The sequence below is a fragment of the Salvia splendens genome, chromosome 18, assembly GCF_004379255.2.
Source record: "Salvia splendens isolate huo1 chromosome 18, SspV2, whole genome shotgun sequence".
NCBI classification, from domain to species: domain Eukaryota; kingdom Viridiplantae; phylum Streptophyta; class Magnoliopsida; order Lamiales; family Lamiaceae; genus Salvia; species Salvia splendens.
Window position 1 is genome coordinate 10,946,497 of NC_056049.1, and position 72,089 is coordinate 11,018,585.

The 72,089-nt window shown below is 39.3% G+C and overlaps 3 protein-coding genes, 1 long non-coding RNA gene and 1 pseudogene across 5 annotated transcripts; 3 read left to right on the forward strand and 2 right to left on the reverse strand.

Annotated features, from left to right (window-relative positions):
- The window catches only part of LOC121776729, a 1,845-nt pseudogene extending 366 nt beyond the window's left edge, over positions 1-1,479 (forward strand).
- Positions 1,480-46,233: 44,754 nt separating this feature from the next.
- Positions 46,234-46,976, forward strand: LOC121777803. Its single transcript, XM_042175158.1, has one exon. It carries the CDS (start codon positions 46,234-46,236, stop codon positions 46,783-46,785), a length of 552 nt encoding a protein of 183 aa, XP_042031092.1. The 3' UTR covers positions 46,786-46,976.
- A 1,758-nt stretch (positions 46,977-48,734) lies between these two features.
- Positions 48,735-51,522, forward strand: LOC121777592. The gene is made up of 4 exons (XM_042174893.1): positions 48,735-49,686; positions 50,037-50,093; positions 50,198-50,550; positions 50,651-51,522. The coding sequence occupies exons 2-4, from the start codon at positions 50,039-50,041 to the stop codon at positions 51,275-51,277; spliced, it is 1,035 nt and encodes a 344-aa protein (XP_042030827.1). The 5' UTR covers positions 48,735-49,686; positions 50,037-50,038; the 3' UTR covers positions 51,278-51,522.
- A 1,601-nt stretch (positions 51,523-53,123) lies between these two features.
- Positions 53,124-55,001, reverse strand: LOC121777591. 2 transcript variants are annotated; one of them, XM_042174892.1, is made up of 4 exons: positions 54,705-55,001; positions 54,382-54,607; positions 53,827-54,272; positions 53,124-53,684 (listed from the first exon to the last, which is right to left on the reverse strand). In XM_042174892.1, exons 1-4 carry the CDS (start codon positions 54,990-54,992, stop codon positions 53,661-53,663), a joined length of 984 nt encoding a protein of 327 aa, XP_042030826.1. In that variant the 5' UTR covers positions 54,993-55,001; the 3' UTR covers positions 53,124-53,660. The 2 variants fall into 2 exon arrangements, with proteins under 2 accessions (XP_042030826.1, XP_042030825.1); XM_042174891.1 differs by having other exon boundaries at positions 53,124-54,272.
- Positions 55,002-55,309: 308 nt separating this feature from the next.
- Positions 55,310-56,248, reverse strand: LOC121777593. Its single transcript, XR_006045538.1, has 2 exons — positions 55,892-56,248; positions 55,310-55,794 (listed from the first exon to the last, which is right to left on the reverse strand). It is a non-coding gene; the product is annotated as an uncharacterized LOC121777593 (long non-coding RNA).
- Between the last annotated feature and the right edge of the window lie 15,841 nt (positions 56,249-72,089).

A 72,089-nucleotide genomic window follows, 5' to 3' on the forward strand; every position in this document is an offset into this window, starting at 1 on the left:
ATTAAAGGGCAATGTGGTGAAAAAACCTCGTTGGACATGTACTTAGGATGTGGTGTAATGTCAATTGTGCTACGTCTTGGTGGTAACAGTTGTGGGGTTAAACTTGTCAGAATATGGGTTGCTGATCTCAACCTATATGCTTGAGAAAGCCTGAAGCTAAACCATCCCGAGACACATGTAAGAAATGAAAACGCATTTAATTTTTATAACCTGCTTGTGGAGTGGGAGAAGCTTTGAGTTTCATATTTATCCTCATTATATAAAGACACATCCAGTGAGCATGTCAAAGAAGAAGTGGAAGATGATGGTGAGGAAGAGGAAGATGAAGATGACTCTGAAATGTTTGAAGTTGAAGAGATTCTGGAAGTTTGTTATGGCAACCCCAATAACAAAATATCTTCTGAACTAAATTTCAAGATACAGTGGAAGGGTTATGGCTCTGAGTATGATACGTGGGAGCCCTTGGGTATTCTAAGTTCTTGCCCTGAAAAGCTGGAATTTGTGTTTGCCACTATCTTGAACTGTTGATGTAGTATGTCGTGGCCCACCTTGTCAAGGAATAAGTGGCTTTAATAGGTTTAGGAACAAGGATGCACCATTTGAAGATCCACATAATATACAACTTGTTGTGTACATGGATATTGTGTACCATCTCAAGCCGAAGTTTGCAGGTGGTTTTCTAGGTAGATATGCAATGGGTTGCCTTGTGGGCACGTGTTATCAAGCTAGAATAGGAATGATGGCAGCTGGTGCATATGGTCTGCCTCAATTTCGCAAGCTTGTTTTGTGGGGTGCTCTTCCTACATAGAAGTTACCCTCATACTCGTTACCAACCCATAATCTCGTTGTTAGCGGAGTTACTCCACTTGGATTTGAGGCCAATATGGTTGCATATGAAGAAGGGCATAATTTGGATCTGAAGAAGTCATTAGTTCTTGGCGATGCTATCTCTGACCTCCTTCATGTTGGAAATGATGAAGGGCTTGATAAAATACCTTATGACTCGAAGCCTCAAACTGAATTCAAATGCTTCATAAGGCCAAGAAGAGATGAAATGCCTAGTTACTTGAATGTCAAATCTGAGGTGATTAAACATCTGTCGTGTGATCATCGCCCCCTTCTTCTAAATCTAGATGTTATGAGTGTGTTTGTCAAATACCTAAACAGAATGGAGAAAAATTTAGGAATTTGCCAGGTGTGAGAGGTCGTCCTGACAACAAAGTCGAATGGGATCCTAATGTGGAGAGGAAAAGAGTTTATTTCGGGAAACCATTGGTCCTAGATTATGCTATGTCTTTTGTTAATGGAAGCTCAAGTAAGACATTTGGGAGTACTATCAATTCTAAGCCACGGCCCCGCCTGATCTTCTTCGTTTGGTTGGCCTTTTCATGGAAGAAGCAGTGTCTGGGTGGTTCCGATGGGTTCGCAACAACATTATCCTTAACTCATGGGAGGAATTTGTATCGCAAGTTCGCTTGAGGTTCGATCCACTCTATTTTGCAGACTACTTTGGTGCCTTCTCCAGCCTCAAACAAACATCATCTGTCGCGGCATATCAAACTGATTTTGTGCATTTTCTCAACAAAGTTAATTGTGTTCCAGAGGCCGCTATACTCTTCGTATTCATTGTCGGGCTTCAACCGCATATTTATCTTCGCCGCGACCTGCATCTCTAAAGCTCATCTTCCTTATCTGCGGCATTCGCTTTAGCCCGCAAAGTCTCTTCCTTACATGTGGGCACACTTTCTGCTCTCGCACCTCCGACTCCTAGATCCGGGTCTTTTATGCCTGTCACCACCAATTCTCCAATCAATGTCGTTTCTGCTCAGACGTCTTCTACTCCTCCGGTCAATTCACGATCATCTTTTTCCTTGAGCACAAGAACAATGTCGGTCTTTTTATCCATTGTCTATTGTTGCACCGAGAAACAAGTCAAAGATGCACAAAGAATTTGCTACAATTGTGACCAGAAGTGGTCTCACTTTTGTTGCTATAAATCTCGATTTTTGTTGTTGATCGGAGAACGAAATTGACACCACTATAGCTGATGTTCAACCTTCACAGGAGGATAATGATGAACTGATGTTGAGTGCGGATGTTTTCAGCCTTCACAGTCTTTTTAGCATCAGGCATCCCCGTTCTCTTCATTTAGAGGGCTCCATCAACGACATTGTTATGCATCTGTTTATAGATGGGGGTGCACCCATAATTTTATACATCCACGTAATGTTGAATGTCTCCAATTTCCGTTAACTCCTATCACCTCATTTCAGGCTATGTTGGCAATGAACAACTGACAATCGCTCATCTCATCATGGAGGACATCACATTTCATGTCGATTTGTATGTCCTTGCAATGCACGGCTCTGATGTTGTCCTCGATGTCCAATGGCTACAATTGCTGGGCACAGTGGCTCACAACTATGCCCAATTGACAATATCCTTTTCATAGAATTGTGGCAATGTCTATCTACATGGTTACACCAATGTTTCAAAACGTATCTCTTTTCACACACTCCATTTTCTTCAGTCCAATGTTGGTGGAAATGATTGTTCAACTGTGATACAAAGATACACTAACCGGGCAATACAACCCAATGAAGAATGGAGAAATTAAACGAAATAAACTGAATTGAAATTACAAAGAAGAATTCGAAACAATAAACCGTAAAGATGTAAGCCGAGTCGAGGAGTCCTCTTTTTGCAAGACAAGATACGCCCCGGTAGTACTCTCGGTTTGGCGTGTTGTCCCCAAAAATAAAACGGCTTCGTCTTGTTCGTTGCAGCACCGTAGACAGAACAAGCTCCGACGAACTAGATGATGGCGAGGGCAGAGCTTCGACGGGAAGACAATGCAGAGAGAGTGAGAGAGCTATGCAAATGTGTTGTGTGTCTAATGGTATGCAATGCATGAAGTGACTGCCTATTTATAGGCCAAGTCCACTCGCAGTAGCATTGATGGAGTCAATAGTCATCATGTGTGCCATGATAGCTTGACTGTAACTGCCGGGGGTTACTGACTGGTGCACTGGCCAGTGGGAGCTGAAGAGACAAGACGCACCTGGACATGTTACACGACGGGATACACCATGGACAGTCGGGGTCCATCGGGGACCTTTCGTCTCCCGTTATACGTCGGGGTCCTGCGGGGACCTTTTGACTCCCGTTGTGAGTCAGGGTCCAGCGGGGACCTTTTGTCTCCCGTTGTGCGTCGGGGTCCAGCGGGACCATGACGTGGACCACGACCCGTCGAGGATAGCGTGGAGTTTGGGGTGGTCTAAAAAGAACAAGAGGGGCTCAAACCACGCTCAACGACTAGCTCCAAAGAACAGCCCAAAGACCACCCAAAGATCAACTGCCAAGATCCAAGGCACCAGGCACCAGGCACCCGGTGCACGGGGCACGGGTCACGGGACACGAGTCACGGGATAGGGTCACGGTTAACGGTGTGCTGTGCGCGGCTCGCGGCTCGCGGGCGGGCGGCGGCGGCGGCGCGCGTGTGCGCGCGTGTGGGCTCTGTCACCCATCTTATTCCACAATAATTATTACACATAATAATTCATCTGATTAAATACTTCATCAAAGAAGTTTATCATCCCCGATGTTGGATAATTAACACTTAGTTAATTAATCCCTTAGTCTCTTCACATAGCTCATTTCTAGCTTTATTGTGACCAACTTTAATATATTATTTCTCACTCACCGGGAATCGGATTTGAGAAAATGAATATACTACAGTTATCTACTCGGAACGTAGATCAACGCTATTATATTTAATTTCACAAAATCAAATGTCTGTTACCATTTATTATTAGTCAAAAATCATTTGATCAAGCATGATTCCAACAATCCCTCACATGAGTGGAAATTGCCAAATGCATATGTATGCAGACACAAGCTCAACCCTCAAGAGGTATGTAAGTATAAGGATTGGTAGTTTTTGGCTTTGAACCATCCATAGTCAACACCATCGGATACACAGGCGGACTAGTAGCGCGATGATTTGAACTATTCCTCCACGGCGTGCACCGAGACAATGATGTTAACACTTAAACACCTCAACCTAATCCGTTCTAACATGTTGTGTCCATTTCAGGCCTTGGACACCACTTTGAATTCATAAGTGTATTGTTTGAAGCAGCCCCACTTCACACTTACATAGGTGATTCCTCGTTAAGTATCTTGCCATACTTATTCTCCTTGAGAACTTCATCTCAACGAGATCCTTTAGGATCATTAAAAGTCATAGACTTAACCTCACCACTAGGCAAGTTTTTCAACACTCTATTGCTCTCTAGGGAATAGATGTAGATGAGTGTTTCACACAAACTCTCGTAGCTTAGTTTTCCCATTGAACCAAGTTCTCGGGATCTCCAGTCATCATGATTGGGTTACAACTATGACAATTCTTTAGTTTGTGGATTTCAAACCCATTCCCTATAGCAATTTATTCATTTGATCACGATTTAACCCTTTGGTCAGCGGATCCGCTAGATTATCTATTGACTTCACGTAGTCAATTGTAATCACCCATGTTGTGATCAAATGTCTCACGGTATTATGTCGTCGACGAGTGTGTCGAGACTTACCATTGTACAAGCCACTGTTTGCCCTTCCAATAGCGGCTTGGCTATCACAGTGAATTAACACAGAAGGCACGGGCTTTGACCAACATGAAATATCTTCAAAGAAGTTTTTAAGCCATTCGACATCTTCCACAACTTTATCTAAAGCTATGAATTCAGATCCATGGTGGATCGGGCTATACATGTCCGTTTCGTAGATTTCCACGAGACAGCACCGCCCCCAATAGTAAAGACATATCCACTTGTTCAACGTGAGTCTTTGTTATCGGATATTCAGTTCACATCACAGTACCCTTCATCTACCGGGGGGTATCTCGAGAATTATAGCCCATGATTTTGAATACAGTTTTCCAATGCTCCTTGCTTGGATTTCTCGTGTAACTACTCAACTTGTTCACAACGCAAGCAATGGCAAGTCTAGTGCAATTAGTCAAATGCATAATTCACTCAATGCCCCGTGCATAATCTTCTTATGCAGCGGGCTTGCCTTTGTTCTTGCTCAAGTGAACATTTAGCTCTATAGGCATCTTAGCCGGGATGCTATCATAGGCGTTGAATCTCTTTAGTACTTTCTCAATATAATGAGATTGTGTCAAGATGATTCCTTTGAATTATAATTTTTCATTCCGAAAATCACATCGGCTAGACCCACATCCTTCATGTCAAAGTTTCTCTTTAACATGGTTTTCGTATAGTTAATCACTTAAGTGTTACTACCATGATTAACATATCATCAACGAAGAGACACACTATAACGTATCCATTATCAGTGTTCTTAATGTAGACACATTTGTCACATTCGTTGATTTTAAATCCATTTGATAACATCACATTATCAAATTTCAAGTGTCATTTCAACGACGCTTGTTTCAATCCATAGAGGGACTTAACCAGTTTGCAAACCTTTCTCTCTTGTCCAGGTACTACAAAACTTTTAGGTTATTCTATATAGATTTCATCTTAAATCACCATTTATACTTATCAACTGTTCCAACGGCCTTAAACTTGCTTTTAAGGACTCATTTGCATCCTAAAGGTTTAGCACCTTCAGGTAGATCAACCAACACCTAAGTGTGGTAACAAAATTGAATCAATTTCGCTTTGAACAGTTTCTCTTTTAATGCAGCCCGTCTGGGCAAGCAAAGACTACTTTTATCGATGTTAGTTCTTCATCCAATATAAGAGCAGTATAGTCAAGACCAACTGTCTTTGGTGTACTGACCCTACTACCACGTCTTAGTATTGTATCGTTTGGATCGGGCCTTGTTCGCTTGTGCGATTCTGGCTCTTCATCCACTGATTCAGAACTAGTGGCTTCATCCTCAATTCTTGTCTTAGAATTGGATGCAACATTTTCCTTGTCTTTGCGAGGAAATATATTTTTCAAGAAATACTACATTTCTTGACTCGATTGTTGTTCCTACGGTCGCAGTCGGTATTTCAGACTTGTAGACAATAAATCGATATGCACAATTATTAAGTGCATACCCAATAAGGATGCAATCAACCGTTTTAGAACTGATTGTAATCTCTTTGGGCGGATGAACCATCACCTTTACCAAACACCCCCACACTTTGAGGTATTTGTAGGATGACTTCCTTCTCTTCCACAACTCATAAGGAGTAACATCCTTACTTTTGAGTGTGATTTTGTTTAGGATGTAGTTGTCTGTCAAAACAGTTTCCCCCCACATGTTCTGGGGCATCCCTGAACTAATCAATAACGCATTCGTCGTGTATTTAAGATTTTGATTCTTGCGTTCTGCAACACGATTAGATTGTGGTGAATATGGAGCAGTCGTTTGATGAGTTATACCACATGCGTTGCATAATTCGTCAAACAGGGCTACGTATTCGTCTCCTCTATCACTTCGAATCATTTTGATTTACAATCTAAGTTGATTCTCGACTTCGTTCTTATAATTTTTGAATACTTCAATTGCTTCATCTTTACTTCTTAAAAGATAAAGATAGCAATATCTTGTGCAATCATCTATAAACATGATAAAGTATTTTATACCACTTCTAGTTTGCACGAATTTTAAATCACATACATTGGTGTGAATTAATTCAAGGGGTTTCGTGTTCCGTTCAATATAATGAAACGATAATCTAGTCATTTTCGCCTCAAGACAAATCTCACATTTGTTTTGGGTATTGACTTCTTTCGTATTTAGTAAATTCAAGTTTACTAAACTTTTATAGCATTAGGATTCACATGTCCTAATCTATAGTGCTACAAATAGGAGGACGTATTGGCATTTTCATTATTAGCCAATGGCTATTCAAACACGGCGAATAGCCGATAAACTTAGTTTAAAATAGACCATCGGTTACATAACATTTCCCGATGGATTTTCCAAACTTATACACAAAGAACTTATCGGACTCAAATACAAGTTAAAAACCCATATTTACAAGTATTGATCCAGAAACTATGTTCTTGCGTATGTCCGGGACATGTAGCACTTCCTTAGAGTGATTGTCACGTCGGACGTCATCTTGAGGACCATATCTCCAAAGTCGACACATTTGGATGAGACTTGGTTTCCTATGTTGAGCTTCCTCCCCTCAACAGTCTTGTAAGTATAGAACTTACTTCTACCGGCACACACGTGGGCAGTGACGCCCGTGTCGATGTACCAACCTCCTTTATTCTCGACGTGGTTGACTTCTTCAGTTACCACGGCGGCTATGTTGCCTTTGGCATATTTGATAAATTTGGATCCACCAAGTTTCTTGGTTGGTGGCTTTATCTTTCTCCCGACATCTCACATGGAATGGGCGGGGCCAAATGTCTCCCAACATTTTGTCAAGACACAGACGGGTGTCAAACGTCTCCCGATATTTTCTAAGGGACCGACGTGTGCCAATTGTCTCCCGACATTTGCTAAGGCACGAACGGGAGCCAAAAGTCTCCCCATGTCTCCCGACGAACGGGAGACCGACGGGTGCAAAATTTGCTCCCGACATCTCCTAAGAGACGGACGTGTGCAAAATATCTCCCGACATCTCACATGGGATGTATGGGTGCAAAACGTCTACTGACATTTCCTAAGGCACGGATGGGAGCCCATGTCTCCCAACGAACAGGAGGTCGACGGGGGCAAAATTTGCTCCCGACATTTCCGACGTCACAGATGTGTGCCATACGTCTCCTGACAGATTCTAAGGCACTAACGGGAGCAAAACGTCTTCCATGTCTCCCGACGTTTTGAAGACAAGGATGGGTGAGAAATGTCTCCCAACATTTCTCATGCCACAGACGGGATTCGAATGTCACTCATGTCTCCCGACGAACGGGAGACGTCCCTTGAAACCAATGGGACACGCCCAACGACCCTATCCATGGAACAACGGGAGACGTCCTGTAGGACTTACCGACCATTCACATTCGCGAGGTCTCTCCCCCACATTGGAGTCAGTCGTGTTGATTCCAAAGGCATCAACTCTCGTGTTGGACCCGACGGTCCCAACACTCAATCCATTAGAGGATTCTATGGAGCCACTAAACGTGGAACCACTAGTTCTCGTGTTGACCCCAACACACGTGTTGATCCCGAAGGCCTCAACACTTGATCCGTTAGAGGATCTCAAGGAACCACTAAAAGTGGAACCGTCATTTTGTGTGTTGGCCCCGAAGGCCCCAACACTTGTGTTGATCCCAAAGGACTCAACACAAAATCCATTGGAGGATCTCGCGGAACCACAAAAAATGGAACCGTCTTTCTTCGTGTTGGTCCCGAATGCCCCAACACCCATGTTGACCTCGAAAGGTCCAACACTCGATCCTATCAAGGATCCCATGGAACATCTTAATGTGGAACCATCGGTGCCACCAAAGGTAGATGCACCAGTACACCCAAACGGGTTAGTAATCGCTCATGGCGTTATGGGTAATCATAGGTAATGATGTGGACTCGACGAGGGTCGTGGTCATGGCGGGGACCCGACGGGGAACAGTGGTCACGTCAGTGTTAGAGTCGGGGAAAGCGGCGACGGGGAACGCAGCAACGAGATCCATCTCCACGCTAAGGTATTAGTTTCGAAAGTTTTAGATTCAATTTAAAGTCAAATCTCCTTCTTCAACTGCAAGTGTATCTCGTCTTGCGATTGTTGGTGGAAATGATTGCTCAACTGTGATACAAAGATACACTAACCGGGCAATACAACCCAATGAAGAATGGAGAAATTAAACGGAATAAACTAAATTGAAATTACAAAGAAGAATTCGAAACAATAAACCGTAAAGATGTAAGCCGAGTCGAGGAGTCCTCTTTCCGCAAGACGAGATACGCCCCGGTAGTGCTCTCGGTTTGGCGTGTCGTCCCCAAAGATAAAACGGCTTCGTCTTGTTCGTTGCAGCACCGCAGATGGAACAAGCTATGGCGAACTAGATGATGGCGAGGGCAGAGCTTCGACGGGAAGACAATGCAGAGAGGGGGTGAGAGCTATGCAAATATGTTGTGTGTCTAATGGTGTGCAATGCATGAAGTGACTGCCTATTTATAGGCCAAGTCCACCCGCAGGAGGATTGATGGAGTCAACAGTCATCATGTGTGCCATGATGGCTTGACTGTAACCGCCGGGGGTTACTGACTGGTGCACTGGCCAGTGGGAGCTGAAGAGACACGACGCACCTGGACATGCTACACGACGGGATACACCATGGACCGTCGGGGTTCATTGGGGACCTTTCGTCTCCCATTATACGTCGGGGTCCAGCGGGAACGTTTTGTCTCCCGTTGTGAGTCGGGGTCCAGCGGGGCCATGACGTAGACCAGAACCCGTCGGGGATAGCGTGGAGTTTGGGGTGGTCTAAAAAGAACAAGCGGGGCTCGAACCACGCTCAACGACTAGCTCCAAAGAACAGCCCAAAGACCACCCAAACCCCAATTGCCAAGATCCAAGATCCAAGATCCAAGGCACCCGGGTCACGGTGCGCGGTGCGTGGCTCGCGGCTCGCGGGCGGGCGGCGGCGCGCGCGTGTGGACTCAGTCACCTGTCTTATTCCACGATAATTATTACACATAATAATTCATCTGATTAAATAGTTCATCAAAGAAGTTTATCATCCCCGATGTGGGATAATTAACACTTAGTTAATTAATCTCTTATTCTCTTCACATAGCTCATTTCTAGCTTATTGTGACCAACTTTAATATATTATTTCTCACTCACCGGGAATCGGATTTGAGAAAATGAATATACTACGATCATCTACTCGGAACTTAGATCGACACTATTACATTTAATTTTACAAAATTAAATATCTTGTACCATTTATTATTAGTCAAAAATCATTTGACCAAGCACAATTCCAACATCCAACAGCTCCATCTCTAAAGTCTATGAATTACTCTTCCTCCAAGCTGAGCCTCCACCTGCTCAGGCCGACCAAGAACACTTCCCTCTGTCAATAAGGTCGATTCTTCACCAGCATGCTATCGTGTTTGAGCCATTTCAAGGGCTACCACCAGCCGAATTTTTGATCATCGGATTTTTCTTCAACTTGCTACCAAGCCTATCATTGTGTGGTCTTGTCGATATCCCTACTTCCAAAAGACCGAGGTTGAAAAAATAGTTCAAGATATGTTATCACATAGTGTTATTCGCCCAAGAACAAGTCCATTCTCTTCTCCAATCCTCTTGGTCAAGAAAAGGATGGCACGTTTTGCTTTTGCGTCAACTGTCGAGCCTTGATTGCAGCAATCGTTCCGGACCATTTCCTAATCCCCACATCCAATGAGTTATTTGACGAGTTGGGTACTGCTCGTGTTTTCACAAAACTCAACCTCTGTTCTGGATACCACCAAATCAGAATGCATGATAGTGATACATACAAAACCGCCTTTCGGATCCACGAGGGACACTACGAACTTCTGGTCATGTCTTTCGGTCTCACAAACGCCCCTTCCACTTTGCTGCCAATCCATCATCCGCACAGATTAACATAGCCTCCAAGAGCTATGTGCGTAAACTCATGGGGTTTAAGTTTGTGATCGAATACAAACAAGGGGCTTCAAATTGTGTCGCTGATGCACTATCCCGCCGCGATGAACCATCAGAGCAGGTAATTTGTTTATGGCTTTCTGTCAGCCACCGGTCTCTATGCTTGAGGTACTCCTTCAAGAAAATAAGTCACATCATGACTTACTTCATTATCACAACCTTACTGCTCAAGACAAGCTTATGCCACAACTTTTCACCAGATCGCCATTTCGTCGTGGCTTGATTACTATGTCAAAGCGCTAAAGCTTCTCATCTAGCTCCTACGGGCCTTCTTCAACCCCTTCCTATTCCTTCACTTGTTTGGGATGACGTGACAATGGAATTTATAGCAGGCCTTTCATGGTTCGTCCGTGATTATGGTGGTCGTGGATCATCTAATCATGTATGGACACTTCATTTCCCTTCCCGGCTCTTTCGACGCCCAACGTGCAACTAATTTGTTTGTGGATATTGTGGGTAAAAACCATGCATTTCCTGCGTCGATCGTGACCCTATTTTTTTTATTAGAAAATTTTAGTCCAAGGTCTTTCGACTCACTGGCACTACACTCATACATAGAGCACTGCTGGTTATCACCCACAGACAGAAGAGCAGAGTTGATGAATCGAGGGCTCAAACAATATCTACGAGCCTATACTCACCAACACCTCAGTTGTTGGACAGTTATACATCCCTGGGCAGAATACTCTTTTGAACTGAAGCTCTCACGTTGGAATTAAAATAGCCTCCAACAATCATTCTTTACCGAAAGTGGGAGTCCAATTTACCGCCGGTTGATGCTATTCTTCAAGAGCGAGAAAGCATTCATCGCAACGGTATTCCTGAGCTTAAGTGGCTTGTTCAATATTAGGATGGTTCTCTAGATGATGCTTCTTGGGATGACGTGACAATGGACTTTATAACAGGCCTTTCATGGTTCGTCCGTGATTATGGTGGTCGTGGATCATCTACTCATGTATGGACACTTCATTTCCCTTCCCGACTCTTTCGACGCCCAACGTGCAACTAATTTGTTTGTGGATATTGTGGGTAAAAACCATGGATTTCCTGCGTCGATCGTGACCCTATTTTTTTATTAGAAAATTTTAGTCCAAGGTCTTTCGACTCAGTGGCACTACACTCATACATAGAGCACTGCTGGTTATCACCCACAAATAGAAGGGCAGAGTTGTTGAATCGAGGACTCACACAATATCTACGAGCCTATACTCACCAACACCCCAGTTGTTGGACAATTATACATCCCTGGGCTATAACGTTGGAATAAAAATAGCCTCCAACAATCATTCTTTACCGAAAGTGGGAGTCCAATTTACCGCCGGTTGATGCTATTCTTCAAGAGCGAGAAAGCATTCATCGCAACGGTATTCCTGAGCTTAAGTGGCTTGTTCAGTATTAGGATGGTTCTCTAGATGATGCTTCTTGGGATGACGTGACAATGGACTTTATAACTGGCCTTTCATGGTTCGTCCGTGATTATGGTGGTCGTGGATCATCTAATCATGTATGGACACTTCATTTCCCTTCCCGACTCTTTCGACGCCCAATGTGCAACTAATTTGTTTGTGGATATTGTGGGTAAAAACCATGGATTTCCTGCGTCGATCGTGACCCTATTTTTTTTATTAGAAAATTTTAGTCTAAGGTCTTTCGACTCAGTGGCACTACACTCATACATAGAGCACTGCTGGTTATCACCCACAAACAGAAGGGTAGAGTTGATGAATCGAGGGCTCAAACAATATCTACGAGCCTATACTTACCAACACCCCAGTTGTTGGACAGTTATACATCCCTGGGCAGAATACTCTTTTGAACTAAAGCTATCACGTTGGAATAAAAATAGCCTCCAACAATTATTCCTTACCGAAAGTGGGAGTCCAATTTACCACCGGTTGATGCTATTCTTCAAGGGCGAGAAAGCATTCATCGCCACGGTATTCCTGAGCTTAAGTGGCTTGTTCAGTATTAGGATGGTTCTCTAGATGAAGCTTCTTGGGATGACGTGACAATGGACTTTATAACAGGCCTTTCATGGTTCGTCCGTGATTATGGTGGTCGTGGATCATCTAATCATGTATGGACACTTCATTTCCCTTCCCGACTCTTTCGACGCCCAACGTGCAACTAATTTGTTTGTGGATATTGTGGGTAAAAACCATGGATTTCCTGCGTCGATCGTGACCCTATTTTTTTATTAGAAAATTTTAGTCCAAGGTCTTTCGACTCAGTGGCACTACACTCATACATAGAGCATTTCTGGTTATCACCCACAAACAGAAGGGCAGAGTTGATGAATTGAGGGCTCAAACAATATCTACGAGCCTATACTCACCAACACCCCAGTTGTTGGACAGTTATACATCCCTGGGCAGAATACTCTTTTGAACTGAAGCTATCACGTTGGAATAAAAATAGCCTCCAACAATCATTCCTTACCGAAAGTGGGAGTCCAATTTACCGCTGGTTGATGCTATTCTTCAAGCGCGAGAAAGCATTCATCACCACGGTATTCCTGAGCTTAAGTGGCTTGTTCATTATTAGGATGGTTCTCTAGATGATGCTTCTTGGGAGCCAGCAGCTAATCTACAACAAAAATTGCCCCACAGAAGAGGTGTTATCTCATCTGATCCAGGGGAAATTGTCATTAATTTGCATATTAACAAGAAGTTTTCTCTTTTGAATTCACGTCCAAACTTCTCCTTCTCACACCACTCGCAACTATAATTCCATTCGCATCACCAAGTAGCCTGTGAAGAAAATAATCAGTTAGGATTTTTTATTTTTCTCCACTTTGTTTAATATTATGCTTTTATTTTAAAGATAGGATTAGCTGCTTATTTCTTCCATTATAAATAGGGTATGAAGAGTGTAACAGAATATCAAATTATATATATACTTACGTCCATATATTTTTTTCGTAAGTTTGCCATCCGATATTCTCAACCCTTTCATTACGCACATTAAATAGTTATCTTATATTCTACATCTTAAAGATTCTCAAAATATTTCATGACGCAAAAATATGTTAACTTTTTAAGAAGCAAAAATCAGTCCTCAAACTTTAATCCTTTCTGTTCTCTCAATCTTTCAAAAAAAGAAAAGAAAAGTATAAAGACCGAATTGATGTTGCTTACTCAATTTTTTATTTAACAAAACATGCATATACTGCTTTTTTCTACTAATTACCTATCCCATTTTTACCTGAAAAGTAGTAGCTTTCTTGGATTTGATCTAAATATGAATCCCATTAAACAATGAATGTGGGATTATTTGTATTTTATCCAATCAGTAAATTTATATTTGTATTCAATGTTATACACGCTACATCTGTCGCGAAGCATATATATATATATATATATATAGATTATAAGTCTTGTAACCTTGAATTTTATTTTTTTTTGTTTTAAAATATATTCGACTATATTTAGTTGTTTTTTCTTCGGGCCTAATAATCTGGAAATTGAAATTTGCTTTCTAGTTCCATGATCTTGTTTTTTCTTCAAAATAATTGAACACCAAATTAAATTACACAATCAGCATATTTTTATAGATTTATGACATTGTTGTTTAATCAATTAATTTGCCATTTTTAAGAAGCAAAAATATGTTATTTTTTAAGAAGCAAAATTTAATTACTTTAGCATTTTTACTGCGGTGCCGGTGAGAAAAAAATGATAAAAACCACAATTATTAAGTCAAATATGGAGAGATACATTTTTTTACTAATATACATGACAGATGTTGCTTCCTATTCCGATAGAAAAAACAATGGTGTAAGATTGATTTTGTTCCTAATTACATGCAAGAGAATCCACTGAAAACAATTAATTAATTATGATTTGTATATATCATGTTCTAATCTCGTATTTTATACTCCTACCCCTTAAATTTTATCACATTTTTTTATTTCCGTTCGTCCCATAAAATTTATCATATGACACTTTTTACCATTTTTGGTAATGGACCTCATATTCCACTAACTCATTCATTGGAACTCATATTTCATTATAAAACTATTATATAAAAGTAGAATCTACTCTCCACTAAAATTTTCAACTCACTTTTCATTATACTCACTCCGTCCCCGAATAAGAGTCGCTAATTTCCATTTTGGACCATCCCTCATTAAGAGTCACTCTTCATTTTTACCATAAATGGTAGTAGGCCCCACATTCCACTAACTCACTCCACTCACATTTTATTATAAAACCAATATAAAAAAGTGGGTCCCACATTCCACTAACTTTTTCAACCAACTTTTCTCTACATTTCTTAAAACTCGTGCCCGGTCAAACAACGACTCCTATAAGGGGACGGAGGGAGTACTTTATTACTCCCTCCGTTTCGCCATAGTTGAGTCATTTTACCATTTCGGGAAGTTTCTTCATGGTTGAGTCGTTTACAAAAAAGAAAATAATTAGCAGATTTAATGGTGATTTATGCATATTTATTAACAACCCTAATTATACTTAATTAGTGTAATTAAATGAAGAAAACCAAGCGCCCTTTTGTTTGGCTCATTATCCACTTCTGCCTTCTTTCTCTACCCAACAACTCTCCCTTCTCTCTTCCCCAATTCTAAAACCCTAGATCCAGATCCGCCGCCCTCATCCCCTCTCATTTCGCCGACCCCACAATGGATCGCCGGCGCCGGCCACAAGCGGAAGACGCGAGTCGTCGAGCTAGGCGATTTCAGCCACAAGCGGAAGACGCGAGTCGTCGAGCTAGGCAATTCCGGCGATTCAGAAATGATAATCTCAAGTTCAAGTTCATCTTCACTCTCTTTAACACTTTTGTTTCATTTGATTATTTATTTTCCGACGACAACGGAATCTGATTCCAGCAGTGTATATTTAGATTTCCGATTTAACTTCAGATCAATAAAAATCTCAATTTCAGTTCGTCTTCTCGATCTTCTATCAATTTTGTTTTAATCTGTTTATTTAATTTCTATTCCGATTTAACTTAAAAACCCCAAGCTCATTTCATATGCTCTCTCTCTCTGTCAACGGAGTCTGCTTTTGATAATTGTGGTATTATTTCTTTGTTCTGTTTCAACAAAAAACAAATACTCCAAATAAAGGGTATGAATAACCAAATAAAATTGCCGAAAAATGAAAAAGTAGGGATAAAATGTTCATTTCCTTTTTGAAGAAGGAAAATGAGTTTTTATTTATATAATTAACGTTGTAGGTCTATCTCTCTTTTTTTGTTATCTACAGAATTTAAAGTTGGATTTAGATAATTAACAAATGAATATATAATTTATAAAAAGAAATTTTTTTTTCAAGTTCAAATAATATTTCAAATCAAAATTTGTCATTCAAATTTTAAAAGTCTACCTACTTCATGTACTTTATTATCTATCCACTTAATCCACTAAACATCCCTTTCTTAGACTTCGTGCCCAAAAGTTTCGCTTCAACTATAGGGAAACGGAGGGAGTATATTATTACAAAAAAATGTTTTTATTTCACAAATGATGAAGATCCCAATAAAATACTTTCTTTACAACCCTAAATTTAATTTAACTTTTTTAACTGATTGCCTTTTTAATATTAATAAAAATCAAACAAGAAAGAAAATATATACTACTAGTATAATATTTGTTTGTACCAACTTTATTTCTGTTAGTTACCAATCATTTAAGGTTATTAATCCTTTTAAAAACGTGTTGACATTAAATATAGAGTGAACTATATAAATGGTAGTATTTGATTTTTCACTTTCGCATATAAATGGTACATGATCTTTATTTTATACTCCCTCCGTCCCGGGCTACTCGCCCCTTTCCTTTTCGGCACGGAGATTAAGGAATGAGTGTATAGGAAAGTCAAAAATGACGGCTGTAGGTGACAATTTTTACTAAAAATGGAAAGAGTGCAAATAACTTGGGACGCCCAAAAAGAAAATAAGTGCGAGCAGCTAGGGACGGAGGGAGTATTGTTTTTGGTACCCAGTGACAAAAATAACCCTAAGTATCAAACATGCGATTTTTTTATTATGGACGATGTTTTTGGAAATTTCAATTGAATCGTATCAAACATGTGATTTTTTTTCTTCCTTTCTTATTTCTTTTTTTCTTTTTTAGTTTCTTCTTCTTTCTTTTTTCTTCTTTTTCTTCTTTCTTTTTAGTATTTTATCTTTCTTTCTTCTCTCTTTTTTTTCTCCTTAGTTTATGTTTCCTCTTTTTTCTTCTCTTATGTTTCTTCTTTCTTTTTAGTGTTTTATACATACATCTAATTGCATTTATAATATAAATCAAGAACAAAACACTAAATTAAATTAATTACTTAAAGTAATTAAATCAATTGAATAATTTTTATTAAATTGTATTATACCCATTTTAGGGTTGAAACACCTAACTAAAAATATTCTAACTCTGTCAAGTTATGAATACAATTCACAATTTTAAATTTTTATTAAGACTATATTGATTAGTTCTTAATTTAATATAAAATAATAATTATTATTATATAATATTATACGATACCATAATTATTTACTCCCTCCGTCCCTAAAGAATATGCACTTTGGGGTCGGCACAGGCTTTAATGTAAGTAAGAGAGAGGTAGAGAGAAAAAGTAAATAAAGTATTGTTAGTGGAGAATGAGTCCCACCTCAATAGAGAGAAAAGACTTTTCAAAATTAGAAAGTACATATTCTTGTGGAATGGACTAAAAAGGAAAGAATACATATTCTTGAGGGATGAGGAAGTATTAATAACTACTACTAGTTTTTGTTGGGACTACCGCAGCGGAAGACACAGAAAACATACAGGTCCTTACGGATCTATTTAGGTAATTATGCATTCGATTCCAATTTCATGCAAATATTATAGATCTATAGATGAAACACATCAAAATACATACAACATGCAATTTTGACGTACATATGATTGTTACCTCCTGATCCATCATAGGATTGACGTTGCTAGCTGCACCACGTCCTTGATTTATCGATCACGAATCTTTTATACTATTCCCACGTCCTTGATTATTCATCCGTGTGGGCGGATCTCGAAGAATCAAAAATAGTATAGATGAGATCTAGGAAGAACACTACACCAAACAATCTATCTCGATTCAATTCTATAGATTAAAATGAACAAGAAGAAGCTTAACCAAAACCCTAGATCTCCCTACTATGATGGCTCGAAAATCGAGGCAAAGTGATAATGTTCCTTGTGAGGGAATCCTTCCATGTGCCCAAGAAATACCCAAACTAGTGTTTGATTCCAATTTTTAGTTAAGATAAACAAAGATAAGTTAAGCTAGCCACAAAAACTAGGCTCAAAATGGATTTTGATGGAGAGAAAAGAGGTGAGAAGAAAGTGTAAAGAGGCAGGAATCCTCTTTGGGAACCTATGACCTCCCTCAAAAAGATGAAGGCAATCCTAGGCTACTTTCACCCAAAGCAAATACTCCATTGGCTCCACATTCATAACTACACAACCATAAATGCATACCTATACTTGATCTAGTCTATTAAACATAAACCAAGCAACCTAACATGTAGGAATTTGGATAAAAATCTCACAAGGGAGATGCTCTCAAAGGAGTCTTCATAATTTCATTCATCAAAGTCTGCCCACTAAAGTGTTACAAAATGGTATTTATACCTAGGGTTGGAATCCCAAGACAAAGGGTTAAAACATAAGAAATTCGGCTACAAAAGTTGAATCGCCCGGCCGGGCGTTTTGGACATGTGAAATCGCTCGGTCGGGCGAATTCTCTGGACTCGCCGCGGCTTTGTCAAACGCCCGGTCGGGCGTTTTGGGAGGGTGAGTTCGCCCGACCAGGCGAACTCTCTGGAATGTGGACGACACTCAGCGCACAAATGCCCGATCGGGCGTTTTGGAGGGGTGGATTCGCCCGACCGGACATTCCGTCTGCCTCCTCCATTGCTCTCCCGATGAAGCTGGAAACGCCCTCCCGAAGCTTTTGTCTCATAGATCTCGTGACGGGCCTTCCGGGCAGCTTAAGGGGAGTCGTGCTCGGGCCAGCCCAGGCCTTGGACCTCTCGTTCGTATCATTCTCTCCCTCTTGAGAAGGATTTGTCCTCAAATCTGGGTCGTCCCCTGCAAAATCAAGCGGGCTCAAGTCAGCCACATTGAAGGTACAACTCACGTTATACTCACCGGGAAGATCAATGATATAGGCATTGCCGTTCACACGCTCTAGGACCATAAATGGGCCATCCCCTCGCGGGGCAAGCTTGGATCTTGCTTTGTCGGGAAAACATATTTTCCGAAAGTGTACCCACGCCCAATCTCCGGGGTTGAACAACATTTTCTTCCGCCCTTTGTTCACCCTTTGAGCTACTTGTTTCCCCATCTTGCGGATTCGTTCTTGCACTCGAGTGTGCAAGTCTTGCACAAACTTAGCCTTCTCCATCCCACCTACATCAACCATATAAGACAAAGGTAAATCGGCCGTGGACAAATCCAACGGGGTGAGAGGATTGAAACCATATACAACCTCAAAAGGGGATTGTTGGGTGGTGGAATGTATGGTCCTATTATAAGCAAACTCGACTATAGGCAAACATTCTTCCCAAGAAGCTTTATTTTCAAAAACAAGGCACGGAGAAGAGTACCAAATGAACGGTTTACAACTTCCGCTTGACCATCCGTTTGGGGATGTGCGGCGGTAGAGAAAAGGAGTTTGGTACCCATCCTACCCCAAAGTGTTTTCCAAAAGAAACTCAGAAATTTGACGTCTCTATCACTTATAATAGTTTTTGGGACCCCATCGATTCTTACAACCTCCTTGAAAAATAAACTAGCAACGAATTTGGCATCACTTGTCTTCCGACATGGAATGAAGTGAGCCATTTTGAAAAACCTATCCACCACCACAAAGATGCTATCATTTTTTCGAGAAGACATTGGGAGACCTAGAACAAAGTCCATGGACAAGTCTACCCAAGGATGTGTAGGAGTAGGCAAATGGGTGTAAAGACCATAATTGTTAGATTTAGACTTGGCTTGCGTACACTCTAAGCAACTACTACAAAACTTTTCAACATGCTTCTTTATACAAGGCCAAAAGAAAATGCTCACTTAGTATGTCAAAAGTTTTAAGCAACCCAAAATGACCCATTAGGCCCCCTAGGTGAGCCTCCTTAATCAACAAATTTCTCAAAGAGCATGAAGGTATGCACACCTTATTCTCTCTAAAAAGATAGCCATCCAATTTATAGTATTTATCAAAATCACCTTTTTCACAAGCTCCGTAAATAGAAGAAAAGTCATGATCATGCTCATAAAGGTCTTTAATAAACTTAAATCCAACATAAGTGGAGGCACACATAGCAAGCACACGTTTTCTCAAACACACGGTATCACTCATAAGTAAATCACCATCATGCAAGGTCTCAAAAGGTTTCCTAGAAATAGCATCGGCCACCACATTGTCCTTTCCCTTCTTAAACCTAATGACATAGGGAAAAGTCTCTAGGAAAACACTCCATTTAGCATGTCTTTTATCAAGTTTATGTTGCCCTCCTAAGAACTTAATAGACTCATGATCTGTGTGTATCACAAACTCCTTGTGCATCAAGTAGTGTTGTCAATTCTCAAGGCAACGAACTATAGCATACAACTCCTTGTCGTACGTGGGGTAGTTCAATTGGGCTTGATTTAGTTTTTCCGAGAAATAAGCTATGGGCTTACCCTCTTGCATGAGAACTCCCCCAATCCCCACACCACTTGCATCACACTCAAGTTCAAAAGTTTTATCAAAATTAGGGAGTGCTAGTAAGGGAGCATGTGTGAGGTCATTTTTCAAAGTATTAAACGCTCTCTCTAGCTCCTCCCCCCACTTAAACTCAACATTTTTTTTGACAAAGTGGTTCAAGGGTGAAGCTTTTGTGGAAAAATCCCTAACAAACCTCCTATAGAAACTAGCAAGGCCATGAAAAGACCTAACCTCACTCACATTCCTAGGTGTCGGCCATTCCCTAATGGCTTTCACCTTTTCTTCGTCTACCCGCACTCTATCCTTTCCCACAACAAAACCAAGAAACACAACTTCCTCAACACAAAAAGTGCATTTAGGCAACTTGGCATATAAAACATGCATTCTCAATACTTCAAGCACATTCCGAAGATGACTAGCATGCTCTTCAACACTACGACTATAAATCAAGATATCATCAAAATATACCACCACAAATTTCCCAATAAAAGGACGAATCACATGATTCATCAAACGCATGAATGTAGAAGGGGCATTAGTTAAACCAAAAGGCATCACTAGCCATATACAAGCCAAATTTGGTTTTAAAAGCAGTTTTCCATTCATCTCGTTCTTTCATGCGAATTTGGTGATATCCACTAGCTAAATCAATTTTAGAGAAACATATAGAGCCACAAAGGTCCTCTAACATGTCGTCTAATCTAGGTATAGGGTGTCTATATTTGATGGTGATTTTGTTAATTGCCCTACAATCGACACACATCCTCCAACTACCGTCTTTCTTAGGTACAAGAATGACGGGTACGGCACAAGGAGATAGAGATTCACAAATTAGACCTTTGGCAAGGAGTTCCTCGACTTGCCTTTGTAGCTCTGGTGTCTCCTTGGGATTCGCCTTGTATGCGGCCCGGTTTGGGAGTGATGATCCCGACAAAAAGTCAATTTGATGCTCGATCCCCCTCATGGGAGGGAGTTCACTCGGGAGTTCCTCCGGGAATACATCTTCAAATTCCTGCAACACACTTTGGACAATCAAAGGACACGGGTCAAGGTTAGTAGCTAAGCACAAATCCTTACGGACCATGAGTAGAACGGAGAGGTGATTGTTTAGTGCCCACCCAAGGTCGGTTTTACTAGCTAACAAACATTCATTTCCCTCTCTTGTTTGTGGGTGCTCTCCTTTGGACGTTTTTATTTTTCTCTCCCCACCCCCACTCTCACTTGGCTTTTTTAGCTCACATTCTTTTACTAGCCTTTTTTCCTTATCTCTCTCTCTTTCCTTTTGTAGATGTTGGCTAGCCTCAAACACGGCACTAGGTAGCAATGGCTTCAAACGAACCTTCACCCCGTTGAGCATGTAGAAATACTCATTCGTGAAGCCATTTTTGTAGGCCCTTCTATCAAACTCCCATGGCCTCCCTAGCAAAACATGACATGCCATCATAGGAATGATATCACATAGGATTTCTTCTTCAACTTCCCCAATTTTCAATGGAACTTTGCATTGAGCCTTCACCTTCAACTCCCCGGAATCCCCTAACCATTGCAATTTGTAAGGTTTTGGGTGTTTAAGTACCTTCAATCCCAACTTGGCCACCAACCGGTCACACACCACATTTGTACAACTCCCTCCATCTTGATGACCAAGCACGTCTTGGACTTCACCTTACACTTCATATGAAAGATGTTGCACCTTTGCTCCTTATGCTCCTCAAGGTTGGGTTGTACATTGAGCATTCAGAGTACAACCATAGCCTTTAAGGGTGTATCTTCATCCTAGAAAAAGCTATGTCGGTGTCCGGGCTCACTTCTTTAGTGCCCACACCCTCCCCTTCTTCTTTATCTTCCTCACTATACACGCTACCATCTTGCCCGATAACCATTACCCGTTGGTTTGGGCACTCACGTGCATAATGGCCATACCCCTTGCACTTGAAACATTGAACCTTCTTGTCTTCCATAGGGGCTATAGCTTTAATAGGTTGAGTACCCGGTAAAGCCTTCACGGTCGGTCTCCCTTGGGTATTTGGATTAGCCGTGTTTTCCACCTTCTTGCCGGGAGCGCTCCACTTGCTAGTCCCCGTCCCTCCGGTTTGGCTAGACGCCCATTTAGCCCTGCTAGAAAGCAACTCCTTACTTTGCCTCTCAAAAGTGTCGGCAAACCCAATCACCTCATCCAAGGAAATTCCCCTCAATGCTTCCACTTGCACCTTGTGTCGCCTCTTCTCGCTCCTCCACCCCTACTTTGCTCATCAATGATAGGAGTTCATAGTAGTACTCCATTACGCTCTTCGTCCCTTGCTTCAAATCTTGAAACTCCCCTCGAAGTCGGAGGAAATAGGACCTTGGTACAAAGGTAGTCCTCATGAGCTCACACAACTCCGCCCACGATCCCAATTCTCCTCCCCTAACCATCCTTCTCCTCCTCATCGTATCATTCCACCATGTATCCGCATTGCCACGAAACTCGGCTATAGCCACCTTCACCTTATCACCTTCCGAAAAGTTATGGAGTGAGAAAATTTTGCCCATTTGGGACTCCCATTCCAAGTAGGCTTCGGGATCAATCTTGTCGTGGGACTCGAGAAATGTGTGCTTGATAGATTTGGTGGGATCATCATACCTCGGCTCCATCTCCGCCTCCTCTAGTTTCTATTCCTTCTATACCTACCATCCCACCCATGGTGCCCCATGTTTCCATTTCCTCGTCCGCCCATCATGTTCCCAAACTACCATTCCTATTCCCATTCCGTCCTCCTCCTTGTCCTCCACGCCCCCCATGATCGTACCAACCATAGGGTTCTTCCTCTCCATTACTCCCCTCGGAGGCATCATGATGTGTGTGATTGCTCCTAGGGGTGTTTGACCTTGATAGTCGCAAGGCATTCAAAGCGTTGAGCTCGTCGTGGAGAAAAGTTTGGTTTTCATGGATGGATGCTTGGTTCTCCTTGAGTTCCTTCAAATCCCCGAACATAGCATCTTGAGTGACATGCATTGTTTTTTGGCCTTCTTTTAGATCCCTCAAATCCGTCATAATTTTTTGCATAAAGCTTTTCAACTCATCCCCCGCCACACTAAGACTCGTTCTCGCACCCGGTTGCGGATCCCCCATCGTGGTGGATCTAGTACGAGGTGGCATTCACAATGGTACCTACAATAAGAAATAAAAATAAACTAGGATCTAGTCCTAGGGGTTAGTAAAATCCACACTCACACACACAAGAAGGGGAGATTTTAGTAAGAACTCACTTCCCAATGGGTAATCCTACCCCCAATTCACGCACTAATGTCACTCGGAACAAGGCTTAGAATATAGTGAGGGCTAGGTCCACTCACTCTCAATATCCAACTTCCTAAATGCAAGTTCTAAGACAAATCAATCAAGGTATACACATAGGCAATATAACCAAGCAAGTAAAGTCAATCAAGCATGTGAAAGTAAGGTTCAATGCCTAAGGAAGCTAACAAACAAACTTAGTTGAGCTAAAAATTTATGTAACTCTTGGCTGATCTTTAGAAATTTTTTTGATATGGGGCACAAAACAGGGCAGCAACTTCACACATTAATTTGACCTATCAAATGATGGAATTTATGGCTGAGATTTTTCAGGAAAATAGTTCATATCTCAAGGTTCATGCACACCAAAAATCAGCTCAAACCTACAACAATTGACCAATAAACAAGCAGAGGCTAAAACAAAAGAAATAAGGAAAAACAAGGAAAATGAAATTTCATAGAGGTTTAAAATCAAACACTTGGTAGGCACCTAGGCTCTAGATACCAAATGATAATGTTCCTTGTGAGAGAATCCTTCCATGTGCCCAAGAAATACCCAAACTAGTGTTAGATTCTAATTTTTAGTTAAGATAAACAAAGATAAGTTGAGCTAGCCACAAAAACTAGGCTCAAAATGGATTTTGATGGAGAGAAAAGAGGTGAGAAGAAAGTGTAAAGAGGGAGGAATCCTCTTTGGGAACCTATGACCTCCCTCAAAAAGATGAAGGCAATCCTAGGCTACTTTCACCCAAAGCAAATACTTCATTGGCTCCACATTAATGACTACACAACCATAAATGCATACCTATACTTGATCTAGTCTATTAAACATAAACCAAGCAACCTAACATGTAGGAATTTGGATAAAAATCTCACAAGGGAGATGCTCTCAAAGGAGTCTTCATAATTTCATTCATCAAAGTCTGCCCACTAAAGTCTTACAAAATGGTATTTATACCTAGGGTTGGAATCCCAAGACAAAGGGTTAAAACATAAGAAATTCGACTACAAAAGTTGAATCGCCCGGCCGGGGGTTTTGGACATGTGAAATCGCCTGGTCGGGCGAATTCTCTGGACTAGCCGCGACTTTGTCAAACGTCCGGTCAGGCATTTTGGGAGGGTGAGTTCGCCCGATCGGGCGAACTCTCTGGAATGTGGACGACACTCAGCGCACAAACGCCTGATCGGGCATTTTGGAGGGATGGATTCGCCCGACCAGGCGTTCCGTCTGCCTCCTCCATTGCTCTCCCGATGAAGCTTGAAACGCCCTCCCGAAGCTTTTGTCTCATAGATCTCGTGACGGGCCTCCCGGGCAGCTTAAGGGGAGTCGTGCTCGGGCCAGCCAGGGCCTTGGACCTCTCGTTCGTATCACAAAGGGAGAGAGAGAGAGACACCGATTTCTCGGCGGCTAGGGTTAGGGTTTGGAGTTGACTTGTGTGTTGTGGTGTGCCAGGGTTTCCACATCTCATCACTATTTATAAGAAGACTTGTTGGGCTAGGATGGAGATAATATTCAAATACATTCATGTTATTTAATTACTACCACCCAAGATATCATGTTTGAGTTACGTGCAAACTCTCTCATATTGATAAGTCAAAGTGGCGTTTGATTAAATAAACAATATTGATATTAATTTCATATACTAGAAAATACTAAAATTTCTGAAATAGCAATAAAGAATACATTTCGTATTAGATCATTTCAATGTTTTACCACACTGGTGTTACTAATCTCTTCTTAGGTAAGAGATAATTATCACAAACACCGCAGCCATACCAATAGGTAGCCAAAGCCTATCTAGGTTATGAATACGTTTTTCTTCTTACTAGATCTGGCCAAGTCTCCTACTGGAAAACTCATGAGGAATCATCGAATTTCCCTACTTAGACCTTCTTAGTAAGAAGCCTTAGACTTGTTTATTATATTTCAATAAATAAACCATTATATTATATTATTTATTCTCATAATTAGGTAAGCAAGTGGACGTGGCGTTTCTCGTATACATGCACAAGCTGACTGTACAAAGGCATGTACGCTCGAAGCATCTTTTAGTATACAAATCCCAACAGTTTTTAGTACTTATAATAATAATATTATTATTATAATTAAATATAATTATACTATAATTATAATTAAGTATATTTGAATTATTAATTTATAATATAAAATAATAATATTAATATTGATTAATAATAATAGTATAAAGAGTGAGGAGAATCAGAGAAGATATAAGATCACTTTTAGTACTAGTTTTGTGTATGCCCAAAATATCATCTATGGGTGTGTGATCAAATACTAACTTTTTATAGTAATAACTAAAAACTAAATATCAATTTTGTATGTTAAAAATATCAACACAAAAACATAAATTTATCAATCTTCTTGTGTTGATAAATTTATGTCTTTGTGTTGATATTTATATTTACATGTTGTATTGATATAATTATATCTTTGTGTTGATAATTTTAATACACAGAATTTAAAGTTATTAGTTATTACTATAAATTAGTTAGAGGGCACTTTGGGCACAACTCATCCTCTATGACACAAATAAGAAACTGTATTTATTTAGAGGGCATTTTAGGGTGAAAATTGTATAGGTACCAAAAAATTGATTTATAAGTACCAAAAACGATGTAAAATAAAGATTATGTATCATTTATGTAGTTCACTCTTAAATATAATGATTTGTGTATTAAAAGATATGCTACATACCTTATGTGACCTCCTTATATGAGCACAAATGTTAAGTGGGCCGAGCCGGCCCAGGCCAGACCCATTAGTGAAATGAAGCGGGCTTGGGCTGGGCTTAGTAGTTTAATCGGGCTTCAATTGGGCAGTTTTATAAACCCAGGACCGTCCCGGGCCCAGGACCACCAGAAGCTCGGCCCAGGCCCGGCCCAATACAACTCACTTATGTAATTATTAGTAATATATACTCTATATAATTGATGTTTTTATGATTATCATCATTGCTAAAATTTGAGCTTAATCAAAATTAAAATGTGAAAAATTACATCAAATAAATACAAGTATAAAAATTAACTAACTGTTGTTTTTAGATCATCGTGAGTAATTTGGAATAAAGACTTATAATAAATTTTATTTTTATAAGATTAAAGATTAGTTGTTAACTATTTTTTCTCTTTCAAGATTACCGCATCTTATTTTTAGAATTAATCATAATTTGCATAATTATAGAGATTAATAATTGTTAGCTAATACTTCATTGAATTAATCGTGTAATCATGCTATAACAAATTTGATTTGTAAAATTATAGTGATTAGTTGATACTTAATTTTTCTTCATAAAAATATTTCCATAATTCTAGTGATGCATTAGCTATTTATGCGTGTATATGATGTTTACTTAATTTATGCATAAAGATAGATATTAATTGAATAGTATAATTTAAGATCCACGGCTATTTTAAGTTTTCAATAATTACGATATCTTTCAAATTTGATTCCATAATTATAGTGATTAGTTTTTAACTAATTTTTTTTCTATAAAATATAGTGGAGCTTATATCTAGAATTAACGTCTAATCACAGAGATTAATGTTAGCTGTGTATATCTTTCCAAAATAGTGGATTTTTGAATTATTCATCCACGGCGTGCACCGAGACAATGATGTTAACACTTAAACACTTTAACCTCATCGGTTCTCACGTTTTGTGTCCATTTCAGGCCTTGGACATCACTTTGGATTCATAAGTGTATTGTTTGAAGCGGCCCCACTTTACACTTACATAAGTGATTGCTCGTTAAGTATCTTGCCATACTTAGTCTCCTTTAGAACTTCTTCTCAACGAGATCCTTTAGGGATCATTAAAAGTCATAGACTTAGCCTCACCACTAGGCAAGTTTTACAACACTCTATTGCTCTCTAGGGAATAGATATAGATGAGTGTTTCACACGAACTCTCATAACTTAGTTTTACCATTGAACCAAGTTCTTGGGATCTCCAGTCATCATGGTTGGGTTACCACTATGACAATTCTTTAGTTTATGGATTTCAGACTCATTCCCTCTAGCAATTTATTCATTTGATCACGATTTAACCCTTTGGTTAGCGGATCCGCTAGATTATCCAATGACTTTACGTAGTCAATTGTAATCACTCCTGTTGTGATCAAATGTCTCACGGTATTATGTCGTCGACGAATGTGTCGAGACTTACCATTGTACAAGCCAATGTTTGCCCTCCCAATAGTGGCTTGGCTATTACAGTGAATTAACACTGGAGGCACGGGCTTTGACCAACATGGAATATCTTCAAGGAAGTTTTTAAGCCATTCGGCTTCTTCCGCGGCTTTATCTAAAGCTATGAATTCAGATTCCATAGTGGATCGGGCTATATATGTCTGTTTCGTGGATTTCCACGAGACAGCACCACCCCCAATAGTAAAGACGTATCCACTTGTTGAAAGTGAGGCTTTGTTATTGGATATCCAATTTGCATCGCAATACCCTTCAAGTACCGGGGGGTATCTCGAAAAGTGTAGCCCATGATTTTGAGTATACTTGAGATATCTCAAAACTCTTACAAGAGCTTTCCAATGCTCTTTGCTTGGATTGCTCGTATAACGACTCAACTTGTTCACGACGCAAGCAATATCAGGTCGAATGCAATTAGTAAGATACATAATGCATCCAATGACCCGTGCATAATCTTCCTGTGCAACTGGCTCACCCATGTTCTTGCTCAAGTGAACATTGAGCTCTATAGGCGTCTTAGCCGGGATGCCATCACAGGCATTGAACCTCTTTAATACTTTCTCAACATAATGAGACTGTGTTAATGTGATTCCTTCGGATGTTCTTAGAATTTTCATTCCAAGAATTATATCGGCTAGACCCATATCCTTCATGTCGAAGTTTCTCTTCAACATGACTTTCGTGTCGTTAATCACATGGGTGTTACTACCCATGATTAACATATCATCAACGTAGAGACACATTATAACGTATCCATTATCAGTGTTCTTAATTTAGACACATTTGTCACATTCGTTGATTTTAAATCCATTTGATAACATCACGTTTTCAAATTTCAAGTGCCACTGCAACGTCGCTTGTTTCAATCCATAGAGGGATTTAACCAGATTGCATACCTTTTTCTCTTGTCCAGGTACTACAAAACCTTCAGGTTGTTCCATATAGATTTCATTTTCAAGGTCACCATTTAGGAACACAGTCTTAACATCCATTTGATGAATCTCAAGATTGTGTACAGCAGCAATCGCGAGAAGCACTCGAATTGATGTAATTCTCGTTACAGGTGAGTAGGTATCAAAGAAAACGTACCCTTCCTTTTGCTTAAAGCCTTTGACTACCAGTCTAGCTTTATACTTGTCCACTGTTCCATCGGCCTTAAACTTTCTTTTAAGGACCCATTTGCATCCTAAAGGTTTAGCACCTTCAGGTAGATGAACCAACACCCACGTGTGGTTTAGCAAAATTGAATCAATTTCACTTTGAACAGCTTCTTTCCAATGCAACCCCCGTCTGGGCCAACAAAGGCTATTTTTATCGATGTTGGTTCTTCATCCAACATAAATGCAATATAGTCAGGACCAAAAGTGTTTGGTGTTCTGACCCTGCTACCACGTCGTAGTACCGCATCGTTTAGATCATGCCTTGTTCGCTTGCTCGATTCAGGCTCTTCATCCACTGATTTAGAACTAGTGGTTTCATCCTCCATTCTCGTCTCAAAATTGGGTGCAATAGTTTTCTTTTCATTGTGAGGAAATATATTTTCAAGAAATACAGCATTTCTTGACTCGATTGTTGTTCCCACGGTCACAGTCGGTATTTCAGACTTGTGGACAACGAATCGATATGCACTACTATAAAGTGCATACCCAATAAAGATACAATCAACCGTTTTAGGACCGATTGTAACTTCTTTGGGCGGAGGAACCATTACCTTAGCCAAACACCCCCACACTTTGAGGTATTTGTAGGATGACTTCCTTCCCTTCCACAGCTCATAAAGAGTAACATCCTTACCTTTACGTGAGATTTTGTTTAGGATGTAGTTGGCTGTCAAAACAGCTTCCCCCCACATGTTCTGGGGCATCCCCGAACTGATCAGTAACGGATTCATCATCTCTTTGAGAGTTCAATTCTTGCGTTCTGCAACACCATTAGATTGTGGTGAATATGGTGCAGTCGTTTGGTGAATTATACCACTTGCGTTGCATAATTCCTCAAACGGGGCTACATATTCACCCCCTCTATCACTTCGAATCATTTTGATTTTACATCCAAGTTGATTCTCGACTTCGTTATTATAATTTTTGAACGCTTCTATTACTTCGTCTTTACTTCTTAAAAGATTGACATAACAATATCGTGTGCAATCATCTATGAATGTGATAAAAGTGTTTTTTACCACCTCTCATTTGCACCAATTTTAAGTCACATACGTCCGTGTGAATTAATTCAAGAGGTTTCGTGTTCCATTCAACCGAATGAAACGTAACTTAGTCATTTTCGCCTCAAGACAAGTTTCACATTTGTTTTGAGTTTCTACTTCATTTACCTTTAGTAAATCTAAACTTACTAATCTTTTAATGGCATTTTGATTCACATGTCCCAATCTATTGTGCCACAAGTTAGAACACTCAGTCAAATAAAAAAAAGTAGATACATTCTTATTATTAGCCAACGGCTTAGGGACATGGTGTACAACTACACTAAGCTTGAAAAGTCCGTCGGTTACAAAGCCTTTTCCGAGTGACTTTCCAAACTTGTACAAAGAAAACCTATCAGATTCAAATACAAGTTTAAACCCCTTATTCACTAGTATTGATCCTGACACTAGGTTCTTGCGGATGTTCGGGACGTGCAGCACATCCTTCAAAGTGATGGTGACGTCGGACGTCATCATGAGAATCACATCTCCAATGCCGAGGACTTGAGACGAGGCTTGATTCCCCATGTTGATTTTCCTCCCTTCAACAGCTGTGTAGGAGGCGAACTTGCTCTTATCGGCACAGACATGGGCAGTAGCACCAGTGTCGATATACTGACCGTGTTACCTTAAATTGGACGACGCCCACAACCGGTCTACTAAAACAAAGACTTAGACTTCGTTACGTTTGCTCATACATTTAAATATGTAATAAACAACCATTAAATGTAAAACATAACAACATTATGACAAAAATAATCTGTTGCATTTATTGGAAAATAACCATTAGAGTTTTACAGTATCCAATCACTCGAAAGGTGATTTCTAGTATACAAAACCATAACAATCTCCCACTTATACTCAAAACAGCTTTCGAGTATACAAAATAGTAGTGCACACGTCTAAATTTCTCCCACTTATACTGAAAGCGAGTTGAGGTCTTGAATGAGTCGAACTCTCATCCCTTCAACGTGGCACTCGAACGGTTTTACCGTCAAAGCCTTTGGAAAAGGATCTGCCAGGTTGTTCTCTGACGCAATCTTGACCACTTTTATGTCTCCTCTCTGCACTATATCTCTAATGATATGATACTTCCGCTCTATGTGTTTGCTCGCTTTGTGAGCTCTTAGTTCTTTCGAGTTTGCCACAGCACCAGAATTGTCACAATAAATGGTGATGCTCTTGGGCAAATTCGAAACCACACCTAAATCCATAAGAAAGTTCTTGAACCATACAGCCTCTTTTGCAGCCTCCGAAGCGGCCACATACTCGGCTTCCATGGTCGAGTCCGCGATGCATTTCTGCTTCACACTCTTCCAAATTACGGCTCCACCTCTTAAGGAGAACACATATCCTGAAGTAGATTTTCTCGAGTCCTGATCAGCTTGAAAGTCTGAGTCAGTATATCCCAAAGGACAGAGCTCGGCTGCATTGTAAACTAGAGTATAGTCCTTAGTCCATTTAAGGTACTTGATTATGTTCTTTACGGCAGTCCAATGTCCTTGGCCCGGATTCGACTGATATCTTGCCACCATGCCAACAGCAAAGTAAATATCTGGTCTAGTACAAAGCATAGCATACATGAGACTTCCAACTGCTGAAGCATATGGAATTGATAAGTCGTATTCTAGGCCTAGGTTACGGGTCAGTATGATGTGCATAATTGAATTATATCTGCAAAACTAGTTGCTTAAGCGTGCAGGGTAAGCGTTCTAGCCAGTAGGCAGAGATTCAGACACTTCAAGTGGAAAGGGCGTCAGGACGATTACGTACTGACCAGTATACATGCAAAAATGGCTCGAGATGGAGAAGGAGGATAGCTGGGACTGCTCAATCACAATTAAGGGCAAAGAAGTCATTTCACCGCAAGGTCTTACCCTAAAAATCAAGGGTAAGCCTCCATATAAAAGGAAGCCACTTGGAGAGAAAAAAAAAGGATCGTTCATCATCATCACTTTTAGGAGAGTTCTCTCGGAGTTTATTCTTTCAGCCCAGTCCAGAATCTCGTTCCTCACCACTGCCATGGTCACTTGAAGATCTAGATGTTCCCGGAGTTTCAAATCGTCCGTTCCAGCCAGCAAGACCGTAGCTTAGAGATTTCATCGCCCGGAGTGGCAAAACACTTTTATTCGCTTTCGTAGTTTAATTTACTTGCTTTCCTTACGTTGGATCTTATTTGTGGATCTGTGTTCGCGAATTGATAAATTGTGTTTCTGTGTTGAATCTGGAATTATTTTCTGATTTTAGTTTGTGTTGTTGAAGAAGATGATGTCCAAGTCTAATGTTGGGGACCACTTTGCTTTTTAGATGCTTTTTGCTTTTTGTCCTTTACTTTTTAGTTATAACCTGCAGATCTGTCAGCCTAGTCACCATAACTACCACTACCCTCTGAATATTATGTCTAGCCCAAAATAGAATTCAGTACTTTCCAAATATTTTCTGTTACAAAAATGTCTCCCCATTTCCACGTACACAGCTACACCTCTACACTTCTTTCCTATTCTAGTCAGTAGGAAATTACCTTTAAGTTCTTGCCTAGGTAGAGACTCAACCCGAGCGTGGTAGCTAACCAAACCATCCAGAATATCACCACAACAGTTTTAACGCACCATCTCTGTGGGATTCGACCCTTACCACCACTATACTGATCAGTAGGAGTGGGTTGAGGAATTTTTGAAACCAGGGTCTAGGCTTAGTTAGGATCTCTATCCTGACCAGTAGGATATATCCTTGCTTGAACGACACCTAAGCGCCCTGAGCCACCGTACCGTTTCAGGAATCCTTCACATTGCTTGTATCTCAGACGGCGTTTTAGGGCACATCTCTTAAGATAAATGGATGCCATGTCTAAAAGGTAAGAAACCTTTCATGGCGTCCTGCATGCTAAAACGACTAAGTACTGTTTCGATGTAAGATTCTTGAGATAAGCACAACATCTTCTTCTCTCGATTCCGAAGAACCTTGATCCCGATGATGTGTCCTGCGTCTCCCATATCCTTCATCTCGAACTGGTTTGATAACCATGTTCGAACTGATGACAACATCTTTTTATTGTTTCCAATTAGAAGAATGTCATCTACATATAAAACTAAGAACACCACATTCCCCTTATCAACTTTCTTATACACGCAGCTTTCACTTGGGCACTTTTCGAATCCAAACTTGCAAACAGTTTGATCGAAACATTGGTTCGACGATCTGGATGCTTGCTTGAGGCCATAAATGGCCTTCTTAAGCTTCCAAACCATGTGTTCTTTGCCCTTTATGGCATATCCTTCGGGTTGTTCCATGTAGATGGTCTCCTCAAGACTGCCGTTTAGAAACGCAGTCTTAACGTCCATCTGCCATACATCCCAATCCATATAAGCTGCAATAGACAACAGTATCCAGATCGATTTGAGCATGGCCACTGGGGAGAAGGTCTCATCATAATCGATGCCTTCTTTTTGGGTATACCCCTTGGCCACTAGTCTTGCTTTGAAGACTTTAACTCGTCCATCGGGTCCACGTTTACGTTTATATATCCACTTGCTCCCAATGGCAGTACAACCTTCGGGTAGGACGGACAAATCGTAGACGTCTTTGTCTATCATAGATTGTAGTTCCGAATCCATTGCTTTTACCCATTCGCAATGATCGACATCGGCCTGCGCCTCCACAAAGTTCTAGGGATCTAATACATTGCTGTCCGAGGAGTGATCCATAGATTCTCCCAAACCAATGTATCTGTCAGGCTCATGTGAGACCCTCCCACTGCGGCGCGGCACTACAATATTTTGAGTAGAAGTTGAAGTTTCGGGAATTGTTTGTACACTTGGTACTTGTTCTTGGTTAATGGAACTTGTGACAGAAGTTAGCTCATCAAGAGCCACTTCACTGCTGGGTTTATGATTCATTACATAGTCTTCCTCTAAGAATGTCGCGTGAGTGCTCACAATGACTTTCTTATCTCGGAGACTAAAGAATTCATAACCTTTCGTTCCTTTGGGGTATCCTATAAACAAACATACCTTCGTCCTAGATCCTAGCTTAGTTGGATCCTTTTCCAATACATGAGCCGGGCAACCCCAAACCTTGAGATGTGCTAGATTGGGCTTACGCCCAGTCCACAACTCATATGGAGTTTTAGGTATGGATTTTGATGGTAAATTGTCTAAAATGTGACTTGCGGAAAGCAAGGCATGTCCCCAAAATGAAATAGGCAGACGTGCATAACTCATCATCGATTGAACCATGTTTAATAAGGTCTTGTTCCTTCTTTCAGCCACGCCGTTCTACTGGGGCGTGCCCGGCGCAGTCAGTTGGGATTCAATTCCCACTTCCGATAAGTAGTCCAAAAATTCGGCACTGAGGTATTCGCCTCCACGATCAGATCGTAAGCATTTGATATTCTTCCCATGATACTTCTCCACAAGAGTCTTAAAGTCTTTAAACTTGTCAAAAGACTCTGACTTGACCGCATCAAGTAGACATATCCAATTTTCGAGAAGTCATCAATAAATGTGATGAAGTATTGAAAACCACCTCTTGCCTCAGTTGACATTGGTCCACATACATCGGAATGAACGAGCTCAAGTACTTCCTTGGCCCTTTGCCCTTAGCCTTAAAAGGCCTCTTGGTCATCTTGGCTTCTAAGCATGACTCACACTTATGAAAAGGTTCCTCCTCTAGACCTTTGATAAGATCTTGTTGAACAAGAGAATGGATCCTCCTTTCATTGGCATGACCAAGTCTAAGGTGCCACAAGTACGTTTCGTTCATTGAACTTGAAGGTTACTTTCGTTTCTTTGAAATTTTCGATGTTCTATTGAGTTCTGATTTGCGATTATTAAACTGTGTAGAAGTGATTGTATACAGATTGTTTTCCATGATACCACGACAGATATAAGAACCATCTTTCTTAATAACGTAGTTGTCATTAAAAGAAATCGAATATCCATCATAAACCAATTTAGAAACTGAAATTAAATTTCTTCTAAAAGAATGTATCAACAAAACATTCTTCAAAATAAAAAATCTATCACTACTAAAACGTAAATAAATGTCTCCCACTGCAACGGCTGTCACTTTGGTAGCGTCGCCCAGTTGGACTTCAATCTCACGATCATGTAGCCGTCTTGTCACCTGCATTAAGTCAGGATCAAAACAAATATGATCAGTGGCTCCTGTGTCAATAACCCAAGTGCCAATTGATGTCGAAGTCAAACAAGACTCGACAACTAGAGCCTGGTGCATACCTGTAGCCTTGCCCCGTTTAGGACAGTCTGGCTTCCAATGCCCCTTCTCTCCACACTTGAAACACTTCCCTGTGGGCTTCTTGTTGGCCCTCTTCTTCTTCTTTCCCTTAGCTATCTTGGCCGGTCCTGAGTTCGGTGTCTGCCTTTTTCCTTTGCTAGGCTTTAAGCCAGAGGAACGAGGCGCCGAAATCATCATGGCTGCCTTAGCCTGGACCATAAGGTCCTCTGCCGACTGAAGTTCAGTCAACAGCTCTGCCAAGGTGTAATTCCTTTTGTTCATCTCGAAGTTGAGCTTGAACTGTTGGAAGCTAGGGGGAAGACTTTGAAGGATGATAGTCACCTGGGACTCGGGATCGATCGTCCCTCCCAAGACCTCAATTTGGTTGAGGTGGCCCATCATCTCGAGGACGTGGTCCCTCACAGATGAGCCTTACTTCATTGTCTTCGACATGATACTCCGAAAGGCTTGAGACTTAGCCGTTCGATTCTGAGTATCAAAAAGATTCTTGAGATTCTGCATAATCTCGGAGGCAGTTTCCATAGCAGAATGCTGATGCTTGAGTGCTGATGACATAGATGCCAACATGTAGCACTTAGTCATCTCATTCGCCTTATGCCACCGTCTGTGTGCATCTCTGACTCCTGCCGCAGCGTTAGCCGGCGGCACTGGAGGTCGCGGGGTGGTGAGCACAAAGATGTACTCATCTGCTGTGAGAACGATGTCCAAATTTTGTTTCCATTCTATGTAATTTTGGCCCTCGAGTTTATTTTCTTTGAGAATTGCAGAAAGAGGATTGAACAACATATTGACGATTTGGATTGCACTGCAAAACAGAGTATTTTACTATTGTCATAAACTTATGTAAGAAGTTTGATTAGATTAACCATAAAACTTTTCAAAATCTTACAACTGTAAAATTAAAATTTTGTACCCTCCAGAGGAAGTCAATACGCATTAAAATCTTACAGTTTTACTGGTCACAATACCGACGAATAGTCCATAGACCACAGAGTGGCATGGCCGCCAAATGTTGCCTAAGCAAGACCATCTCTTTAGCATTACAGAGTCTTGTTTCCGCAACACACTCCCATAACAATGCTTATGTGCTGCTAACAAGATCAAGCTATCTCATAAATTCTATGTGAACTTCTGAATCTCGTAGATTCTTAGGATTATTGTCCCCACAGAGCAGGTGGCGATAATATTGGAAACTACATTCTAGTTCATACTATTTATATTCGAGAAGTCCGCCCTCATGAACTTGCTATTTTCTTAGGATTATTGTCCTCACAGAGCAGGTGGCGATAATATTATAAAAAGGTTTCATAAATTGCAGACCAATTGATGGAGACCATATACAAACGTTGAGTTCGTAATTATAGCTTAGATCTTTCGGTTATGGTTTTTCTTTAATTATCCTTAGTCTTAGGGTAGAGAAAGACTTGGTTAAATTCTGTTGGTATTTGATCTACTGGATAATTAAATCTTTTATTAATTGGTATCTTCCTTTAGGGAATAATTATTCTAGAATATAATTCTTATTCATGTCTACTATAAGATTTGACTAAAATAAATGAATTATTTAATTCTTAATAAGACATGAAAAATTAAATTCAAATTAATTCCATGTTCAAGATTAGGAAGAGATATTTCATTATTTAATGTATTCATACATATCTATCCTTTTTAGGATCTTAGATATATAAATATTAGGAAACTATTAAATTATTCTTATCAATATCATCTAGGAATCAAAATATTATTATTTATTTCCATAGATATAGAATATAATAAAAATATTCCTTAAATCTATATAAATATTAGGGAACTATTAAATTATTCTCATCTATATCATCTAGGAATAAAATAATATTATTAATTTCCATAGATATAGATAATAATAAAAATATTCCTAAAATCTAGATAAATCTTCTAAAAAGATTTTATTTCCATTAAATAATAATATTTTAATGATATCTTTTAATAAAATAATTAAATAATCATTAAAATAATCTTTCATCGTTATCTCATCGTACGAGGTTCGCACGAACGATGAACGACGAAAATCCGACGAGTTCTTCGTCGGACCACGATGCACGAAGCGTCTCGGCCACCAGCGCGCAGATGGCGCGCCAGCGTCTCGGCCAGCGGCTCGTCAGGTGTCGCCAGCGTCTCGGCCAGGAGCGTGTGCGGAGGCGCGTCTCCTCTCAGCCAGCGGCGAGCACCCGTCACGGCGTCTCGGCTCGTCGGGTGCCGACGCTTCTCGGCCAGGCGCGCACGCGGCGGCGTGCGCCTCTCGGCCAGCGTCTCGGCGCCCGTCTCGGACATCTGAGCCGTCGGGTGGCGCGAGCTCTCAGCCAGCGGCGCGCACGGTGGCGCGCCCGCTCTCGGCCAGCTCCAACCTTCCGCCTAGGGTTCGGCCTGGCGTCTCGGCACGTCGGCACGTTCTCGGTTGAACTGCCGTGCCACTCCATCAGCCGCGTCGACCTCGACCTGGGTTCCGTCTGGTGCGTGTGGTCTCAGCCGGCGGCGCGCACGAGCCCTACTCATCTGCGCGTCGCCCCGTGATCACGGCTCCCGGCTCCCACTGTCTCGACATCCCTACCTCGATCGTACGTGGTGCGTTCGAGCAATTCAACTTCTTTGATTCGATAGTTCTTGAGTTCATCATGCATAAAATTAAACAAAAACACCAAGAACATGCTTCGCAATCAAATAACACATGCATACATGAATTTCGGGAAATTTAAATCCTAATAATCAGAGCCAAAGACTGGCTCTGATACCAACTGAAGGGGCTGGCAGCGGAAGCGTGCGTTCAAAACGGATCACATGAATTTGATCTATTTAGCAGATTATTTAGACAAAATCTATTCACGTAATTATCACATGTATCATGCTCATAACTTGAATTAAAACATGATTTAGCACATAAAATCCCTAAAACATGCTTACTACGGAATTAGCCAATTTACCTTGTTGATTCAATCAAGAATCGATGATGGCTTGCTCCGTCTCCACGTGAAGATCTTCAATACAAGACCTCGGATCTTCTGACTGGTGTCCCAGACTATACGCTGATATTTATGTGGGCAAATCTCACCAACGTACTAGGACTCGAATAATGGAAGACAGAACTCAGCTCACGGAGGAGGCACAAATTTCGAGCTCTCTCTTTAGAGGGAGACGAAAATTTTGATAATAAATTGTTATGTTTTCTGTCTCCTTTCTCCTATTTATATAAGTCACATATTGGGCCCAGTCAGGGATCTAAGGAATAATTTGGAACAGGCCTCACCCAATTAGCTTTTTACTAATTAAATTGAACCCACAATTTAATATAAGCTTATATTGGAATATTACGAGCAGCCACTACAGAAGTAATATTGCACTGCCTTCCAAATCCAAAATTACAAGTATTCTGGATTTCCTTTAATTGCATTTGATTCATTTCCCGCGCTTAAGATGGAAACATCCATTAATTAATTAATGTCTGCTATAGACTTAATTAATTAACATATTTTGAATTCCAAGAGTGGACTTAGCAAGAAACTCTTATTTATTATTCATAGAGTAATCAAACTCCAACTAGCTAGGTTCTGAATAATAAAACCTCGTTTCGAGCTCCTCTTGTGGATGTTATCAAACGAGACTCTCCTCGCGCACGTTTCAACATAATAGCAATCCTAGCACCTCTATATAATGATCACCACTACCCAATATACCTGGATCGTTGGGTTACGAAAAACCCGCACCTTTGGTAAGTCAAAGTAGTGGATCCTAAATATCGTATGCTCAATGCTGACGTACATTGATTCAGAAATTAATTTTCAAGACCTCGTCTTTCAGTAGATAGCATAAAGACTCGTCTTGCTGTTAGATCCATTCAGTGCTATACCACACCAACGTCATCTTATTTCAATAAGGTTTAGAAATAATCGGACTGACATTGCAACCTTTCGCGATAGGTAGTCTAGGCCTATCTAGGTTGTGAAATTCTTATTTTTCTTTGTTTAGAACTGACCGTGTTACCTTAAATTGGACGACGCCCACAACCGGTCTACTAAAACAAAGACTTAGACTTCGTTACGTTTGCTCATATATTTAAATATGTAATAACCAACCATTAAATGTAAAACATAACAACATTATGACAAAAATAATCTGTTGCATTTATTGGAAAATAACCATTAGAGTTTTACAGTATCCAATCACTCGAAAGGTGATTTCTAGTATACAAAACCCTAACATTCACTCCGCTGGATCACTGCAGAGACATTCTCTTCTGCAGACATCCTTCCTTCTGAAAACTTTACTGATAGGGGGCATCTTCAACGCCATCAGGAGTGGAACTTTGACTTCCACGTCCTTGAATAAACTGGCCACATCAATCATGGCATCTCTCTTCCTTGTAATCATGCCACGGTAGGAAGTAGGGCTTGGCCTTCTCAGTTTCCTCGCCTTGACCTCCTCCTGAGGTCTCGCCGCATACTTTCGCTTTTCCCTTATCTCTTCCTCCGGCGGCTTGATCAAGGGAACTGGACTCTACTCCTCTTCGCGGCTCTGTCCAAATGTAGACACTGGGGAACTTGCAGGTGGAGGGGGGCTTTGATATACCTTCCCTGACCTTAGGGAGACCTCGCTGATGTTCTCTCGCCCAGTAGGCTGCACCGTAGCAGGGATCTTTCCTTCATTTCCTCTTAGTTCCCCTAGTGATATAGCAACTTGAGAAAGTTGCTTTGTAAGCATGTCCAGAGCTGCCCTCTGTTCCTTCTGTGCCTCCTGGATTTCGCGCATCGCATCATTTGGATGGTGCGGAGCCATAACCTCTCATGGACCTTCATTAGCGTGCCTGTTATATCTCTGATTTGAAGGCCCTCCACCGTGGCTGGGCTGAGGATAGTCCGACTGCCCATAGTGCTCAGATTGATACTGGGGCTGAGGGTATGGTTGGTTCCCTTGGTGTTGTTGGTTTCCTCTTTGAGGTGGCGGAATATAGCTCACCACCTGGTTGTTTGGTTGTCTCCCAGAGTTGCTTGACAGGGGGCCTTGATGTCTGTATCCCCAGTTCCCTTCTTGTTGTCTTCCCGACCAGTTGGGCAGACTTCTGCTGGACCAGTTACCCTGGGGTCCGCCTGACCAGTTCCCTTGACCACTCTGCCCTCTGTTTCCTCCAGTGTTCGGTCTTTCTTGATTTCGAACAGGCCAATTGGGCTGCCCTTCGGAGGGTTGTGTCTGCTGTGTAGATGGTTGAGGTGGTTGTCTTGGGCTCTGATCATTCCACCTGAAATTTGGATGATCTCTCCATGGAGCATCTCTTTGTTTCCCTTGGACCCAGTGCCCTTCCGGGTTCCAATGGCCGACAACGTTTACTTGATTCGGAGCTTCTACTTCATGAGGAAACTCGCAGTAGTAATAATGGTGGCGCTCTGGTCTTTTCCACTGCTTCTAGCAGCTTCTTCTCCATTTGCTCAAATCGAGCCTCCAATTTCTCATCGCTTCGTGCTTCTGCTGCTTGCACCGCTCCTTTTCTGTACTGGCCTCGAAAGGTCTCATATGATCTCTTTGTTTCGATCAATCTCTCTAGAATGCTCTTTACTTGGCTGCATGGGGTTTTGGAGAAATCCCCTTGGGCCACTAAATTGAGATCATTTTTGTTGTCCACCGTCAACCCACCATAAAAGGTTGAATAGACCTCCCGCTCTCCCAGCTGTCTCTGGAATCTGTCCCAATATTGCCCAAGAGGCTCATCGTACTCCTGCATCGCCTCTGTAATTTATCTCTTCAGGGCACTTGTCTTTGATGTTGGGAAGAAGCGGTCCAGGAAGATCATGCGGAACTCTGCCCAGGTTCTAATCGAGCTTTCTGGCAGCCTTGACAACCAGATTCCTGCATCACCCTTCAAAATGAAGGGTATCGCCTTGAGCCTGTAATTTTCTGATGTGGATCCAGCTGGTACTAGTTGAATGTCACAATATCTGCAAAATTCCTCCACAAAGACATAAGGGCATTCCTTCGAGAGTCTGTAGAAATTTGACAACATAGCGAGCACCCCATATTTGATTGCGATTTCCCGTATTCCTGGGGTAACTGCGATGGCCTGAGTGGGCGTCTCTCTCTCTCTCTCTTTCAAAATTATTTATAACTCCCTAACATGCAACAGTAAGCGGCAAGTACAGGGTCGATCCCACAGAGAAGCTGGTGCTTTGAGTGTGTGTTTAGTGAATACGGTTTTAGCTGCGGCCACGCTTTAAGTTGAGAGTTTTTAAACTACTGGATTAAGCTAGGCAGAATGTAAACTATCTACTTGATCAAGTGACATATCATGCTGGAAAAAAAATGAACTGATAAGGTAAGCGACAAACTGAAATAAATGACTTAACTACCTGAGCTTGCTACGAATCTACGAAATACTTTGTCATTCAACATTATGCAAGTTCAAACAATGGATCTGGGAATTTAAAACTGAAACTAAGCTAGAACAGTCGACGAGATTTCTGAAAATAAATAACTTTGATTCAAAACAATATTAAGAACACAACTTGGAAAGTGCAGAAAACAAACAAGAATGATTTTTCAACTACGTAACAAACACGGAATTTAACTATGTAACTAGAACTGAATTGTAAGAAAGCGATAAATCCAAAGGTCTTCGGTCGGAAATGAAACGGCGCCGAACAGATCTGGGTTTCTCTGTCGCGCTCTCTTCTGTCGCACTTCTTACTCTCTAGCTAATCATTGCTAACTCTCTAAAAGGAATGAAACAGAAGCTAAAAAGGAAGGAACTAAAGGGCCGGAAAACTCTTTTCTATGACGATGCGTCATCTATTTATAGACTCTTCATAACAAACTTCCAGTTGTGATAACAACTTTGGCAGAGAATCTTCGTCCTTGCTGGAATTGCGCGTCTTATCCATCGAGTCAGCTTATATGTGTCCCCTTTTCTGTTTCTCCTTGGTCCTTGATAACCGATTGATGATCGCTTTCCAGCGCATCGGTTATACGTGTCCTCTTTCTGTTTCGCAGTGGTCCCCGGATAACTGCTTACACATCAACTTGATCAACCCATACTGTTTTGGGTCTTTTTCACCTTCTGCGGCAACTTGACCAGTTTGGCATTGTTGTCCTTGGTCAAGGGGCATTCCTGCACAATTAACATTCGATTTCCGCCTAAAACTGATCAAGTAGCCTACATTTTACCCTCTTAAGCGATGCACGAAATAGGCCTTATCAGTACCATATGCTTCAGCAGTTGGTAGTCTCATGTATGCTATGCTTTGTACAAGGCCTAATATTTGCTTTGATGTTGGCATGGTGGTAAGATATCAGTCGAATCCGGGCCAAGGACATTGGGCTGCCGTAAAGAACATACTCAAGTACCTTAAACGGACTAAGGACTATGCTCTAGTTTACAATGCAGTCGAGCTCTGTCCTTTGGGATATACTGACGCAGATTTTCAAGCTGATCAGGACTCGAGAAAATCTACTTCTGGATATGTGTTCACCTTAGGAAGTGGAGCCGTAATTTGGAAGAGTGTGAAGCAGAAATGCATCGCGGACTCTACCATGGAAGCCGAGTATGTGGCCGCTTCGGAGGCTGCAAAAGAGGTTATATGGTTCAAGAACTTCCTTATGGACTTAGGTGTGGTTATGAATCTACCCAAGAGCATCACCATTTATTGTGACAATTCTGGTGCTGTGGAAACTCGAAAGAACCACGGGCATACAAAGCGAGCAAACACATAGAGAGGAAGTATCATATCATTAGAGATATAGTGCAGAAATGAGACATACAAGTGGTCAAGATTGCATCAGAGAACAACCTGGCAGATCCTTTTACAAAGGCATTAGCGGTGAGGGCCATGTTGAAGGGATGTGAGTTCGACTCATTCAAGACCTCAACTCGCTTTCAGTATAAGTGGGAGAATTAGATGTAGTGCACATTTATTTTGTATACTCGAAAGCTGTTTTGAGTATAAGTGGGAGATTGTTAGAGTTTGTATACTAGAAATCACCTTTCGAGTGATTGAATACCGTAAAACTCTATATTTTATTTTCCAATGGATGCAACAGATTATTTTTGTCATAATTTTGCAATGTTTTACATTTAATGAATGTTTATTGCACATTTAAATGTAAAAGCAACGTAACAAAGTCTAAGTCTTTGTTTTAGTAGACCGGTTGTGGGCGTCGTCCACTTTAAGGTAACACGGTCAGTTTTGAACAACGAAAAATAAGAATTTCACAACCCAAATAGGCCTAGACTACCTATCGTGAAAGGTTACAATGTCAGTCCGCATATTTCTAAGCCTTACTGAAATAAGATAACATTGGTGTGGTATAGAACTGAATTGGATCTAACAGCGAGACAAGTCTTTATGCTATCCACCGAAAGATGAGGTTTTGATAATTAATTTCTTAATCAATGTACGTTAGCACTGAGAATACGGTATTGGTTATGCACTACTTTGACTTACCAAATGGTGCGGGTTTTTTGCAACCCAAGAATCCTGGTATATTGGGTAGTGATGATTGATATCTAGTGGTGCTAGGATTGCTATTATAATGAATCGTGCGCGAGGTGAGTCTCGTTTGATAACGTCCACAAGAGGAGCTTGAAACAAGGTTATATTATTCGGAACCTAGCTAGTTGGAGTTTGATTACTTTATGAATAATAAATAAGTGTTTCTTGCTAAGTCCACTCTTGGAGTTAATAATATGTTAATTAATTAAGTTTATAGCAGAAATTAATTAATTAATGGACGTTTCTATCTTAAGCGCAGGAAATGAACGACAAACAAATGGAAACCCGGAATACTTGTAATTTCGGATTTGGATGGGCAGTGCAATATTACTTCTGTAGTGGCTGCTCGTAATATTCCAATATAAGCTTATACTCCCTTTGTCCCTCTGCAGTAGAGGCGTTTCATTTTCAGCACTCGTTTTGAAAAAATGATAATAAATAGTTAAAGTAGAGATAAAGTAAACTAAGAGAAATAATAATATAGAGAAGACTCTTATCTATATTATTTAGAGAAGACTCTTATCTATATTATTTACTCTCTTACTTTACTCCTTCTCCATTTTAACTATTTATTATCATTTTTCTAAAACGAGTGCTCAAAATGAAACGCATCTACTACAGAGGGACGAAGGGAGTATTAAATGGTGCGTTCAATTTAATTAGTAAAAAGCTAATTGGAGGAGGTCATATCCAAATTCTTCCATAGATCCCTGATTGTGCCCAATATGTGACTTAATATAAATAGGAGAATAAAGGAGACAGAAAATACAGTTAATATTTTCTCCAAATTTTCGTCCCCCTCTCCTTGCACAAGAGGGACGATTTTTCAGCTCCCTTCGTGAGCAGTTTTCGTCTTCTTTATTTAAGTCCTAGTATTATGGTGAGATCAGCCCATACTGATATCAGCGTACAGTCCGGGAACCAGTCAGAAGATCCGTGGTTTAGTTCTCAAGATCTTCATGTGGAGAAGGCGCTAGCCAACTTCGATTCTTTGGAGAATTAACGAGGTAAATTTGCTAACTCCGTAGTAAGCATGTTTTAGGTTTAAATTACGCTAAAGCATGACTAAATTCAAGTTATGAGCATGATACATGTGATAATTACGCGAATAGATTTTGTCTAAATAATCTGCGAAATAGATCAGAATTATTATGTGATCAATTTGATGCACGCTTCCTCTGCCAACACCTTCAATATCTTGATACTATTTTATGTAGGAAACCGAACACCACCAATGTATTTAAAAGGAAATGATATGCTACATACAATATGAGGAATTATATAAACATTATTGTTTATTGTAATTTTATTTTTTGGCAATTACTCATTCTGTCCCTGAAAATTTGCCATTTATTTCCATTTCCGTCGACCTCTAAAATTTGTCAGCTTTCACTTTTACCATTTTTGGTATTGGACGCTAGATTTCACTAACTCATTCTCACTCACATTATTATAAAATTAATATATAAAAGTAGGACTTGCATTCTATTAACTTTTAAACTCGTTTTTTATTACTCCCTCCGTCCCCAAATATTGTCCCACTTTGACCCGGCACGGATTTTAATAAATGTAATGAAAAGTGAGTTGAAAAAGTTAGCGGAATGTGAGTCCTACTTGTATATATTAGTTTTATAATAAAATATGAGTAGTAATGACTTAGTGGAATATGTGGTCTACTACAAAAAAATGATAAAAAGGTGAAATGGGACAAATTTTATGGTACGGACGAAAATGGAAAAATGGGATAAACTTGTAGGGACGGACAGAGTATATTTTAAAATTTGTGTCGGGTCAAATGTTAATAAATTACTACCTCCGTCTCACAATAAGAGTCATATTTTGATATTTTGGTATATCCCACAATAAGAGTCATATTTCACTTTTACCATAAATGGTAAGTATGTCGCACATTCCACCAACTTATTCACTCACATTTTATTATAAAACTAGTATATAAGCAGCACTCATAGTCCACTAACTTATTCAAACACTTTTCTTTACATTTCTTAAAATACGTGTCATATTAAATATGACTCCTATTATGAGACGGATATAATATTAAGGAATGAGGGAGTATATGTAAACTAATGTGAGTTGCCGAGTATTGTATGAATGGTGTAAAAAAAAGAATCATAGAAACAAGTCATTTTTCTTTTTCGGGAAATTTCCTCATAGTTGAGTCATTCCATATATAGTAACATTTTCTATTTCTTACTTTATTCTCTCTTATTTTATTCTTTATACTTTATTCACTTTTTTATTTTATTCTCTCTACTTTTTTCCCTCTTTTATTCTTTAACTATTTATTCTCTCTACTTTTTTTCCTTCTCTTATTCTTTATCTATTTATTTAATACATTCAACATCTCATTCTTAAATTTTATGCCGAAAAATTTCACATCAACTAGGAGGGAACGAAGAGAATATTGCTAAAGCTTATACAAAAAGGCAAGCAATAAAGTCTTGATATGATACTCCATATCCATACTCATCTTTTCTCCCCACCATTAATCCACCACAGCTGTACCACCCACTCACTCTCTACAGTTCCAAAAAAGAGAAAAATAATGGAAGCCCTCTTGTCCGAATTCACACTCCTCTCCGACCAAGCCCTCTGCGACAGGAGCTTCGATCCGTCCACAATCGAAGGCCTGATGAGGCTCTTCGAGGTGGAGGCCTACAAGGAGTGGGCCCAGCTTGAGCTGGAGTGCCGCAACGAAGCTCAGAGCGCCGACGACTGCCTCGAGCAAGCCGAGGAATACCTCGAATCCGCAATGGAGAGCGCCATGGCCGAGTTCCGCCGCTTCGAGGAGGAGATGATTGAGACGTGCAAGGCCGAGCACGACAGCCTCGTCAGCCTCGCGGATGCCGCCCGCAAAATGGGCAACACTTTGGAGAAGGCAGCCAATTTCGCCTCCAAAAAGTATGTGGACGCCGCCGTCAATTCCGCCGCGGCTTCCATGAGATCTGCCTTCAGAGCCGTCGTTTCCGCCGCCTCTAAAAAGGTTCATCCTTCCTAGATTTGTTTATATATATGTCATTTGTTTTCGGATTAGACTTTTATATATGTGAAATCTAATTGTTTCATCCAAAACTCAGATCTTCTATTTCATAATCTTCGCTGTTTGTTACGAGTAATACTTCTTCGGTTCGGGATTAAGTGTCACATATTTGATGAATTTTAAGAAATTATTTAACTCTATAAAATAAAGTGGTATTCTTTTGTTCGGTTCCATAATAGTGGAATCATTTTTGTTTGTATGGTGATTCAGAAAAATGCGTGTAATATATTAAATAAGAAGATAGTAAAGTATGTGAAAAAAAAGTAGAGTGAAGAAAGTAAGAGAAGTAAATATGAAGAAATGTGTTACTTTTACTTAAAAAAAGAAAATATAGTGTACCAAAATAGCAAAAATAACTCTACAACGGTTCATGGAATGTGTGCCATATTTTTATATTTTAGTTTAATAATAAAATGTGAATAGAATGAGTAAGTGAAATATATGGTCCACTTACTAAATATTCTCTTCGTCCTCAAATAATATGAACTTTGGGTTCATCAGGAGTTTTAATGCAAAATTGAGAAAGTAAGAGAAAGGTAGAGAGAAAAAATAATTAAAATATTGTTATTGGAGAATAGATCTCGCCTTATTAGCGTGAAAAAGAGTTTTTAAAATTAGAAAATGTATATTCTTGTGGGACGAATTAAAAAGAAAATAGTGTATATTTTTATGAAATGGGGGGAGAATAATAAAAGTAAAATGAGTCACTTATTGGTGGATGAATGGAAAATGAAAAATATACTTTTAATGATGGACAGAAGAGTATTGGTCGTGTCTTCCTCCAATAGATTTACCTATTTGTTTGCATTCTCACGCACAGCCAACTCTACACGCGCTCTGTTTGGTATATCCATGAAAATTGAGGGGTAGGAAGGTTTTTATACGTACCTTATTTAAAATCTTAATTGAGATACTAATTAATTTGTCCTAAAGTCATTGCACTATTTTCCTTTTTAATATAAATTTTATTCGCTCTCATTCTTTTCTTTTTTTTCTTCCACTATAGGAGTAAAATTCTTTCAATACTTAAAACCTTTAAATATTAGTACATTTTTTTAATTTCGTGATGAAAAAACAAAATGTCTTAAATAGATTAGGACGGCGGGAGTAATTTTTACACCAGTCATCAAAATGAGTAATTTTCCTTTGAGGGAACATCATTTTAGGTCCATGAACTTTGTCAAAGTATCATTTTAGGTCCGTGAACTTTGAAAATCTTATTTTAGGTCCGTGAACTTTGAGTTAGTTTCATTTTAGGTCCTTTTTACTATTTCCAAGTTTTTTTGGACAAAAATACCCTCAATACCTTAAAATATATATATTTTTAATAAATTTATCATATACTCATATTTTTTTTATAAATATCTTTACAATATATTTTGTCAAATTTTCAAAATATAATTTGACCTTAAATATTATCACTTAATTTTGTGACATGCAAGTAAAATTGCTTCTTCAATTTTTTATATTAATTTTTTTAAAATTGAATAAATAACTTTTCTCTAATAATAAAAAATTGAATAAAGATCTTTTCTTGCATGTCACAAAATTAAATTATAATATTGAAGGTCAAATTATATTTAGAAAATTTGTCAAAAATATATTGTAAATATATTTATAAAAAGATCTTTATTCATTTTTTTATTATTAAAGAAAAGTTCTTTATTCAATTTTTAAAAAAAAATAATATAAAAAATTGAAGAAGCAATTTTACATGCATGTCACAAAATTAAGTGATAATATTTAAGGTCAAATTATATTTAGAAAATTTGACAAAAATATATTGTAAAGATATTTATAAAAAAATATGAGTATATGATAAATTTATTAAAAATATATATATTTTAAGGTATTGAGGGTATTTTCGTCCAAAAAAACTTGGAAATAGTAAAAAGGACCTAAAATGATACTAACTCAAAGTTCACGGACCTAAAATAAGATTTTCAAAGTTTACGGACCTAAAATGATACTTTGGCAAAGTTCATGGACCTAAAATGATGTTCCCTCTTTTCCTTTTTTGTAATTTTTTTCACAATATGTCACCCTAATACATTAACATATCACTTTGCAACGAGACTATTTTAACTGCGTATCGTTGTGCGAATTGAATTGATGCATTCCTTCCGTCTTTGAAAATTTATCACATATTTTCATTTTCGTACTTCCCATAAAATTTGTCACATTTTACTTTTTAACAATTTTTGCTAATAGGCCTTACGTTCCAATAACTCTTTCTCTATCAAAAATTTTTATAAAATTAATAATTATAAGTAAGACTCACATTCCACTAGCTTTTCAATTCACTTTACATTAAATCTTTTAATATCTTATTAAAACATGTGTTTGGTCAAAATGTAACAAAATTTAAAGGAATGACGTAGGGATTAGTAAAACATGAAATAAAATATATTCTAAACATTCATTGTAATCACACTAGATTAGAGTCTAATTCATGAATGGGCTGAAATTAGCACACTAATAATTTACTACACAACAGTTACAAATGCTGCGAAACTTATACCTCTAGGGTCCGTTTGGTTATCATGACGGGTTGTTAATATATTTGGGCCCAAATGTGGTTTATAATCATGATCTGCACTTGAGTCTTGATAATCCAGTTGTTTGGTTCACCTATTCAATCATGAATAACAATCCCATCCCATTGTTTGGTTAACTTTGAGCATGTAGATATTGGTCTTGTGCTGACCCTTTTGCCCCTAAGATTTTCCACTTATTTTGGGATTACATCGCCTCCCTTTGGGTTGTCCTCATTCGCGGTTGATTTCCTCCTGAGAGTAACTTTCCACACGACGGCGGCAGCTTAAGGTCGTCGACGGTTTCGAGATTTCAGCTTCCCAGGTTAGACTAACATACTTCGTTCCCAGTTACCCGTTGATGTGCCGAGAGCTCCTAGATCTAAGCTTCTTTTGATATAATGTTGAGTATTAGTTTTCTTGATGGCCCCTGTATTCTGTTTTAATCATGAAGCTCTGAACTTTTATTACCTGATGTGTATGTCGCTTTTGCTTGTCTGCTAAATCGATTTCACTGTGAGAAGCTTTGTCTGAACTTTTATTACCTGGGTGTTTAAATTATTGTTTTCATTCTATCTTCATGTCATATCTGGAGCTCTCTTCTTCATTATTTCTTGTCTCCGTATACACCGGCAATTGTATGTAACACTTGTCTCTGTTTTTAATTGTTCATAGCAATGTCTGAGGCACGGACTAATGCACCTAGTGCCGGTGGCAGCCAATGCACCCAAGGTTTGGGGGTTAAGAGCACTCAGTTTTCACCTAATTTATGCACATCCAGTAGGCAACGACATTAACCAAATTTGATTTGCCTCTATGCTGATTCTCTGTTATAGGCCGCAGTCAGTATCGCCGCTCAAGCTTCCGCCCGTGCGACCGCCCTCGCAGATCTTGGTCTGACCGTGAAGAGCTGATACTAATCTCCGCTTTGAAGGAACTTGTTGCCACAGGATGGAAGTCAGACAATGGCTTCCGAGGTGGATATGCACAAAAGATAGAGGAATGGTTGAAAAATGAGTTCCCAACTACTGATTTGAAGGCAACGCCACACATTCAATCCAAGATTACTACATGGAAAAGGAACTACTACTCGCTGTCCAAAATACTCGACCGTAGTGGGGTTGGCTTCAACGTACACAATGATTTCAAAATTGATTGCTCGGATGACCAATGGGATCAAATCGTGAGGGTATGTGATAGTTGTATATTCTTCACTCTTTCATGGTTTAAAATTTGTTGATCTGCCATGTCTTCACTTGTGCGCCCGCACACTCATTTTTCCATTGCAGCAAGATCCCAATGCCCGCACCATGCGCCACAAAGCTTGGCCTCTCTGGGATGATTGGAAGATGATATTTGGGAACGATAGGGCCACTGGAGGGACTGCTGAGGGTATTGGCGAGGCAGTGGCTAACAATACCACGGATGAGGCATTTACATCTATCGGGGAAAGTGCTGATTACTACCCAAGCTTTGAAGACTTTCTAGGGTCTGATCAAGTCCAACCCGGCTACACAAATGAAGTTGTTGATGACAACAGCGCTCAAAGTGGGCAGAACGTGGCTGCAAACACTAATGCGCCTCCTGCTCCTGCTCCAAAAAAAATGACTCGTAAACGCAAGAGCTGTGATGATGATTCTGCTTTGCTCAACCTCCTTAGCAACTTGCATGCTGAAACGAATGCACGTTTGGATAAGTTGACCGCTCGTATTGGTTATGAGATCGACTTGGGCCAAGCTAGGAAAGAGATCTTCCGTCATTTGGGAAACATCCCGGAGCTGACAGAGTCTCAGCGCTACGACCTCTGCGACATCATCGGTAAGGAGAACTCGAGGCTGGAAATCTTCACCGGCCTCCCTGACGCCTCAAAGCCGGGATATGTGAGGCGCATCATTGAGAAAGAAGGTCTTAATTAGGAGTCGCTTCATGCAATGGGTGGAACGTACATTTGCCGGTTGATTTGGGTAATCAAAAACTATGTTCTTTTGGACCTAATTAAGCTAGTTTTTATATATTATCTACTATGAAGACATTTCTGTAATTTAAACGTCAGTTGGTGGTTTTTGGCGTAGCTTTTTTGTAGCTGACCTTTTTTGGCATGTCAAGAACTATGTTATATTATCTATTGGATGAAGTGAAATGTTGTGTGCTTAATTCTTAATTACTTATACAATATCAAAGTTATATATATCTCAATTGCTGCTGCGTCCCTCAATTCTTCGTGTAGACTCTCCAACCTCATTTTCCATTCATTTTCACAAACCTCATTTTCATAGATTTTATCATATTTATATCACTATACAAATATTCAATCATCAATGCATTGATGATCACGACTTGATAAAATTATTGACTGAATCTAGATGTTACAGCTCTGCGTCGAGCACTACATCAGCAAAGAGAAATAGATGATTTTAATAGATCAAAATATGATAACACATGGACTTCCATTAATATTGTTCCATTTGCATCAAAAGGAAACAGCTCCGGCTGATCTTGCTAATCAAGATCTGTGATAACCGAGCCTAACACCAATCCCATGCTTACTACGACATTCTACTAAAATATTCCTAACCAGCCGACCAAGTAAACTCAAAACACAGCCGAGATTAGTGATAATGACAAAAAAGCTACACAGTCGCACACGACTAGATATCGGGCTTCCGTGGCATCCTATACCAAGTCACAGGCTTGGATGATCCACACGAATAGGTGAGTGTTGGACTCCTTGATGGGGTCTCTCGAGGTAAAACACGGCCGGTGACATTCTTGTTTGTTGACTCAAGGTCTTGTGGTCCTCCGTCATCGAACATGAGCTTGCGTCGTGCAAGAGAAAATGGGTTCCCACTGTTGACCTCGCCCGGCTCTACGGGTTGTGCATTCTTCTTTGGTGCATCACACAAATGGCCCGCTGCCTCCACAGAATCCGACAGGACGATCAACGTTCTCTCTATCCCTTGCATGCTTTCATTCACCGCAAACAGCTCCCGTAACTCTTTGTATGCAGGGTCACCACTACTGTGGTATGCCCCGAAGAGATGGTTTCTCTACATCGATTACAAGGTCATACATCATCTTAAAATATTCACATAATGTTAACTTTTCTACAAATAGCGCATAGAACTTACAGGGAGATGGCTTGCCCACGTGTTCGCCGAGACGATGATCTTGTTGCTCGGTTGATCCCAGTAAGTACCTGCGATTCCTAGGAGCTCTTTGAAGGTCCTATAGCGCTGTTCCAAGAAGTGAAGGCGATCCACAATTTCCCACCATTCAAACGTCACCCCAAAATGATACTCCACCACGGACTGAGCCTCGAAAATAAAGTGGCTGGGGAATACCGAACCCTCACAGCCATAGTCCTTTTTTAGGCGAGCCATGGTGGACAGAATGATGGTGTCAATTTCATGCTTCCATGTTCCACGGTAAAGAAATGAGCTTTGGAGGGGTGAGTCCATTGCCATTTGACGCTATCTAAGTTGAAAGAGAGAAAATATATAACTGTGTAGTTGCTCCACCAATGAGGTTCATATTTATAGAATCCTTTCTTCTTCCTCATTTATGAGCAGAATTCTTACACTCCATCACTCTGATCTACCCCTCATTCATTTCTATACGGCTATTGATGTAGTTGAATCAAATCAAATCCCCCATTTGTAGGATTGGAGATGATTCATTGAAGTGAGTTTGCATATCCCGCAAAAGAAGCTACAACATAAAAGCTACAACACCTACCCCATAAATATTAGTCAATAAGTCACTTTTCGTCCAAGACATAATATACAAATTACAAACAACTTAATTCAAAATATAAGTGCATGTAGGTGATTCACCAAATGTCATAGCAACAGCATAATTCATGAATAGAAAACTACATAATAAGTTGGAGTCTTTGTTGCACATTTTGCATAAACAAACTACACCATTTTCCCTAGCACAAATCCAACCAATAATAAAACTAAACCCAAGCCAGCCAACAAGAGGTTCACCCGAGCTTCAACGCGACAGCGGCCACAGACCCCACAATCACTACCCTGCTTGATGATGTTTTTATTTTTCGCTTCCTCCCTGTACTTCATATGTTTATTAGGCCGATAAAGTTGACTCTTTACATATGTCGGTTGCTTGCCATCCCCTATCCGAGAATGGTAGTCATCGCACCACAAGAAAGACCCGGAATGTTTATCATCGGCTGGGCATTTATAAAAGTAACGACCGGCGTGTGTGGCCGCTTTCCCAGCACATAACAACTTCATCCTGCCACCGCCGCAAAGACACTCGGGTATCATGTCCAATTCTTCAGTTACCGTCGACATTGGCTCGCTACAAAACAAAAAACATTGAGAAAATATGTAATTATTTATAATAACCTCACAATAAGATACTGCTTATATAACAGATGTAATCTGACAATTCTAGGCAAAATTAACCAAATTAAATTTGGAAAAGTCACATAAAAACACACATTACTCCACATGGAGTTAGCCAAGTCATCCCGCATTTGGTTCCATTCTGAAGTTGGCTCTACTTGATCTACGAATTCTAGGTCACCATGAATCTCCTCATCGACCAGAGGTTGTGTATCTCCGTCAACGTGTTGCTCAATTGGATCATTGTGCATCTCACCCCGTACGAAATTGTGTAGCAGGAAGCATGCCATGATTAACCGGATCTGGATCTTAATCGGATAGAAAGTAGCACTCCGTAAGATACCCCATCTCATCTTTAGCACTGCAAAGGCCCTCTCAATTATGTTACGAGCTCTAGTATGCCTTAGATTAAACAATTCTCGTGCATTTTGCGGACGCTGGGTCCCGACTCCCCATTCCTTCAAATGATAGCGCACGTTTTTATACGGAGTAAGGAATCCTTCACTGTTTGCGTATCCATTATCACATAGATAATAAGTTCCTATAAAAGTGCCAACATACGATGGGGTATTTAGCTAGTGTAAATAATGGGAAAAAGATAAAAATGAATACTACAAGGATTAAATAATCACAGTATCCTGTTCTTACACCTTTGTTTACTCTCAATCCACCTTCTCTAGTGACAGCATCCCTAAGCACTCGAGAGTCACCCGCCGATCCCTCCCACCCGGGTAAAAAGTATAAGAACTTCATATTGCGGTCACACGCAGCAAGAGTATTGGTCGCGATTTGGCCCTTTCGCGTGCGATATCGTGGCTTGTCTAAGGTCCTTACGAGCACATTTATGTAAGTGCCGTCCAAAGCGCCAATACAACCCTATTTGCAATTCGGTACCAGCATTATGAAAACAATATATTACTACCAACAAACTGCAAGAATTGAATGCAAATCGTGCAAATTAAAGTTAGATTACCTTGAAGTGTTGCCATCGTGGATCAACACAATTGTTTGTCACCGGATCAGGCCGAGGCAATAAAATTGTATGCAACTTGAGTACCGCTTTAAGTACAAGATGCACATAGTGAGAAATGGTTTCACCCGAACGACGAAATTCAAATCCAGAAGGTCTATTTTTCTTATGATGGGCTAAAATGCCTAGGAAAATTGCTACTTGCTCCTCTAGTAACACAAATCGACCATTCCGTAGTCCACCACGGTCTCTTAAAAGAATACACAATCGTCCAAATGCATTCCTATCCATACGGAGGTTCGAAAAAACAGTCGACATCACTAACTGCAGTGAGCCTGTTCATATGCCTCACTTGTGGAGGGATTCGCTCAATTAGTGAATACCTAACTTGGTGATTTCTTACACGACGTGTAAAACGCCTTGTTCTTTTCAAGTATAAGTACAGAATGATGATTTGTTGAATACGCAACAAAAAAAGTATATCTTCCACCATCAGGTTAACGGAAGGGGGTACACGAACAATACGGGCCATCACGAGCAATTCAATTACAACTACCAAGGAAATGTTACAAAATCAGAATGAAATTCATGAATATTGGGCACAAAAACATAAAATTGCCTTTAGAGAACTCTAGATTCAGTAAAGACTCACTTTACTAACGAATACACAGTCATGTGATGCACATACACGTACTCAAATTTGGCTGCAAACTCAAGTTATGAACAGATACAACTTGTCAATACAAACTCTGTGTGCATACTAACGAGAACTATTTACTCTGCAGAGAAACTGGTCTTCCATTTCTATAAACCAATATACTACTAATAGAGATTAAAAATTCTTAGCAATAATAAAGCTCAACACCTAAAAATAAAGAACAAGAGGAGATCTGGAAAATCAAGCACATAAAAAATAAAGCACAAAAGGAGATCTGGAAAATCAAGCACGTAAAAAATAAAAACACAAATGGAAAGAGTCGATTGTTTATGAACTGGAGCATCAATAACTAACCGTCTGAAATTTGGGCGAAAACTTGCTGATGTTTATGTCGACCGATTCCGGTGGACGAATCGGATCCCTAACGCCGACCCCCTGGATGTGGACGCAAAATTCAGACGGCATTTGTGACCATATACAAACACCGATCCAAATTGTTATAGAGGGGAATAATACAACAATTTTGGCCTACCTTTTGTGCGTGGGGGTATGGAGTCCTCAAGTGTTGTAACAATCTCTGGCTTCAATTGTAGGGTGTGTCTGCAGTGGTTTCACACAAGGTTTGGGGATGAATTATTGGAGGAGGTGTTTCCAAAATTCAAATCACGTATAGAGGGCAAAATGGAAATGTTGATGCTGTATCGGGCACGGGAGTCGAGGCATGATTATAATCGGTGCCTCAAATGCTGATACGAAACACATGTTATTTGGATGAACAGTTCGGGCTTTGACGGGCCGACATCGGGCCTCATGTTATCAAACAAAGCAACCAAACAGCAGGTTAACTCATGATAATAACATTTAACATGATTTGTCATGCTAACCAAACGACTCACTAATTTATTAAACCAAGCAAACTCTTTTTTTTTATTCCTCTTTTAAGAGTAAAAAGATTCATGCCAAAAAATATTACTCCATACATTTAAGCACCCGGAAGGGAGAAGAGGTGGATGGTGGTGTAGCCGTATTTCGTGAATGCAAAAATATGTTTAATTTTTAAGAATAAAAAATCAGTCCTCAAACTTTAATCCTTTCTGTTGTCTCAATCTAATCTTTGAAAAAAAAAGAAAAGAAATGTATAAAGACCGATGTTGCTTACTCAAATTTTTTTAACAAAGCATACATATACTACTTTTTTCTACTAATACATATCCCCTTACATGAAAAGGAGTAGCTTTCTTGGCTTCATCTAAATATGAATCTTTTTTACCGGCGCTTTCCCATTAAACAATGAATGTGTTGTATTTTATCAAATCAGTAAATCTATATTTGATTATAGTATTGGATTATATTTGTTTTTTCTTCAGATCTAATAATATGGAAATTGAAATTTGCTTTCTAGCTCTAGGATCTTGTTTATTCTAATATTGAAATTTGCTTTCTAGCTGCAGGATCTTGTTTTTTCTTCAAAATAGTTGAAGACCAAATAAAATTATACAATCGCATATATATTTGTATAGATTTATGGCAGTGTTGTTTAATCAATTAATTTGCCATTTTTAAGAAGCAAAAATATGTTCATTACTGCAGTGGATGTGGGAAAAAGAGGACAAAAAAACTTATCACAATTATTGAGTCAAATAAGGAGAGATACATTTCTTTATAATACATGACAGATGTTGCTTCCTAGAAAAAACAACGGTATAAGATTGATTCTGTTCCTGAATTACATGAGAAAAAGAATCCAATGAAAACAATTAATAATTATAATTTGTTTATATCATGTTCTAATCTCGTATTTTATACATGTAAAAGCTCAAATTGCACACATACACAATCTAAAGCAAAAAATTTCTCAATTTGTATGATTTTCTTAGAACCAAATCTTTTTTTAAATCTCAAGTGAATGTACGAGTTTGTCTAATTAAAACTTAATGAACTCAAAGTTCAAATGAATTTAAACATGAAAAGTATCAATTTTTCACTTCAATTTTATCTCCTGTATATTTTCTTCATCGACAAATTTAAAATTTTCCAGAAAATAAGAAATTGTCGTGTGATTAACTAGTACTCCTAAGAAAATTAATTGCATCTGAGGAAGGTAGCCCTCAACTTTAGCTTCTTTATTCTTGCAAAAAAATGCTTTTATTTCACAATGATGAAGATCCCAATAAAACACTTTGTTTACAACCCTAAATTTAACTTTAACTTTAACTTTTCTAACCTGTGACCTTTTAAATATTAATAAAATACAAGCAAGAAAGAAAATATATACTACTAGTATAAGTAGGAGTATTTTTTTGTACCAACTTTAGTTCTGCCCACTCCACTATCAATAAGAAGTGGGGCTGCTAATTACCAATGATTTAAGGTTGTTAATCCTTTTAAAAACGTGTTGACTTCAAATATAATGATTCATGTGTTGTTATTAACTTGCATACTTACGTTGGAAATTTTTATGTGTGAAATGATGGTTGAGTTTCTGATTTGTACTTTTCTTTTTTCTTTTTTATTTTTAAGCAATAAACCAATTTCAATTGCCCCTACAAAATAATTCCGTGTGTTGTGCCTTAATTAATAAGTATTTTTTTTCTTACTTCAAATTTGTAGCTAAGTATGCTGATTTTAGGCTGATTCACACAAAGGCAATAGGCGACTCATTTTTTTAGGTCATTCATTTCTTTTTTTGATAAAACATACTATAACATAATTAAATTCTCTCTCCATTTAATTTACTAAATATTTAATTTTAAATCTCGTGCTAAAAGAACGTGTCGCTTATATTAAGAATGAGTGAGTACATTCATCCATCAAGTATGACATCTTATCCGTAATGGAGATTTGAGAAAATAGTATAATGTATATCAATTGATACACAATTTGATACAGAGTGAACTACAAAACTAGTATCTAGAAAGTGGGGTTGCACCTTTTTAGTACCCAACATTTATAAAATCGTATTTTCAACCAAAAAGTTCCATATAATCATAAATTCAGTCCTTGTTTTTCACTATTCTATCCTCAGCCCTTGATGGGTGTATTTGTCCATTTAGCTTGATTTAATGAGTGAGTCAGAGCACAAAACTTGTGATTTTTTAATGTTTATGTATTGTTTTTTTAAGGAACAAAATTCTTTGTGGTATTATTTAAGCTTTGTATATTATCTTAAACAAATTATTTAAATCTTTGAAGTGTTATATAAAATGAATTATTTAAATTTTTGTAGTACTCCCTCCGTTCCTTGTTAATAGAGGCATTTCTTTTCGGCACGGAGTTTAAGAATAGTGTGTTAAATGGATGGTGAACAAGTAAGAGAGAATAAAGTTAGAGAGATGAAGAGAGAATAAAGTAAAAATGAGAATTATTTTTTACCAAAAATAGAAATTACTCAATTAACTTGGAACTTCCCGAAATAAAAAAATGACTCTATTAACATGGAACGGATGGAGTATTATTTAAATTATTGCATTACTATCGGGAAATTAATATATATTTGTAGTATTATTTAGAAAATATTGAATGGTTTATGTTTAAAGCATTCATTTTAAGTTTAATGCTTGATTGCAACAATAATTTAAATAAAATAAACTACAACCTAATTCAATTTAAGTCAAAATAAAGTACTGATTCATGTAGAAAAATCAGTATCTAACAAATTATAACTTATTGTTACAATCAAGGATTAAACTAAATATGAATGCTTTTTAAAATAAATCATTCAATATTTTCGAAATAGTGCTACAAATACATATTATTTTTTCGATTGTATAATGCAATAATTTAAATAATACTATAAAGATTTAATTCATTTATTTTTAGATAACACTAGAAAGATTTAAATAGTTTGTTTTGAAATAATATACAAAGATTTAATAATATCACAAGGATTTTTGGTCCTTAAAAAATCACAACAGAAGTACAGGAACATTCAAAAATCATAAGTTCGGTGCTCTTATTCACTCTTCAAATCAAGCTAAATGGATAAATACACACCTCAAGGACTGTATGGTAGAATATTAAAAATCGAGACTGAATTTTTTATTTATGAAACTTTTTTACTGAAAATATGATTTTGTAAATGTTAGGTACTCGCTTCGTTCCATAGTAGTAGAGCCATTTTTCCATTTTGGTAAACAGTCAATTCATTTCCTCTCACATAATTTACTCTTTTTTTACTTTATTCTCTATTAATCTTTCTAACTTTTTCATTTCTTACTTTATTATTCATTTACTTAACTCACTTAACATAATTTTTTTTAATTGCATATAGAAAATAAATGTCTCCACTACTACAGAACGAACGTACCTCGTACTTAAAATATATATAAAGTTCATTTTGTAGGTACTAATTTTGTAGTTCTCTTTTTGAATAATGATTTAATTTTTTTCTCTCAACTAAGAACAAGAATATGTGGTGCAATAAAAACGATAGAGAGCATTGAAGTCATAAAAACGACATAGGATGCTTAAAAATGAAGAGGCCAAGTGCTTGTCCTTTCTAATAAAACCAATCGAGAATTACGAGGCTAGTGGGTCCACTCTCCTTAAGTGATTTGAAATAAAATGGGATGTTGGATGGAGGGGAGTCGGTGGGTAGGTCAAATATCAATAATTTGTGAAGTGGAGTGAGTACTAGTATTTAATTTAGACTATAAAAATACTTCCCTTAAATTAATCACTTTCAACATTTGGCAAGTTTTGTAAAGTCTCCTTAATATTTTACCAATTTTACATTAAAACTAATGTCATTTTCAAATTCTCTAATTTTATAAAAACTTTTTATTTTTTGGGGTCTTCTCCCTCTTATAGATTTATCCTTTTGTTTGCATTCTTAGGCGCAGGCAGCCACACGTGCTCTGTTTGGTATATGAGTATATCCATGAAAAATGAGGGGTAGAGTTCCTTGTTTAGAATCTTAATTGAGATATGGAGTAATTAATTTGTCCTAAAGTCATTGCACCATTTTCCTTTTGCACTCATTTTTACTAAAAACTGCTCTTATCCTTCTCTCATTTTTTCTTCTATTACTATATTATTGTTTCAATACTTAAACCTTTAAATATTATAGTAATTTTTTAACTCTCATGATAGAAAAAATGTGTTGAATAGATTAGGACGGAGGGGGCAATTTTTATCCTCCTACTACCTATCTTCAAAACGAGTAATTTTCCTTTTTTTAGTAGTGTTTCTTCTCACAGTATATCACCCTAATACATTAACTCAACTATTTCAACTGCGGTAGATTGTTGTGCGAACTGAATTGATGTAGTAAAACAGGAAATAAAATAAATTCTAAACATCCATTCAAATCACACTACCAGATTAGAGTCTAATGCATGAATGGGTTCAAATCAGCACTCACTAATAATCTACTTCACACCACTTAAAATTGCTGCGAAACTTATAGTACCTGTAATTAATTATACCAAACATTTTTTTTTATATAAATTCTTCTTTCAAGAGTAAAAAGATTCATACCAAAAAATATTGTACATTTCATTTTTACATTACATTATTACTATCATCAAAGCAAAATAAAAAATAAAAAACTAATCAACCAAACTACTAACTCCTGAAATTTCCTAACCTGCTAAGAAACTACAAACTGAAACCCAAGAAAATAAAAAAAAACCATAAAACATCATTAATTAATTAATTAATTACTTGGCTTTGCCAGCGTGGCACATGAATATGGATTCAAGGTCGGGTGGATTGAAGAACTCCCTCCCTCCGTTGAATTGACACGTGGCGACTGGGCGGCGCTTCCTCGGCGGCGGCGGGCAGGGCAGCGTCTCCGGTATCCTCAACTCGCGCGCCGTCGGGGTGGTGGCGCCGCCGCCTTCGTCTTCGCTGCAGGGCTTTGTGGAAATTGGCTTTAACGGAGCCCTAATTGCGATTCCGGCTATCACCCATTTCTTCGCCTCTGAATCTTTCTCCATTTCGATTTGATGCTTCTTTGAGAATCCCATGTGGAGAAGGAGAACTAATTCTTGAGCTTATACGGAAAAAAAATCTTAATTGGATTTGTGTTTGAGAAAAGGGGGATAAGTTTTTGAAGGGGTTTGAATAGGGCGGCAAAATTGAGAAGAGAGTGTTTGTGATTTGAAGAGAGAGAAAAATGTATTTCTGTGGAAATAGAGTTTATAATTATATGGTGTGAATGGGGAAATTTCCTGCAATATTTTGGGGGCTGCCAATTTTGGCGCCATATTCTGGTGTTTTGGAGAGCAACGGCTCTGGTTCCCGCTAAGTATAATTATTTTCTTCCTATTTTAGCCCTGTCTCTTATGGGCTGGGCCTTGGAATATACTACTATTCTACTTTGGGCTTTTATAGTGTTTTTTGAAAATTTGTGTTTTCCAATGGGATATTTGGATTTTTTTGCCACAAACGATATTAACGAGGCATGTAAAAAATAGAAGACACAAAAAATATGAGGAGAGCACAAAATCATCACATATCCAATCCAATAGTTGCCAAAAACTTAAAAAAAGAAAATAAAAAGCAATGAAGAAGAATGCAAAACATAATCAACGGTCAAATTTACCGCAAAAACCAGGTATCATTGCAATTCATCTATTGGAAAAACAAGATTCAAAACTATGCATTACAATTAGTTTTGGGTAAGATTTGGTAGTCTCCGGTTTTCCTTTTTTTCTATTAATAAACTGCAATTTCATGGATATTTACATTGTCCCTTCATTTGGTCACAATATTTTGTCTTTTTCTAAAACAATAAAAGAGAGAAGATAGATAATAGTATGATAATTACTGATAGAGAGGAAAGGTATGACATTTTCGACAACAATTGGTACGAAGGCTTCAAAATCCAATCAACTCTCAGGTAGTACGACGTACAAAATTCCTTTTGCTAGAGACTTCATTAAATTTGGCACACAATAAAGCAAATGAATTTGGGGACATATTCATGAACTCAATTTCAAGCTCTAACTCCAAATTTATATAGATCAAGCTAGTCCTTCTTGATTTAAATTCGGTCTAACTTTTGGTCAAAGTAATACTTTTGATTATGGAAATAGTAATAATTAGTCAATACTAATATTTAAATTCCAACAAGCTTAAACATCCGATCAAGTTGTAGAAAAATATTTTGTTATAATGCTTCAATTTGTTTAATGTATTCCACTTAACTTTTAGTTTTATAATATGAGAAAGTAATTAAATGTAAATTCTAAATATTTTACAAATCTCATACTATGATCTAGACCGTTAGAAAATTTCAATATAGTTTCAATGGTTGATAATGAGTTTACATTTTTTTTATTATTGTTATTTTGTCATCTGTTGACATTTTTCTATCGACCAGATCTTAGTTTGAAGTTTATACAATATATAGAGTTTGCATTTTATTAATATCTTATAAATATATACCTACATCGAGTTGCATTAGTGTACTAACTAATTTACAGTAATAACTAATAACTTTCAATTCTATGTATTAAAATTATCAACACAAAGACATAATTATATCAATACAATATGTAAATTTAAAAATCAATACAAAGACATAAGTTTATCAACACAAGAAGATTGATAAATTTATGTCTTTGTATTGATATTTTTAACATACAAAATTGATATTTAGTTATTAGTTATTACCGTAAAAAGTTAGTATTTGATCACACACCTACACCTATATAAGTAAAGAGTAAGATTGCCCGCACGGGCTTAACTCAGTTGGTTCCTGGGTGGTAGATTGTCCCTAAGCAGACAGGATCGAATGCTGGCAGCCGCAGTGTGGGAGTTTCACCACTGTGGTGGCTCCTTGTGTGCTGGTTACCAGTGTAAGTTCCTCCCACCTAATGGGCCGCTGAGGTACCGTGTTTGAACCCCTCCATAGCGATGTCGGGCCGGGTTATGGGGGCGCCTGGGGTGAGTGAATCACCTTTGTCCCTAAGTAAAGAGTAAGATTTTATTCTTTATACATTTGCATTTAATCACATAATCTAAATTTCAATGGCGTCAGCCACCGTGGAGGGCGAAGAAAGTGGTGGGGCAGCCGTCTACCGAAAGATGAACAATGAACAATGAACAATTACACGACAGAGAGCTTAATATATACCCACTTTAGTTGGCAATTAAGGCAGCCACTTGACGTCTATATTCAAAGAACCTTAATATATACCCACTTTATTCTGTGGTCAGACCCCACATTTGCTTTCAATATTATATTACTCTTTTATTTTTTTGCTTTTGGCATTACCAATAATAAAAAGGTAAATGAGATCATCCACACCGCTGTCACTAAACCGTCCCTTAAATTAATATTCACGGGCCTCACTGTACTTTTTTACTCCATCCCTTTACTAAGGGACGGAACCTGCAACCCTCCGTCTCTTAACCGTCCCTTAAATTACTATTCATTCAATTTCATTTTTTATTTTTATTTCCAATCAAATTCAATTAAAAAAACACACTTCATTAAAAATAAAATAAAATTACAACATAAAATAAAAATACAACTTAAAATTCAAAAAAATAAAAAAAGACATAATTAAAATCCTAAAAAAATATAAATGACATAATTTAAAATACAATTTTGTAGAAAATAAAAAAAACTTCTCCGCCGGCGAATCATCCCCTGAAGGCGGCGAAGGTGCACTGAAGCCGTGAGGAGGCGGAATGCCAAGTTGTGCTGCCATAAACGTAATTCCGTTAAGCTAGGCTTGGTATTAGGCGGGCGTCATGCGGGAAGTGTCCGCCATTGTTGCGGTCATGTACATGGCCATAAGGGAGTTGGGAGGTCCCCCCGAGCCCGAGCCCGCCTGGCTTGATTCGGCTCGGCCCCTCCTCCCTCTAGCCGCCTTCGCCGCATTTCTCCCTTGCGACCGACGGCGCCTAAGGGAGGAACCCCCGACATCGTCTGCCGGGGTCTCAACCTCCTGCGAGGCAAACTCTTGTGGCCCGCTGCCCGAACCGCCCTCACCAAACGAGTATTGACCACTCGCCGTGTGCTTCGTGCGCTTCGAGGTCGAGCCCGTGCTGGACCGCACACCGCCGGCCCACCTTTCCTCGTCCTTGACGACCTCCCAACATCTACATATTTGAATTGTTTGCCGGTGTCGTCGTAGTAGACCCGCAAAGCCGACCTCAGAATGTCGGTTCCCGTGGCTCCGCTTTGGTAATGAGCCGCTTCATTCTTGTGGATGGCGCAGAATCGTTTGACCTCTCTGTCAACTCGGTCAAAGTGAGCGCGGAGCATCTTATATGTGCGCGCGGTGGGACCCCTTCGGCTTAATCTGGTGGTAGGCCTTGGTGACCTTTTCCTAGAAGCACTTCCGGGATTGTTGATTCCCGACGATAGGATCGTACGAAACGCTGATCCAGACGTTGTACACCGCCATCGTTTCTTTGGGCCCGTACGGAGGCCGGCCTAGATCCTCCTCCTCGTCCGCCTCCGCCTCCGCCCTAGAGCTTCCACCGCCTCGGCCTCCTCCCCCGCCTCGGACTTCTTCCGGAGTGGGTTCAACGGAATAATCCTCCCGAATCTGGGATAATCCCTGCGAATACCGCGGGGCGGAGGGACGGGCGTATGCATCCACTTCAAAATTGGGTAGTTGGTACCCCCCGGCGTCGACGAACCCTGGGTGCCCGGCGTCAAAGAACCGGAACCACCCAATGTGTTGTACATGCTCCCCCAGTCGCCGAACGCGTTGAGATCCCACCCGCCGGAGTTTCTGTCGCCGGACATTTTGTGATGAGATGTTAGATGAAAATTGGAGAGGAAATGAAGATGATTTGGGAAGAATAGATGTGTAGTTATGTGTGAAATGTGGATGAATTATGAGTATTTATAGAGTAAAAAATAAAAATATGGAAAACAGCTATAAACGGTAATATTACCGTTTTTAATTTTTATATATTTTTATTTAATTTGATTTTTTTTAAAAATAATTTATTGCGTCAGCTTGACGATGTCCACTCGCGGGCCGGCGAGTGGGCGTCACGCATGGTGCCGGGGCGCGCCACGGCGCCTCGGCGCGTGGTGAGACGTCTCGCCACTCGTCACGTAGTGACGGAACGCGGAACGGGCTGGGGACGAGACGGGGCGTTGCAACGCGTCACACCGCCGTCCCGTCCCTCCGTGACGGAATACGGGCCACCCGCGTGACGTGTTGCGGGTGGCCTTAGTTACATTTCAATTGACAAAAATAGTAGAATCCAAATTTCTTTTATTTTTCTAGAAGCCTTTTATTAAACATTTAAACGTATCCTTCATCGAATGATTGGAGAATAAAGCCTTGTAACTTCTAAGAATTATTTCTGCAACTTTTTCAATGGCACAAGAGTTATTATTAAAAAATTCAAATATAGGAAGGAGTACAAAGAATCGGACAAATAGTAGTACTACTATAATAGTCGACTGTGGGAGAAAAATGATTCGACGATACATAGAAAAAGTATTCCAAAGATTGGAACGTCAAATTCATTTGTCTCTCGGGAGGAGTCTGGAATTAAAACAAAACATAAATATTTTCAAGGATTTTTTATTTATAAATAGTGTATGAAAAAGAGATATGCAGATGACAAAGTACAATCCTATAAGACTAGGTTAGCGGTGAAAGGATTATAGTAAGTGCGAAGAATTGACTATGATGAAATTTTTCGTTAGTGGCTAAGATTGAGTCAATTAAAATATTATTTGCAATAGTTGCATAATGCAATTTGATATTTGGGAAATGATATCAAAATCACATTTCTCAATGAAGATCTAGAAGGTATATGATACAACATGAAGGATTTGTATCTAAAGAAAAGTCAAATAATGTATTCAAGCTAAAGAGATCCATTTATGGACTTAATTAAGAAAGCTTCTAGGAGTTAGGATAATTACTTTAATAGGACATTAGTTATTTGGATGTTGCAATGAGGAATGAGGATTATACTATATCCAAAAATTACCATTGGGTATGGTGTGTTACTAAAGAAAAAAAAGAATATCTTTAAATTAATGGGCACACCGCTGTTGATTGTGCAAATAACCGAATAGATGGAAAATCAATACAATGATATTTCCCATTTTTCGAAGGGAATTTGGTCACTTGGATAAGTAAAAGCATTTTTGTGTTTGACCGAATAGAGGAATAATTCCAGAGGTAATAGCAATTTGACCGAGATCCTATGGCTAGAAAGATTGTAAACCAATATCGGTTTCCGTTCTACACATATAAGGCAACTCTCATGTGACAACAAAGCTATGATCATTAATTCAGAAAATTCAGTTCAACAAGATGAGACCAAACACGTGAAAGTCGATTGGCCCTTTTAATTAAATATAATATTGAAAGATGAATCATTGAATTACCATTTGTCCGATCTAAAAGTCAATAGCAGATATATTAACAAAGTCAAAAGTCATGAATTCTAAGATATTCCATGATGTTCTTGGTAAGTTGATTATTGGAGATGTTGTTGCTAAATTTGATGGGAAGTATATTAAAAGAAGGAGATGAACTAAAGGAAGGAAGTATGTGATAGATAAAGGAAAATATGAGATTGATAGCAATTAATAACGAAATTTATGATTCCTAAATAACGATGTATCCATCTACATATAAACTAGAGGGAGAGTTGGTAGGCAGAATTGTTAACATAAGAAAGAACAACCCACCAACGAGTCGTAGCGCAGTTAGAAGTGCGGAACTGTGGTGATCTTGAGGTCATGGGTTCAAATCCCGCTATCTGCTGCGAGACTTTCGACCTTAATCCGCAAACCCGATTAAACAGGATTAATCTAGTAGGATAATAATGCATATTGCATAATTGCATTATATACAACAAAGTGTGAAAATCTCTAATTATAAGGGCACCCGCAACGCGTGCCGCCGGCGTTCCGCGTGCCGTTCCGCCGGAACGGTTTCGCCTCGGAACGCGTTGCGGCGCACCGTTCCGCTCCCATTCCGTTCCCATTCCGTTCCGCGTGCCGACGGCACGGAACGCGGCACGGCTTGTGCCGCCATGCGCTCGGGCGACGTGGCGCTCCCCGCTTCGTGCGTGCTTCCCACTCGCCGGCCCGCGAGTGGGACACGTCAGCGATGACGCAATAATTAATTTTTTTTTAAATATATTTTTATAAATTTTTTTTAAACGGTCATATTACCGTTTTTTTAACTTTTTTTAATTTTTTTTATTTTTATTTTTATAAAAAATATATTTTTATAAAATTTTTTATTTTTATTTAAATTGAATTGGGTTGGAAATAAAAAAAATGAAATTGAATGAATAGTAATTTAAGGAACGGTTAAGGAACGAAGGGTTGCAGGTTCCGTTCCTTAGTTAAGGAATGGAGTAAAAAAGTACAGTGTGGCCCTCAAATAGTGGTTTAAGGAACGGTATAGGAACAGCGTTGTGGATGGCCTAAGGATTTAGAATACAGTGACAGTTATCCACATAAGGGGCGGCAGACGATGATAAATTATTTTGTTTGCTCCGAAAAAAAATATTTTTGTTTCCTCGGTTTTATGTTCAGTTTTATTGAAAATCCCAACTAACGATTTTATATTTGTTAGGCCAAATCATTTAATTAATTTGTAGTCATATTTTATGTGCTGTGCGAAAACCTATATGGTTAGCATTAATTCATTGAAGGGTTTTTAAAAATATTTATACTTAAGCACGAAATTCATCTGGTCGGGTGCCTCATTTTGAGGGCATTCCAGACTCGCGACGCAGACTGGGCAGACTGTCAATTTGGGCAGTCTGTCACGACTTTTTTTTTCAATGACCTTATTCTCAATCCGAGCTTCATTCCATGTCCCGTTTCACTATCAATTCCGCTTGCAACACCGTAAAACATACTTTTGCGAGCATCAAACCATATAAATCACATAAAGCAATGGGAATAAAGATATAGTATTTTGATTCACATCACTGTTCAATTACCTGCTCATTTTAATTGCAATGACTAAATTACCCTTTAAAATCTAAAAATGGTATTATTTGAGTTAACAATGACACTTTTTCAAAATAAATCTCATCCATTTCCGGATTTAATGGTCTAAATTAAGTTATATTTTTATCATATAAGGGGAGTTGTAAGGGTAATGCATCCTTATAGATGCACACATAAATTATGTTATAGAATAGTGTTATACAATTACTACATCTTTATTGCATAACTAGACGCGAAAATTTAACTGCTAGATAAAAAAAATAAAAGGTTGAGATTGAGTTTTAAAATTTTCATATTTGAAAACTACTACAACTAGTTTATTATATGGGATTTTAGTTCATTATAAGGACATTTTAATCACTATAATGACATTTTAATAGCATAGATTTGAAAACATGAGAGCATGCGCAGCGGTGGCGTCCGTCGCCACCGCCGTTCGCGCCGCTGGCACGGACGCCATCCGCCGCCGCTGGCACGGCGCTGCTCGATGTATCGAGCACGTCCGTGCCAGCGGACGCACACGTGGCGCGCTCCCATTCGTCAACGGCGTAGCCGTTGCATTTAAACGTTTTTTTTTAAAATCGGTTTTTTATTAAAAAAATCGATAAAAAATAAAAAAAAATTCACTTCCCCAAAAAAATATATCCGTTTATAACCGTTTTTTACACCTTTTTCATTTTTTTTTTCATTTTTTTTACCCCAAAAATACACACTTTCATCTATAAATACCCCCAATTTCACCCCAAAAATTCACATCAAACTACACAACTCTCATCATCATTCTCCAATATCCATTCTCATCTCCATTCTCTCATATCCATTTTCATCTTCATTCTCGCATACCCTACAACATCACTATGTCCGGCCAAGACAATAACCCTTCGGGCTCCCACGGTTGGAACTCCGAATGGTTCGGTTCACAACCGTTTCCTAGTCCGGAAACGGAATATTCGGCCCCTCCTCAAACCCAAGATTCGGCCGTTCTGGGTGGCTACCGTCCATACCCAATCGACGACCAAGGTGCCTCCGAAGGGCGCTACGGGTGGACACCGGAGCCTAAGCCTCGCGCCCCTTCCCAAATGCCGACTCCTCCATCTCGCGCCGGTGTCCGCACACCGTACTCACCGGCGGAGATGGAAAGATTGTTCAAGGCGTACTTGGAAATCTCCGAAGATGCGGTGGTTGGAACGAACCAATCCGCCGATCACTTTTGGTGGCGCGTCTCTAGCCGGTACAATGCAAACCGGCCGCCGGGAACGATCGAGCGCAACGAGAGTATGGTGCGCAACTGCATCGGCCGAGCCAACGAAGAAATTGGCAAGTTCAACGGCTATTTCATCCAGGAGTCCCGAAATGCCGGGAGCGGCCGAAGCGAGGTCGACATCATCACCGCCGCGCTGAGCACCTACCAATCCATGAACGGTAAGTCGTTCAAATATCTTAACGTTTGGCAGGAGACGCGGACGCACCCGAAGTATAAGGGAGGCATAACATCCTCCTCTAGCGGCTCCTCCAAACGATCAAGGTCGGTAGCCCTATCCGACTCCGGCTCGGAAGAAGTGGCCAGCCAACTCGCCGGAGCTAACTTGGGTAGCCCCGACGCCGGACCGAGCGGTTCCCAACGCCGCCCCCAAGGAAGGAAGAAGGCGGCGGCCAACCGTCGTCGCGGCTCGACTCCCGAAGCCACTCCCGAAGCCGCTCCCGCTCCCTATGTGCCACCTCCACCCCCGAATAACTCGCTGTGGATGCTCTTAAGCCAACTCAATATGGCCGATAGGTCATCTATGACCCCCACACAACTTGAAACACACGAGACCATGATAAAAGGTCTCCAAAAACAATTGGGGTTGATCCCGCCGGATGCGTAGTCTTATTAGGAGTTTAATTATGTAATTTTTAATTTTTAGGATTTTAATTATGCATTTTTTAATTTATTTGTAATTTGTAATATTTATTGTGGTTTTTAAATGGATTTTAATATTATGGAAATGTTTTTGTTTAATTGAATTTTATATTAATTGTGCTCGTCCTTACGGAAGAGCACAGTTGTGGGTGTTGTGCTCTTGCCAGAGAGCATGCATGAATAGTACCGCCCGGGCCCACAACCGTGCCGCTGGCAAGAGCACGGTTGTGGATGCTCTGAAGTGAAGTAAAAGTCCCTTATAATAAACTTCATATTTTTATAATTCATCTAATCTCATTCTTCTATTTTTTATCTAATAGTTAAATTTTAATCTCTTGTTATGGATTAAGATATGGTTATGCAATGATCACTAAGTACATTTTTATACCAATTCTTAATAAGTAGCTATATATTATACTCCCTCCGTCCCTGAAATTTTGTTCACATTTTTTCATTTCCGTCCGTCCCATAAAATTTATCACATTTCATTTTTTTTACCATTTTTTGTAATGGACCCCACATTCCACTAACTTATTCTCACCCACGTTTTATTGTAAAACTAATACTCCTACCCCTTTTTCAACCCACTTTCCATTACATTTCTTTAAACACGTGTCTGGTCAAACTGTGACAAAATTTAGGGGACGGAGGGAGTAATACATATTGATACTTATATGGGATAATGATAAATTGCAAACTGCATTTTTCCACTAATACTTTTAAAGTAGGACCTACATCCTACCACTTTTTCAACTCACTTTCCATTACATTTCTTAAAACTCGTGTCTGGTCAAACCGTGACAAAATTTTGGGGACAAAGGGAGTAATACATATTGATACTTATATGGGATAATGATAAATTGCAAACTGCATTTTTCCTATAAACTCTAAACTATGATCTGGATCGTTAGATTTCAAGATTTGATGACAATATATGATAAATAACTGAAGGGGTTGGCAGCGGAAGCGTGCGTTCTAACGGATCACACAAAACTGATCTATTTAGCAGATTATTCACACAAACTCTATTCGCGTAATTATCACATGTATCATGCTCGCAACTTGAATTATAAACATGCTTTAGCACAAAATATCCCTAAAACATGCGTACTACGGAGTTAGACAATTTACCTCGTTGATTCACTTGAGAATCGAAGATGGCTTGCGTGTTGTCTACGTGAAGATCTTGAGAACTCGACCTCGGATCTTCTGACTGGTGTCCCGGACTGTAGACTGATATTTGTGTGGGCAAATCTCACCAGTGTACTAGGACTTAAATAACGAAGACAGAAAACTGTTCACGGAAAGAGAACAATTTTCGATCCTCTCTCTAGATGGAGAGGGACGAAAATTATGATTAGGAAAAGTGTATATTCTGTCTCCTTTATTCTCCTATTTATATTAAGTCACATATTGGGCCCAGTCAGGGATCTAAGGTAGAATTTGAACATGGCCTCACCCAATTAGCTTTTTACTAATTAAATTGAACCCACAATTTAATACAAGCTTATACTGGAATATTACAAACAACCACTACAGAAGTAATATTGCACTGCCTTTTCAAATCTGAAATTACAAGTATTCCGGGTTTCCTTTTGTGTGTGTAATTCATTTCCCGTGCTTAATATAGAAACATCCATTAATTAATCAATGCCTGCTATGGACTTAATTAATTAACATATTTTAATCTCCAAGAGTGGACTTAGCAAGAAACTCTTATTTATTATTCATAGAGTAATGAAACTCCAACTAGCTATGTTTCGAATAAAAAACCCTTGTTTCGAGCTCCTCTTGTGGAAGTTATCAAATGAGACTCTCCTCGCGCACGATTCAACATAATAGCAATCCTAGCACCGCCAGATAATGATCACCACTACCCAATATACCTGGATCGTTGGGTGACGAAAAACCCGC

Coding starts and splice junctions, on each gene's coding strand:
- LOC121777803 (XM_042175158.1), top strand. CDS start 46,234: ATGATACTCCATATCCATACTCATCTTTTCTCCCCACCATTAATCCAC.
- LOC121777592 (XM_042174893.1), top strand. CDS start 50,039: ATGTCTGAGGCACGGACTAATGCACCTAGTGCCGGTGGCAGCCAATGC. Junction 50,094..50,197: donor TGGCAGCCAATGCACCCAAG/GTTTGGGGGTTA, acceptor TCTCTGTTATAG/GCCGCAGTCAGTATCGCCGC. Junction 50,551..50,650: donor AATGGGATCAAATCGTGAGG/GTATGTGATAGT, acceptor TTTCCATTGCAG/CAAGATCCCAATGCCCGCAC.
- LOC121777591 (XM_042174891.1), bottom strand. CDS start 54,992: ATGGATAGGAATGCATTTGGACGATTGTGTATTCTTTTAAGAGACCGT. Junction 54,608..54,704: donor CACGATGGCAACACTTCAAG/GTAATCTAACTT, acceptor AATTGCAAATAG/GGTTGTATTGGCGCTTTGGA. Junction 54,273..54,381: donor TGGATTGAGAGTAAACAAAG/GTGTAAGAACAG, acceptor GCACTTTTATAG/GAACTTATTATCTATGTGAT.